The sequence below is a fragment of the Eurytemora carolleeae genome, unplaced genomic scaffold (assembly GCF_000591075.1).
Source record: "Eurytemora carolleeae unplaced genomic scaffold, Eaff_2.0 scaffold851, whole genome shotgun sequence".
Taxonomy (NCBI): domain Eukaryota; kingdom Metazoa; phylum Arthropoda; class Copepoda; order Calanoida; family Temoridae; genus Eurytemora; species Eurytemora carolleeae.
In genome coordinates this window covers 1-72,089 of record NW_019396745.1, presented here as the reverse complement: position 1 = coordinate 72,089, position 72,089 = coordinate 1, and the positions used below count along the sequence as shown (strand labels likewise).

At 31.5% G+C, this 72,089-nt stretch overlaps 1 protein-coding gene across 3 annotated transcripts; it reads left to right on the top strand.

Annotated features, from left to right (window-relative positions):
- Positions 1-22,960: 22,960 nt before the first annotated feature.
- On the top strand, positions 22,961-61,411 carry LOC111708103 (lachesin). Of its 3 annotated transcripts, none has more exons than XM_023481369.1 (18): positions 22,964-23,055; positions 26,350-26,443; positions 27,332-27,417; positions 28,386-28,559; positions 31,859-31,948; positions 32,702-32,824; positions 42,479-42,536; positions 45,710-45,770; positions 47,500-47,650; positions 48,731-48,828; positions 51,008-51,112; positions 52,993-53,062; positions 54,549-54,676; positions 55,676-55,764; positions 59,255-59,318; positions 59,614-59,677; positions 60,391-60,438; positions 61,206-61,411. In XM_023481369.1, the coding sequence occupies exons 3-18, from the start codon at positions 27,333-27,335 to the stop codon at positions 61,340-61,342; spliced, it is 1,545 nt and encodes a 514-aa protein (XP_023337137.1). In that variant the 5' UTR covers positions 22,964-23,055; positions 26,350-26,443; position 27,332; the 3' UTR covers positions 61,343-61,411. The 3 variants fall into 3 exon arrangements, with proteins under 3 accessions (XP_023337136.1, XP_023337137.1, XP_023337135.1); XM_023481367.1 differs by having other exon boundaries at positions 61,200-61,411; XM_023481368.1 differs by lacking the exon at positions 26,350-26,443 and having other exon boundaries at positions 22,961-23,055; positions 61,200-61,411.
- The last annotated feature ends 10,678 nt before the right edge of the window (positions 61,412-72,089 follow it).

The following is a 72,089-nucleotide window of genomic DNA, read 5'->3' as shown; positions in this document are numbered from 1 at the left end:
CTTTTTTTGTGCAACTCTTCTGTATGATGTTCTTTTAATATTTTTGAATTTTTTCTTTTTTTTTGGTACTTCAATGGTTTAAAAAAAATCCGCGAACCTTTTTTTCTGTCAAAATCAAAAGTTCAGAAAAACAAAAATGTGTAAATAAATTGTTTCTATCGAAATCTAAAATTTTAAAAAGATTGAATCACAGAATCTCAGAAAATTTGCAAAATTGTAATTAGAAAATTCGCAATTTTCAGTTCTGGTATAATTTTTACGGAAAAATTGTTTTTCAATGATTCTTAAGGTTTCAACTAAACAGTGTATATTTATTACTTTAGAATATACTTAGAAGTAAGGATCTAGAGAATTTAAATAACTTTTCCTTAAAAATTAGCCCAGAACTGAAAATTGCGGATTTTGCCAATTTTCTGTGATTCTGTGATTCAATTTTAATAAAATTTTAGATTTAGAGAGAAATCATGTGAATGCACATTTTTGCTTTTCTGAACTTTTGATTTCGAGATAAAAAAAAAAATCGCGAATTTTCTTTTGGGCCATTGGAGTACCAAAACAAATTACAAATTTTCAAAAAATATTAAAAAAACACCATACAGGATCTCTTCCTTTAATTTGCATTTACTTTTTTTTTGGTCCCATATTGTAGAACCGTGAATTCATTAAATTCTCTGTTAAAAATAATATATGTAAAGTTTGATGGTTCTGATGAGAATTGGAACCGAATTATTCTATTATTAAAATCCCTTCAGCTGGCAGCAGAGTATCATCAAGTACGTTATTATAAATTGCTCGTGAGGGCACATTTGAAATCTGAATTTATCAAGGAACGTTTACATCTCTTCCCTGATACGTGTTACAACTGCATTGCTTGATTTAAAGATTAACTTTGTTCAATTATAAATGATTTAATTGGACCTAAAACTAATAAGACCCATTAACTCCGAATTATAATCATACTTCAGTCCCAAATAATCTGTTTGTTTAGAATACCAAATAAAACCATGAATTTTGATGTCCATTTTTCAGACTCGGTTGGATCCCACGCTTTTGTGGTTCTCCCTGCACTGTACGTTTTAAAGACAGGCCGGAAACAGTGATTATAATCTTTTTTAGAATTTAAAGTACAGTTAAAAGTTAAATGTCCGTCTAATTTTTGACTGTGATGTAAGTTTGAATCCACCCTACCTAAATCGCATGTATGTTTTACTCCCTCTGCATCAATACAATACAATACAATACAATCAGGGTTTACTCCCCCTACATGAGTCCCATGTATGTTTTACTCCCTCTGCATCAATACAATACAATACAATACAATCAGGGTTTACTCCCCCTACATGAGTCCCATGTATGTTTTACTCCCTCTGTATCAATACCATTTAGAAACCCTACATGGTATTGATACACAGGGAGTAAAACATATCTGAATCCCATGTAAGTTTTATTCTCTCTACATCAATAAAATGTAAAGTTTACTCCCTCTACCTGAATCCCATGTATGTTTTACTCCCTCTGTGTCATTACCATTTGGGATTTACTCTCTTTACCTGAATCCCATGTAAGTTTTACTCCCTCTAAATTAATTCCATGTAAGTTTGAATCTCCTGCCATAATCCCATGTAAGTTTGAATCTCCCTCTACCTAAAATCCATATAAGCTTGAATCTCTCTGTCTCAATCTTGTGCAAGGTTTACTCCCTCTACCTGAATTCCGTGTAAGGTTTACTCCCTCTATGTGAATACTATGTAAGTTTAAATCTTCTAACAGTACCCTATGTTTGAATCTCCCTCTATCTAAATCCCATGTAAACTTGAATCTCTTTTCTCAATACCGTGCAAGGTTTACTCCCTCTACTTGAATCCTATGTAAGGTTTACGTCCTTCGCATGAATACTATGTACGTTTTAATCTCCTACCAGAATCCTATGAATGGTTGAATCTCTTTGCCTCAATCCCCAATGAAGTTTACTCCCTCTACCTGAATCCCATATAAGTTTGAATCTCCTACCAGAATCATAAGTAAGTTTTTCAACCTCTGCCTCAATCCTGTGTAAGGTTTACTCCCTAGTACCACTATCTGAATCCCATGTAAGTTTGAATCCCCCTCTAGCTAAACCCCTTGTAAGTTTTTCTACCTCTGCCTCAATCCTGTGTAAGGTTTACTCCCTAGGCCCTCTACCTAAATCTACATGAATCCCATTTAAGTTTGAATCTCCTACCAGAATCTCAGTTTGAATCCTTCTATCTGAATCATTGTTCCACTTTGCTTGGATTTCTTTTTAAAAATAAAAATTCAAGACACCTATTTTAATAATATTCTTTTGTTTGCTTAAGAAAATGGCTAATCACTCAGTTTACATTGTGTTCGGAACTTTGCAACTTGAGAACATACAGCTGTAACAAAATGAAAATATTTTATCAGTTCAGGTTTGCTATAAGGCCGGTTACTCATAAAGGCATGAGAATTGAACATACAGCATTTTCTAATAATTTATTTTTTAAACTTTTGTAATTTATTGCAGGGAACAAAAATATGCACATTCTGATGCGAAAAACAATTATAGTAAATTGCAAAATGTCAAAGCTAGAAACTAGCCCCTTCATACTTCTAAATGATAATGTAAGAGATAAAGCGTAGGAGTAGAATAAAGAGATAAAGGAGTAGGAGTAGGATAAAGAGATAAAGAAGTAGGAGTAGAATTATGAGATAAAGCGTAGGATCGAGGATAAAGAGATAAAGCGTAGGAGTAGGATAAAGAGATAAAGGAGTAGGAGAAGGATGATGAGATAAGGTGTAGGAGTAGGGTAAAGAATAAAGTGTAGGAATAGGAGAAAGAGCTAAAGTTTAGGAATAGGATTAAGAGATAACGCAAAGGAGTAGGATAATGAGAAAAAGTGTAGGAGTAGGATGAAGAGATAAAGTGTAAAAGTAGGATAAAGAGATAAAGCGTAGGAGTAGGTGAAGTTATAAAGCGTAGTAGTAGGATGTAGAGATAAAGTGTAGGAGTAGGATAAAGAGATAAAGTGTAGGAGTAGGATAATGAGATAAAGCATAGGAGTAGGATTGTGAGATAAAGCGTAGGAGTAGGATAAAGAGATAAAATGTAGGAGTAGGGTGTAGAGATAAAGTGTAGAATTAGGATAAAGAAATAAAGCGTGGGAGTAGGGTGAATTGATAAAGTATAGGAGTAGGGTGAATAGATAAAGTGTAGGAGTAGGGTGAAGAGATACCGTGTAGGAGTAGGGTGAAAAGATACTGTTTAGGAGTAGGGTGAAGTGGTAAAGTGTAGGAGTAGAGTGAAGATATAAACTGTTCGAGTAAGGTGAAGAGATATAGTGTAGAGTAGGGTAAAAACTGTTCGAGTAGGGTGAAGAGATACAGTGTAGAGTAGGGTAAAAACTGTTCGAGTAGGGCGAAGAGATACAGTGTAAAGTAGGGTAAAAACTGTTCGAGTAGGGTGAAGAGATACAGTGTAAAGTAGGGTAAAAACTGTTCGAGTAGGGTGAAGAGATACAGTGTAGAGTAGTGTAAAATCTGTTCGAGTAGGGTGAAGAGATACAGTGTAGAGTAGGGTAAAAACTGTTCGAGTAGGGTGAAGAGATACAGTGTAGAATAGGGTAAAAACTGTTCGAGTAGGGTGAAGAGATGCAGTGTAGAGTAGGGTAAAAACCGTTCGAGTAGGGTGAAGAGATACAGTGTAGAGTAGGGTAAAAACTGTTCGAGTAGGGTGAAGAGATATAGTGTAAAGTAGGGTAAAAACATTTCGAGTAGGGTGAAGAGATACAGTGTAGAGTAAGGTAAAAACTGTTTAAGTAGGGTGAAGAGATAGAGTGTAGAGTAGGGTAAAGATATAACTGTTAGAGTAGGATGAAGAAGAAAGGAGTAGGTTTAAAATGAAGAGAACGGTAGAGGGATGAGGATGGATGTAGGATGGAAGATGTAAGCAGAGGATACGGTTTGAGGTACGGAGGACGGAGTGGGTTTAGTTTGAACACGAACCTCCGCGGACTAAGTGTGTAATTTGTTTTGTAAAGTGTTGGAGGATTGTTTCTTGAGTTTTAATATCTTACAACACTATATTTGGAAAATAGAAATGCAAAATAATTGTTCTCATAGTGCAATTTTTCGCAACCTGAGGTAATTTCTTATTGTGTGTTAGTCTTTTTCTGTCTTTTCAACAAAATTTATTGACGTTTGATTTGAAAGCTTCATCCATAAATACACGTTTAAGGCAATAACTGTAAAAAAATGTATTTTTCTAAAATATTAAAAAAAAAGTTTGTTTTTAAACCCCCCCCCCCCTCTCGTCTCAGAGTTATGCTGGAAGGGGCGGAGGGGGGGGGGGCTATTGTATTGTATGGCGTAAATATTGGATGATAGTATATCTTCCATAGAATTATTTTACAATTCCAAAGGTTTGGTTTGTGTTTTGAACCCCAACCCCCAACCCCTTCCCTATCCATCAACGTTAAACTTTATTAAAGTATTAAGTTAACAACTCTTGGAATATTCTCTCTTTATATATTTAATTGAAAACAATTGAAAATAATCGATCTTTATGGTTCTAAAAAGATTTTGTTGAATAAATTATTGAAAAATTTCAAAATTCCATGAACTAGATTATTTTTTTAAAGTTTAAGATCAATCAAGGCTAAAATTTGAAACTTGAGGCCGCTCCTTTCACCCTACCCCATCCTTCCACCCTACCCCCTTTCGTATCACCCTAACCACTTTCTTTTCACCCTACCCCCCCCTTTTTCCACTCTACCCCATTTCTTTACACCCTACCCCCTTCCTTTCACCCTACCCTCCTTTCTTTTACCGTACCCCCTTCCTTTCACTCTACACTCTTACTTTCACCATACCCCCTTTCCTTTTACCCTATCCCCTTCCTTTTACCCTACCCCTTTTCTTTCACCCAAACACCATTCCATCCACTCTATCTCCTTCCTTTTACCCAAACACCATTCCTTTCACCCAAACACCATTCCATCCACTATATCTCATTCCTTTTACCCAAACACCATTCCTTTCACCCAAACACCATTCCTTTCACTATACCACCTTTCTTTCACCCAAACACCCTTCCTTTCACTCTATCCCTCCCCGTTTTTTAACCTTACCCCCTTCCTTCCATCCTATCCTTTTCCTTTGACCTACCCCTTTTTAACGTGAACTTATTACGCAAAACTTGAATGAAAAGAATACCCTGTATATACATCAGAAAAGGTGATATCCGGAATATAGCGCTAATGGACTTTTTCCTCCCAGCACTAAAATACAGTTATAGAAAGACTTTTCCAACTTGGTTTTGTGTTCTAAAGAATGCTGCATTGGAGTTAGTTGGATTTAGTCTTGAAGTTACGTCTAATATATTCTATTGAAGAATAAAAGACCATTCCTAGTTCAGTTTACCAATATGAATTTAGTATTCAGTAAAGAATAGGCGGGATCGTCTCCAATGCAACCTCAGGTCTATATTTATGAACCAGAGTCATTTACAGCCTTAAACTTAAATCTGAGCCAAAACGAGGAAGATATCCAAATTTTTTTATCAACAAATTGAGGAATGAGCTGACGTGAACCAGGTTGAGTAAAGTTCCTGAAAGAGCTATCATGAACCAGGTTGAGGATAGTTAGTGAGAGAGCTAGTATGAACCAGGTTGAGGATAGTTAGTGAAAGAGCTAGTATGAACCAGGTTGAGGAAAGTTAGGAAGAGAGCTAGCATGAACCAGGTTTAGGATAGTTCCTGAGAGAGCTAACATGAACCAGGTTGAGGATACTTCCTGAAAGAGCTAGCTAGAACCAGGTTGATGATAGTTAGTGAGAGAGCTAGTATGAACCAGGTTGAGGATTGCTAGTGAGCGAGCTTGCATAAACAAGGTTGAGGATAGTTAGTGAAAGAGCTAGCATGAATCAGGTGAGGATAGTTAGTGATAGAGCTAATATAAACCAGGTTGAGGATAGTTAGTGAGAGAGCTAGTATGAACCAGGATGAGGATAGTTATAGAGAGAGCTAGTATGAACCAGGTTGAGGATAGTTAGTGAGAAAGCTATCATGAACCAGGTTGAGGATAGTTAGTGAAAGAGCTAGTATGAACCAGGTTGATGATATTTAGTGAGAGAGCTATCATGAACCAGGTTGAGGATAGTTAGTAAAAGAGCTAGTATGAACCAGGTTGATGATATTTAGTGAGAGAGCTATCATGCACCAGGTTGAGGATAGTTAGTGAAAGAGCTAGCATGAATAAGGTTGAGGATAGTTAGTGATAGAGCTAATATGAACCAGGTTGAGGATAGTTAGTGATAGAGCTAATATGAACCGGGTTGAGGAATGAGGATAGTTAGTGAGAGAGCAATCATGAACCAGGTTGAAGATAGTTAGTGAAAGAGCTAGCATGAATCAGGTTGAGGATAGTTAGTGATAAAGCTAATATGAACCAGGTTGAGGAATGAGGATAGTTAGTAAGAGAGCTAGTATGAACCAGGTTGAGGATGTAAGATAAGGTTCTGACAAGAAGAGGAAGGGATTAAGGAGTGAGGAGGAGTACTAGATGGAAGATAAAGAATAAAATAATAAAGAAGTTGGGAAAGAATGTTTAGAACAAGAGGTTCAAAAACTTTGCTTACAAAATATGTACTGCATTGTTTGTATTTTATAATGAATCTGATTAGTACTAATTTTGTTTATATGCCTTCCAGAAACTGCAGTAAATTTTTATTGATCTAAAGTTTTTGGAAATAAACTTGTTTTCCTCTTCTTGTTTTTTAATGTTATTACCAAGGTTATAATGCCAGTAAAGTTAATTGCAGTTGCGTACTTATAGAAACCAGTTTTCTCTGGGCGGAATTTATAAACAAGAATAGATGCATCAGTGTTCGTTTAGTATCCGAGGAGGTTAAAACATTAAATTTAGATAATTTTGATAATTCACATAATAGTTTATTTCCTATAACCAGAATAGTATATTGATTTTTTATGTGAAAAATGGATCCCATGTCAGGCTTCAACATCCGTCTTGTGTTAACATTACCGCCCAGAGACAGTACACTGCAGTACAAAAGATGCGTACAACTCTGAAATAACTTTCCTTGCATTATGACCTTGATCCTTTTTGATTTCTTGGGAAGGGGGGAAATTAAAACATATTCATGTCAAACAAATATTTTTTACCTTCAACTGTTTAGGTGCATACAATAAAGGAATAGCGGGAACCTCATATACCAAGTTGAACCATTTTTGCAACTTAAACAAGAGAATTGGTTCAACTAATTTAACGTAGTTCAACTTATTCTCGCTATTTATAAATCTGGCCTTTGCTCGAATATCTAAGATTCAAACTATTTATAATTGTATCTCTTTCGATAAAGCACATCGTTAATGTTCATATTTGGTGGAATCTATGTATACACTACGGAACTATCGAAGTTTGAAAAAATATACGTCTGGACTTTCGTAAATATTTGTATGGCCTTCATGGTTTTGTAAAGTAGAATTATACCTTGTTATGAGAATTCATGAGAATTATGAGAGTTATTGGTGATTTTTAATTCTACAAATATAATAATATTTCTTCGATATATTCATTATTTAGTTGTTTCCGTTTATTTAATGGTCGCATAAAATTTTCTTTGATTTCAAATTACAAGTTACTTGTTAAAATTTGGTTGGAAAAGAAAAAAGTATAGAATTGTTTGTTGAACCTTGGAAATATATTGCTTGCCTATTTCTAAACCCCACCTAGAGATTTGTTTTCAAAGGATTTGTAAAGGAAAGGAATCCATCTTGGATTCAGAAAACAATATGTCCGACATCATCTCTCCAGCCTGAGACTAGTGTAGAATGACGAGCCAAGAACTACAAAAGTTTGATTGTACAAAACCACGATACCTTCTATCTTCTAAACCACAGATTACACTGATAGGACAAGTAGAAAACCATGATACCTAATTCTAAACAAGGATACCTTCTATATTCTATCTTCTACCTTAGATTACAATGATAGGACAAGTACAAACCATGATACCTTCTATCTTTTACCTTCTATCATAGATTACAATGATAGGACAAGTACAAACCATGATACCTAATTCTATCTTCTAATTTCTACCAAAGATTACATTGATAGGACATGTAGAAACCATGATACCTTCTACTACAGTGAACACTGACAATAAGACGACATAAATGTTACAATAATATACACTTCAGTTGAGTTTCACAAATGTAAGGAATAAAAGTTTGAAATCTGACATCGACAAATATTTCTATTTTAACAATTCTTGAAATCACTTTTTCTTCCTGTTCAAACCACTGGGGTTTTTACCATGGAAAGACTTTTCACTTTTCACAAATATTGAACAATTTTATTCTTCCGTAGTAATTTACTTGGTTCAAATTGTTTGGTTTTTTTATAGCTATATTTTTCTTAACCCTGACTTCTTTAACTTCAAAATTTAAAAAAACGTGCGTCGAATTGTACAGTGTGTAGAAACTTCAAGTCTAAAGTGGTCTAAAGGAATAGATGTGTTTACACAATACTCAAGGAATTCTGTCTTTTCTTCATTCAGCCTGATTTATATCATCCGTTCCTTCAATATTACGGATTCAATTCAGATCTTAAGATTATTTTCTCTTTCAGAACTTTAGCCTTTAACCCAATCCGGGGCCATTTTTCACTAGAACTACTATTATATAAAAATCTACAGTTGAGTCTATAAATCATTGAAATGTAATTAAATGTTTAAATTTTCCTCAAATCTGATTTTACCTTAAAAAAGGATTCAGATTAGCAGAGTTTTCCATCTTCAAAATTTTGACTTTATTTTTTTTTGAATTAAATCTTTTCATTTCAATTTCATTTATGATTTTCAAAAGACTCTTTTCTTTTAAACCAAGATGGACAGTGTCTTTATATTTTGTATTTTAGGCCCTTTTACAGTTTTTATTTACCAGTTTTAATAAGAAAGGAACTGAACATGAAACTTAAAGTTATCTAATTCATATATCTTTGCAACCAGAAAGCAGAGACCTTCGACATTTAAAACTATAAATTCTTCCATATTTAATACGCGAAGTTAAGAAAAAAACAAAGGATTCCCTATCAGTTTTGACTGAAACAGAAATTAGAAAATTAGACATTGAGGTAACTGAACATTTTCTATCAATTTCAAAAAATTCAGTTTCTAAACATCATCATAATTACTTTTTCTAGTCGCAAGTTAAGTTCTTACAGAAAAGTGTAAGTTTAATGGCAATAAATCAGTGTTTTCCGGCCTCTGCAAAATTTTACCATTTAAGGATTTGAGTCTTTGCCGTAAACTCTGATTTGAATGTCCCGATATCTGTGCAATCAAACGTCGTAGATCTAAGATATTTCAAACTATGAATTCATTAGATCAAATAATCTAAGTTTGAAATATTAAAGGGTTACACCATTAGGATGCAAAAATATAGAGATTTTAAAGTTATAATTTGTGGCAAAAACTCAGTTCTTTTGTTGCTTTTATGTAATTTCTTCCCTCTTCTCTCTAGCATCTAACAATATTATCATATTTTGCGTCTATACTCTATTTATGAATCAAGCATGGTTTTCTTTTTGTAACTTGTATGCCTTGACATCTATATAACCACTCATCTCTATACTTTTCTATTATGTCAAGGATGAAACCAATATCCCTTTTCTTTCCACCATAGCTAGGGAAACTGTTCTAGCCCGTTTATACGTTTTTCAGATCAAATTCTCTACTCTGTACCTTTTATTCTCTATTCTACCCTGCACATTTTATTTAGTTTTCTCAACTCTTTACCTTTTATTCTGTATTCTCTACCCTGTACCTTTTCTTTTGTATTCTCTACCCTGCATTTTATTCAGTATTCTCAACCCTTTACCTTTTATTCTCTATCCTCTACCCTACACCTTTTATTCTCTATTCTCTACACTGTACCTTTTAATCACTATCCTCTACCCTGAACCTTTTTATTCTCTATTCTCTACTCTGCACATTTTCTTCTGTATTCTCTACCCTGCACATTTTATTTAGTATTCTCAACCCTTTACCTTTTATTCTCTATTCTCTACTCTGTACTTTTTCTTCTGTATTCTCTACCCTGCACATTTTATTTAGTATTTTCAACCCTTTACCTTTTATTCTGTATTCTCTACCCTGCACATTTTATTTAGCATACTCAACCCTGTAATTTTCATTCTGTATTCTCTACCCTTTACCTTTTATTCTGTATTCTCTACCCTGCACATTTCATTCAGCATTCTCAGCCCTGTAATTTTTATTCTGTATTCTCTACCCTGTACCTTTTATTTAGTATTCTCTACCCTTTACCTTTTATTCTCTATCCTCTACCCTGTACCTTTTATTTAGTGTTCTCAACCCTGTACCTTTTATTATCTATCCTCTACTCTGTACCTTTTATTCTGTATTCTCTACCCAGTACCTTTTATTCTCTATACTCTACCCTTTACCTTTTATTCTCTATTCTCTGCCCTGTACCTTTTATTCTCTTTTCTCTATCTTTTATCCTATATATTTCTATCCTGTACCTTTTATCCTCTATCCACATGTACCCTGCATTAATTTTCTAACCTTCTATCCTTTATTCTCTAACCTTTCCAATCTTTCCTTCTTTCCTATCTTCTATCCTATTTTCTATTCTCTAACCTTTGCATCTTTTTCTATATCCCTGTATCCTAACCTCTATAATCTGAACTATCTTCAATTCTATCTTCTAGAGAATTTTTATTTAAACGATTCCTCCCATCTGTCCTTTCCCAAAGTAATATACCTACTTTGCTCTGCATCAAAAGAATGGGCACTTCTATATTTTCTAGGAAACTCCCCTTTACATCCCACTCTTTCCCAGTCTCTTAGCGCAAGACTTTTCATTTATATTTTTCGCGTCTTCACAAAAGTCCATTTAATCAAAAAATGTGTTTTGCTTCTTTACTTCGTTTACCTTAATAATATATTTCTGAGAAGAGATTGAACTGCATCTTATTTTTACACCTAGTAACATACCTTCATATGTTTTTATCAACAGACTTAAGTTACCCTTCAAAGCAAACTGATTGATTGATTGATTGATATTCTTCAAAATTTCTCATGCAATCCATTAATCACTGATCTATTATGGATAATTCAGTTTTCTGTCATAACATCCTATTCAACCGTTTAACGTTTTTCTTTTTCTATTCTTTACTTACCAGAGCTGAAATTTTAGAATAATAGATATCAAGATTAATGCTTGATCTCGACTGGTTTTACTAAACCCAAGATTATTTTAAAACGCATTCGATATCCAAGAAAGAAGTTAAAAATTTAACCAATCAGCGTGTGATGTTAAGATGTACTCTTTAACTTTTGAAACACCAGTTTAGATTTCTGGTGTTGATGGTGTCATATCAATTGAATTAAACATCGATTGAACGAACGTAAGTTTTGGATTAATGAAGACTAACGTTCAAAATGACAGAAGTCCTAAAATATGTTTTTTTAATTATTTCATATTAACATGATTAAATTTATATTTGCTTAAATGTTCTAAAAAGCCGGCTTGGGAGCAGATGACTTTAATTCAATCGGATATCAGTCCAATCGATATAGCATTGAATCTGTAATTGTTAACAAACGTAACTTTTATACAGATGAAATATCCCAAAAAAGGTTTATAAGAAGAAAATCAAAAGTGTGTACATTGGATGATCAGATTAGGTGATCGTGATTAAGGTTTGCGACATTGGGTTACAAAGATATAAGAATTCGAAAATCAGAGTTTGTTGAAAAGACTTATTTTATATATATGATATAAATATGATATAAAATGATGTTCCCTATTTTTGTTATTGCAAGTTTATTGTTTATCTTAGTCAACATTTTACGGGAAAGGGAAAACCGGTGAGCCATTTAAAATGTTAAATATGAATAAATATAATCCCATATATATCTTTGCAACATGACGGCAAGGTGTAATCTTTTAACATTTCAACCTTGACTATTTGATCTAGCAGACTTAATAGCTTGAAATACATTATAAGTAACTTTTGAATAGTTGAAAATGTCGTCTTTACAAGTTTATGTTAATTTCTAGTTTTTAAAGGAATCTTCAATTCCAATCAACTAAAGAAAACGAGATCTAAATTCTTGAGGGGCACGAAGCACCATCTATTCAAGGTTCATACTAAAAACACACAACCACACACTTAACACTCACACAAACATCTTTTCTTCCTTTCTCACCTTGCAAAATAAGATGCATAAATTGCATGTTTAGAATAGATTCCTCTTTACTCCTTCTTCCATTCTTCTTTACTCAATCCTCCATTCCTCTTTCCTCGTATTTTCCATTTCATGGTTTCAAAGATTTAGGAATTATAAATTTATAACTTGTAGCAAGAGTTGATCACTTCCTTTAGTGTTTTTAAGCCACATTATGAAAGAATTCTTCTTTAACATTGAATTTAATCATTTTCTTATTAAAGCGCAAAGAAGTGTTTTATCTATAAGAATATTAAATTCCGAAGACAACCCTAACACACTCCTCCCCTTTCACTTTTCCTACTTTAAAAAACAGCCAAAATATTTAGTTTCTTTTCGTTTCAATATTTTTTCAAATTGTATTTTTAGAATTTCCTTTCTTTTCCTCCATAAGCATTGAAAGTTTCCTTTTAGAAGAAAATGGGTAAAAAGTTTGATTCTAATTCAAGTTTATCCAAAACTGATCAAACTCAAAATAACTTCCTTTGCTTCTCTGTGTAATATGAAAACAAAACATATATGCTGATGTTATGCGTCTAGTGATGATAATGATAATTCCAGAAACGTGTTCATATATTTATAAAACCTTCTTTCCGTTGTACTAAAATACATAATTTTAAAGTTTTATTTTATGAATATTGTCACCAAGCTTTCAATACGGTTTTTCAAAACAGATAGAGCTTTGTTTGTTTTGGTTTGTTTAACAACTATTATCATCTTTTCTTAAAAACATTTGTTTTTTTCATCAATTCTCCAACACATTTTCATATTATTGTTAATAGTTTGAAAACAATTGTTCTTCTATCCTTGATTTAACATAATTAGTTTACATTATATCTACTGGTTGGTAGATTTCTAGTTTTCATTATATCTTCTGGTTGGTAGATTTATAGTTTACATCATATCTACTGGTTGATAGATTTATAGTTAACATTATATCTACCCGTTGGTAGATTTCTAGTTTTCATTATATCTACTGGTTGGTAGATTTATAGTTTACATCATTTCTACTGGTTGGTAGATTTCTAGTTTTCATCATATCTATTGGTTGGTAGATTTCTAGTTTTCATCATATCTACTGGTTGGTAGATTTCTAGTTTTCAACATATTTGGTGTTAATTTGGGGTTAAATCCCTTTAAAACATGGAAACCAAAATGGTTGGCAAATAATTGTAAATGTTTGATAAATATTTGTACTGTTTTTGACATCGTACAGTTCGATTTATTTCCATTTTGGAAGTTGTTGCCAAAAACTTATTTTATACCAAATGTTGGGAAAGAACTTTATAAATAAATATTTGTAACAAATTGATTCTTTGTGGAAAATGTTCTAAACTTTATAAACAATGAATTAACACATTCTTACAATAATGTACTGAAAACTTTTTGATCTATTTTGATTTAGTTTTATTGCAAAGAATCCAGAAAATACATTATAAATTTTGATCTAGTATTTAAAGACTTCAGTGAATATTTTAGTTAAGTTAAAATTAAAATGTTTTATACTTTTGTTTATAAGAAAAAATATATTCAATTTTTTAATTTTTTGCTACTCTTTTGTTTAGATACGCCCCAGGTCCCTCCAACTCCCTTTTACCTGTTGTAAAGTGCAGTTGAATAGAAATGTATAAAAAATGTAATAATTAGGTGTAGCATTAATTTAGAAAATGTTAATAGACTGGACTATTATATTTACATTAATCAAATATTTTATACATTGCAGGGGACATTAGTTTCAAAACTAACACTAGGCCCATTTCTAACATTGAGTGTTGGAAATAGGCACAAATTGAAAGACTGGGTTTTTGGGATCCTAGCCAATATACAGATAATAAAAACTATTACCGACATTTTATCAAACATGACGAGGACAATAATTCCCAATTTTTAAACTTTTTTAAATCAAAATTATAATAGGAGTTCTTTTTATATTTAAGCTCTTGACCGTTTTCAAGACAATGTTAGGTTTTCCATTTTCGAACATATCCTAAATTTGAAACCAGGACATGTTCAGAAAACGCGACATGAGCTGAAATCCGGTAATTGTTTCAAACTATGGATATGTTGGAAATGAAATCAAAAATCATCAAAAACTAATTCTCACACCTTATTATTAGTTTAAACTTGACATTTACTGTTCCAATTTATAGTTTTAGCCATTTTTTATAAATATATGATGTAATTTTGTTCTACTCGACTTGGAATTAAAGAATTTTGAAAAAGATAACTTTTCAGATTTGGCCCACTTCTAACACTCAGTGTTAGTTTTAGAACTTATATCCCCTGTATGTACAAATGCTTCCTTTCACCTTAGCTACATTATGAAACATAATTGTTGATACAGCAACCTTATATTCTAAAGTAAGAATATAAAACGTTGGACGAAACTGTATTTTAAATCTGTGCATAAACCTAGTAGTTATGTTTCAGTTTTTAGCCGTAGCCACCCCTTCATTGGTTAAATTTTCTAGTAATCTGTTGTTAGAATGATAAATAATAAAATTATTTAATTGTCCAAAATCGTAATAAAGTAAAATAAAAAAGGGCCAAAGTTTAAGAAGAGGGGCACAAAATACCCTGAATTTTTAACTTAATACAATAGAAAATCCTGAGAATTGTAGAATTCAAACCTCTGAGATTGGATTAAATTTCGAGGATTGGTCGAAAACTGTTTTAGAGGATTTTTCTCTTGAATTGGATTATTTGAAATTGAATTAAATTTTTTTCATATATTTTCTCAGAAAATATATTCTTGCTTAGAAAAACTTTTTTTACTTTGATTCAAATTTATTTAACGAATTTACTTTTCGACTGAGCAAATACCCCTTCCCCCCCTTATACCCTGCTTCTAGATCCTTTACTGGGGCAATACCCCCACCCCTTGTACCCTGCTTCAACATCTTTCACTCTGGGGCACCCGCCCCCCTTATACTCTGCTTCTAGATCCTTCACTCTGGGGGTCCTCCCCCCCTTTTACCCTGCTTCTAGATCCTCCACCCTGGGGCAATACAGAATAATGAAATTAATGGGAACAATCTTTTAAGTTTGTATATTTAAATTAGATAAATTCAAAGAATTATGTATTTTTCCTCGGCGGGTTTTTTTCCATTATTTGTTATTTGAATAAGAAAATAATTGGTCTTATAATGTATATCGATGTTTTTTCTAAAAATCCTTTTTCCGAGGAATAATTTCATGCACATTTCTTTCTTGCTTTAAAGAAAAGATTTACATTCAGATCATGTCAAATCATCTAAAATTGAGTAATTACCAATTTTTCTTGTACAACAAAAGTTTACAATAACAATATAAAAAGTCTTGTTGTTGGATGTAAAAAAAACATAAAGATCAAACCCAAGGTTTTTTTATCTGAATGGGGTACTGAGTAAAAGGAAATGGTTGAAAACTACCATCAATATATACTGTACACAGGATACATTGTCCGTATTGATATCTTGATATCCTGGTATCCTGGTATCCTGGTAGGTAACCTGGCATCCTTGTAGCCTGGTATCCTGGTATTCTGGTATTCTGGTAACCTGCTAGCCTAATATCACGGTATCCTGGTAATCTGGTACCCTGGTATCCTGGTATCCTGGTATCCTGGTATCCTGGTATTATTGTATCCTGTTATCCTGGTATCCTGGTATCCTGGTAACCCGATATCCTGGTATCCTGGTATCCTGGTATCCTTGTATCCTGGTATCCTGGTATCCAGGCATATGGATGTCGAATTGAGACCCATGAACCCATGAATATTTAATGCTGTGTGTGTATACCTTCCATACTATTCCAGCCATGGAGTATTTTCACTATTCTGAATAATTCAAATTATTAGAATAGATTACATTATTCAACACATATTACTCGGATATTATGCCAACAGGAAACTGCTTTTGTTGTTAATATATGTATACTTAATAAATACAGCTGATGCCAAATTTAAGGTTGAAAATATTGCTGTATTCGTAAAATACGTTTTATTGGTGGTTTCACATTTGTTGAACATATTTATCAGACATTACTTTAAGACTTCAATTTAAAACTTGGTTTATCCAAAAATGACTTGTTCTGATTGTAATAAATGCCGTTCTCTTAAAGGTTCATTCCCAAAACTGAATCAGTCCAGGCACAACCAGTCCAATTCAACCAGGACACACATAACCAACCCATAGCTCTAAATGCCACACAGCGACACAAGCGTAGCTTATCAATCTAGCACCACTCAGGCTCTAAATGCTACTTATCCAGGCCTTCTCTAACTCTAAATGCCACACAAGGACACACGCATTGGCTACTTATTAAGCCCTTCTCTAATTCTAAATGCCAAACAAGGACACACGCATTGGCTACTTACTTCTCTAACTCTAAATGCCACACAAGGACACACGCATTGGCTACTTATTAAGCTCTTCTCTAACTCTAAATGCCAAACAAGGACACACGCATTGGCTACTTATTAAGCCCTTCTCTAATTCTAAATGCCAAACAAGGACACACGCATTGACTACTTATTAAGCCCTTCTCTAATTCTAAATGCCAAACAAGGACACACGCATTGGCTACTTATCCAGCTCTTCTCTAACTCTAAATGCCACACAAGGACACAAGCATTGGCTACTTATCCAGCCCTTAATCGATCTTTCCCCTAGAAGAAGGAATGATCTCAATTTGTATGTTTCAACGAAACCAAATTACTCTCAAAGGGCAGTTCTGATTATATCTAATTTGTATTGAAGGTTTATAGGTTACAAGTTAAAGTTAATTATATAGACATAATCACAATTCCTACGTCGCTACGTACCTACATGACATGATTAATGGAATCATGTTGCGTAATACAGCACAGTTGAAAAATGCGCCTTTAAGATGTGCATATTTATAGGATTAGCGAGGAGAGATAACGCAGTTAAGCTATCTCCACACATGTTTATAAGCTGAGTGTTTAAAAGGGTTTAAGCTAACCATGCTACTTATTCATTTGAAACTCAGTTCAACTGAATAATGGATTTTTTACGTAGAAGTATACAAACATAGATAATTAATAATGTAAAATGTACTGCAAGTTTACAGAATATCATGTGACCCGATATTCATTACATGATATGGTTGTAAGTTTAGAATTACCATTGTTCAGTATTCATTCCAACCCTGCACCAAGGTTAACTCAATAAAAAAGGAATTAAAGACAAAGTTTTGAATTTATAGAATAGCTTTGAGGGTACCTTGCACTTTCTTGGTATATACCATGGGAAGGGGGGGGGGGTGCAGCAGGATATTTAAAGGGAGTGACCGGCAATGTATGGTAGTTGAACTGAGATTGCAGTATTATTGAAAAAAAGTTTAGGATTCATTTGAGATCTATCAGATGTTTTTAAGGTGCATATTTGTTCAGCAAGAGCGCTAATTCAATATTTAAAATTCTCATTGATTGCCCATTTTGGAGGGATGATTTTGAGAATCGGTTTTATAAAGATTATTCAAAAACGACGAAGAAAAATGTAACAAAATTTTCACAGTAAACTAATTAGATGTTTAGGAATATAATTCTCAATGGTCGTCATTGAATAATTTAGATAAAACCAATTTTCAATTTATCCAAAATGGAAAATCTATGAGAATTTTAATGACGCTCTTGCTGAATAAATATTCACCGTAAAAACGTCTGATAGGTCTCAAATGAATCCTAAATATTTTCTCAATAATACTGCAATCTCAGTTTAACTACCATACATTGCCGGTCACTCCCTTTAACAGAACTTTAGAATACGTAAAATTGTTAAATGTGCCGGTCACTCCCTTTAACAGAACTTTAGATTACGTAAAATTTATAAATGTGCCGGTCACTCCCTTTAACAGAACTTTAGAATACGTAAAATTGATAAATGTGCCGCTCACTCCCTTTAACAGAACTTTAGAATACGCAAAATTGTTAAATGTGCCGGTCACTCCCTTTAACAGAACTTGAGAATACGTAAAATTGATAAATGTGCCGGTCACTCCCTTTAACAGAACTTTAGAATACGTAAAATTGATAAATGTTTACAGAATTTGTTTAACGTGAATTCAAAATTCAATGCGGTTTCTCTACTGTACTTGAATTCATGGGTAAACTCAACAAATATTATATTTAAAACATCTCTGCTATTGCTAGAAGTTGTATATAGACAGGGTTACCCACAAAAGATAATGCTACAAAGACGACCTAAATCTGTTAAAATATCACAATCCCTAGGATGATTCAAGTTTTTAAACTTAAATATTATCTTTTAATGCCTAACTAAATGGTTTGGCAAAGTAAAAAAAGTTTTCAGTGGCAGGAAATAATGAATTTAAGGAGAAAGCCAGTATACATTCCGTACAGTCGTCTCTGAATTTTCGTCCTTGTACAAAATAAAAATAGACATATTTTCATTCCAAAAAAGTTTTATAATTTTGAATCATAAAACACATAAGAAATCATTTTTGTTCCAATACCGCCCATTTGTTTTTGGAATGGAATTTAACGGAACTGAACGGAATTTAACGGAATTTAACGAAATTGAACGGAAAATTTTAATTTCTTTCAAACGGTCTTTACAAATTCTATTTTTTCCGATTGAAATAAATGACTTGCCTGATTACATACAGCGCTGAGACATTTCATTTCCCCTTCATCTTTTAAACCTTAGATAAATTCTAGGATACCACTTTTAAACCTTAGATATAGAAGCTAGGATACCTCTTTATTTGCTAGACGGTGCCAGGGATATTAAGTTTATTCGCTGAAGTTTAAAGTTTTGCACTCTGTACACATTGGATTAAGTTGTATACCCCCTAAACTAACACTTTCTCTTTGATTAGTATTTTTGAGTTGAATTAAATTCGAATCTGTTTCTTAAATTCGCTGCAAATATACAAATAATAATATTTTGTTTTAAGGATTTAGGGGATTAGGGTACAAATAAAGAAAATCCCTCAAATGAGAGGACAATAGATGAAATTCAAGTGCTTAAAATTAAATTTAAGCTTATGATTATTGTGTTCATAAACCTCTCTCTCAAAAAAATCTCTATCCGTTCTACTTTATCTTGAAGTTGAACTAACCGCACTAAATCTCTCGCGTAGTTGAACTAGTCGTACTCTATACCTCTCTTGTATTTGAACTAACCGCACTAAACCCTTCTCTCTTAGTTGAACTGCCTGTTCTAAATATCTCTCGTAGTTGAACTAGCCTTACTCTAATTCTCTCTTGTAGTTGAACTAGTCATACTAAATCTCTCTTGTAATTAAACTAGCCATACTAAACCTCTTTTTGTAGCTGAACTAGCCATAGTAAACCTCTTTTTGTAGCTGAACTAGCCATAGTAAACATCTTTTTGTAGCTGAACTGACCGTAATTAATTTCCCTGGGCATAAAGAAACTGAGAACTGACACCTTCTGCTCCATCTTTACAACCTGACATTGCAGACCTCAAATATATCAATTTATGAATTCTGCTATAAATTAAACAAGAAATTGTGAAAACGTCAAAGGTTATTTAACATCAGCTAGAAAATTTATTGGGATTGCAAAATAACTGTTTGAGGCAAGTAACCAGTCTTCGCACAAAAAAAAACCTTTAAACTAAAAGATCTCTTCCAAGTTTAGGTCTTATCCTGTCCAGAATGTAATACAATGTGAACCCTTCATGATATGTGTCATTTAAGTCCTTTTAAAAGATTAGTATTTTCCATTTAGATTCTAACTTCAATCTTTTACAATATTATAGAGGAGTAACACAAGCTCATATTCTAGTTAGAACTTTACAATATTATAGAAGAGCAACAAAGGCTCATATTCTAGTTAGAACTTTACAATGTTATAGGAGAGCAACACAAGCTCATATTCTAGTTAGAACTTTACAATATTATAGGAGAGCAACACAGGCTCATATTCTAGTTAGAACTTTACAATCTTATTGAGGAGCATTAGAGGGTCATATTCTAGTTAGAATTTTAAGATATTATAGAATAGCACCACAAGCTCAGATTCTCTTTAGAACTTTACAATATTACAGAGGAGCAACACAAGCTCATATTCTAGTTAGAACTTAAAAATATTACAAAGGAGCAACACAAGCTCATATTCTAGTTAGAACTTTACAATATTAGGAGTAACACAAGCTCATACCCTAGTTAGAACGTTTCAATATTATTGAGAAGCAACATAAGCTCATATTCTAGTTAGAACTTTACAATATTACAGAGGAGCAACACAGGCTCATATTCTAGTTAGAACTTTACAATATTAGGAGTAGCACAAGCTCATATTCTAGTTAGAACGTTTCAATATTATAGAGAAGCAACTTAAGCTCATATTCTAGGTAGAACTTTACAATATTACAGAAGAGCAACACAGGCTCATATTCTAGTTAGAACTTTACAATATTATAGAGGGGCAGCACAAGATTTTATTATTCTAATTAGAACTTTACAATATATAGAATCTTAATTCTAACAAAGTTTTTTTTAAATCAATATTGTAACAACAAGATATTTCTTCTTTATTTTCTTCGCAACAACATTTTTCTTCGTTTTTGATTCTTCACAACAACATTTTTCACATTTATTTTCATCGTAGCAACATTTTAGTTCATTTCTCTTTTTAGTAAGAATATTTTAACTTGTTTTTATTCATCGTAACAGCATTAATTCTCATTTTAATTCATCGTACCAATAGTAGTTCTTATTTTTATTCATCGTAACAGCATTAATTCTCATTTTTATTCATCGTAACAGCATTAATTCTCATTTTTATTCATCGTAACAGCATTAATTCTCAATTTATTCATCGTAACAGCATTAATTCTCAGTTTTATTCATCGTAACAGCATTAACTCTCATTTTTATTCATCGTAACAATAGTAGTTCTCATTTTTATTCATCGTATCAGCATTAATTCTCAGCTTTATTCATCGTAACAATAGTATTTCTAATTTTTATTCATCGTGACAGCATTAATTCTCAGTTTTATTCATCGTAACAGCATCAATTCTCTGTTTTATTCATCGTAACAGCATTAATTTTCAGTTTTATTCATCGTAACAGCATTAATTCTCATTTTTATTTATCGTAACAATAGAAGTTCTCATTTTTATTCATCGTAACAGCATTAATTCTCAGTTTCATTCATCGTAACAGCACTAATTCTCATTTTTATTCATCGTAACAGCATTGATTCTCATTTTTATTCTTCGTAACAATATTAATTCTCAGTTTTATTCATCGTAACAACTATTCTTATAGCTTTTATTTTTCGTGCTAAAATTTATTTCGAGATCACTCTTCTAAACAACACTTCATCTTGTTCATATTTTTCTTAATATTTTTTTTAACACGCCATTACAGCATTTTGCATAAATTTACTCATCAAAACATATTGTAACAACATTTTAAATCGTTTTACACCTTGCACCATCATTTTCCTCCTAACTATAGTTCAATAATATAGCATAATTCACATCTTATTCGTTTCCATGGGACATTTTTTACACCTTCTACTGTTATACATTAAAACCAGAAATCCCTAGAAAAGTTGCAAAATTGCAAAATGTCTAATTTTCTTTGATTTGATCCAATTTAGTGATTGAGAGTTCCTTTTCGAACAAGACATTTCTTTTAAATTCTTAAAATTTTTCCCTCGGGGAATATTTAAGGAAAACTGGTTGCAGACAAAATTTTATCAGAAATTTTCCCCATTTTTATATTTTATATAAACCCTTGAAAACCAGATTTATTTCTAATAAAATATTGTTTAAATGAGTTCAAGTTCTAGATTTTTATATTCTAAAAATAACAACCTCTTACAGTAATAACCAGAAAACTCTGAAATAGGAAAACCACTTTTTACCTTTAAATACTCCAATGAGCACGAGACACAGTATATGTGCAGTGTAAATAGACCCGTTTCACTTAATTAGTGATTTTTTAGGTGTATAAGTATTTCTATAAAGTCGTCTTCCTATTCCAGAGCTTTCTGGTTTTCGCTGACTATTTAACATTATAGTTTTAGATTATTTTTTATCAATATAAAAGCTGTACACTCTAAGTCAAACTTTTTTATCTTACTCTTTAGCTCACTGATTAGCTCACCAGTTAGCTGACTGTTTAGCTGACTGTTTAGCTCACTGTTTAGCTCACTGTTTAGCCCACTGTTTAGCCCACTGTTTAACTCACTGTTTAGCTCACTGTTTAACTCACTGTTTAGCTCACTGTTTTGCTCACTGTTCAGCTCACTGTTCAGCTCACTGTTAAACTCACTGTTTAGCTCACTGTTTAGCTCACTGTTTTGCTGACTGTTTAGCTCACTGTTCAGCTCACTGTTTAGCTCACTGTTCAGCTCACTGTTTAGCTCACTGTCCAACAAATAAGTCAACTTTAATAAAAGCTGAAGAATGTCACAATCGATCATTATTTTTAGCTTCACATGCTCGTAGCAATCCAATAATATCTATTTAACAATGGTTAAGTAAGAAGTTTCATCAATCAATCACTGAACCTTGATACATGATGATTGTCGACTTGATAAATTGATAGAAATAAATGATTAAATGATAATTGAGTTTGATAAAACAGTGGCAGTCCAAATTATAAATTTGAGCATTAATCTCTCTGAAAAGCCGAGTATTTCTTCACAATGTGTTAATTGAATCCAAACTAAAACTCATTAATCCTCAGTTCATTTCAGAATTTATATAAAAAGGAAAGAAATTAAAAAGTTCGTGGATTCTTCATCAAATATCATGGAGTAGGGTATACAGGTAACGATATTGTATTTATAAATATGTCATATATAAATTGTTGATTGCATACATTATATCATAGATATATATACTTAGGATTGAACAATTTTACCCATTTGATATTTGTCTGACTAGAGTGAAATACAAATATTGATGATTATAAATATACAGTTTTCTCCGTATACAATGCATACCGTGTATAATTGAATATTGCAAAAGCAGGGAACAATGTGTAAACACCATAAAAGTTGTTTGGGTTTTTATATACATATATTTGATATAATTATACATATTTGTGGAAAGCTATAAATATTTTGGTAGATTCTTGTGTTAACTGAAAGCAAATAAACATAGAATATATTAGAAATCAGTATATTACTTATTACTTATTACTTTACTATTTTCTAGTAATAATCATAGGATTTTGTTAAAAAATGTTGCGAATTTTTCTGATTTCAATAGATGATTACAATAAAAATGTTATCGAAATTTGCCAAAACCAAAAGTTTTAACTATCGAACGAACATAATTTCACAAACCTTCGATGGGGTCAAATGAGGCGCCACAATATAATCTTGTGGATGGAGATATGTGTCACTAAAGCAATTCATGTGCCACAATATAATCTTGTGGATTGAGATGTGTCACTAAAGCAAATCAGGCGCCACAATATAATCTTGTGGATGGAGATATGTGTCACTAAAGCAAATCAGGCGCCACATTATAATCTTGTGGATGAAGATATGTGTCACTAAAGCAAGTCAGGCGCCACAATATAATCTTGTGGATTGAGATATGTGTCACCAAAGTTTTGCGACATTTGCCGCAATGTTTTCTTCTTTTCAACAATTGAAAATTCAAAAAATAAAAAAAACTGTTTAGTGTTTAAATCCCCTGGTGTTTAAGATTCTTCTCTACACCTTATAAAATATGCATATATTTGCATATACTGTCTTCTTCTATCAATACAATACAAGCTACCCATCAAAATTGTTTTGATAAGACACTTAAAACCACTTTGTTTCAATTTTTCTACTTTTGAAAATTTTAGAAGTTCTTATTTTCATTGCTAGAATCTAGTTTNTTGTATACAGTTCTTAACTAGACAAATTAGATAGTTGTATACAGATTGATCCGAATGTCAACTGTAGTTTATATAACTTTGAAACAAATTATTTCTTATTGAATTTTAAGTTAAAGGAACAATTTTCAAATTGATTTATTTGTTTGTTTCCTCAGATCTTCCACAACCTACATAACAGCAATCATATTTGTACCCAATAGCAATCCATGCACATTGTACGTACAGGGTGTCCGTTTAATTCTGACAATTTTTAAACAGCTATTTCTCTGTCATTTTTTGGAATTTTTACAATCTGTAAAAAGATTTGAGCAACTGTAAATTGAACGTTTTGCAATATGCACTGCAGAAAAAAAACACAAATTTAGTTTCCCCATACGCCGGTATTTTGAAAAAACATTTCACGCGCAGTTTCACCTTTCTTTGGGGTTTAGATAAATCTAACTTTGCAAGAAAATGGCCAAGGTCAAGAGCTACCTCAGAGTTTTAAAAATTTGTCAATACCTCCTTTCGTTGAAGAGTTTTTACTCTTCAGAGCCAACTCGGTCGAAATTCTCTTGAGAGTTTTGTCAATTTTCGCTTGCACTAAAGCTGAATTTTGCATTTAAGACAATGGTGGTCATTTTTAACTCTTGTTACAGAAAAAGAAGTGAATCAAGTTCTAAAACAAAACGTTCATATTTTGATTACTCAAATTTGTTTAAAGATAGGAAAAATTCTAAACAATAACACATTTACAGCAATTTGAAAATTGGCAAGATTAAAAGGACATCCTGTAGTTAGATAAAAGGACACCCTGTATAAAGAGTAAAAGGACACCCTGTATAAAGAGTAAAAGGACACCCTGTATAAAGAGTAAAAGGACACCCTGTATAAAGAGTTACATAAAAATTTAAAAATTTAAAAATTTAAAAATAGAAAAGTTGTAAAATTTATCTGGAAAAGTGTAAAAATTTTAAAATTTTATTCCAAGTCTCTTCTGCATAAACCCAGTCACTTTTATAGAGAAACCAAAATTGAAAATCTTCAATTTTTAAAAAGAAACACTAGGCAATCTTTATGATATCTTCATCAGACAAAGGTTTAATGAGTAATATTGTGAATCTGGCAATCCCATCTTGAAATTTCGTCTGCAGAGATTTTAAGCCTGGTACTTTGGCATACTTAATAACATTTAGAATACTTGATTCATAGATAGTTGTATACAGTTCTTAACTAGACAAATTAGATAGTTGTATACAGTTCTTAACTAGACAAATTAGATAGTTGTATATAGTTCTTAGCTAGACAAATTAGTTTCTCTTCAGAGAAAAATAAACAAAAAAGAAAACATCATTATAAATATCTATTTATGTACCGTGTATCAAAGTAAATCGTTATGTTTTTACAAAAACTAAACCTCCGTTTAATCACATTTTAGTCTTAAAGTAACTGAGTTTTTGTCACAAGCTCAAATTGTCTATAAATTTCTATATCTTGTGATTATGTAAACCTTTGATATTTCAAACTTAGATTATTTGGTCTAACAGAATTCATAGTTTGAAATATCAAAGTTTTACGACATTGGGTCACAAAGATATAGAGATTAGTAAAGTACAGATTGTGACAAAAACTCAGTTCCTTTTAAAACCAAATATGGACCAAAGGTGGGTTCAACCTAATGTCAATTATCTTTGATTTTTCAAACTAAATATTCTGCATTTAGAAAAAATAACCAAAGTTTGAAATATCAAAGGTATAACACCAGGTTGCAAAGATAAAAATATTTGCAAAGGAATTGAGTCTCTGGCACAAACTCTGATTTTTGAATCCCTGTATCATTTGCAACTCAATCTCTGAGATCTTAGATATTTCAGACTATAAATTCTGTTGGATCAAATAACCTAGTTCGAAATATCAAAGATTAGACCATCAGGTTGCAAGGATATAGAGATTACAAAATTTAATTTTGTGGTAAATACTAAATTCCTTTAAGTTTGTGTTACTAACTCATTTCCTTTATTTCATATATAAAATATATTTTTTAAAAGCTCTTAATGGACGCGGAACACCTTGTGCCCCAGTTCCTTTAAATTTTAATCATTTATTTCGGTAAACTTTATTTTAAAAATAAAACGCAAAACAAAAATCATTTGAAAGATAAAAAATACACGCTGTTCCCATCCTTTTCATATTCCTTCTGCATTTATGCTTTCATTGTATGGTTTGTAAGACAAGCATTGTTCTTTTAGGTTCAGGTTATTCCAGGAGAATGGAAAGAAACTAATTTCCTTCATTATAAAAGAAGAAGAAAAACAAAAGCCTTGCTGGAAACTTTAGCTAAAGGTTCACTGAATAAACCTTAACTACACTATAGAGCAAATTTTGCAAAAATACTTCAAGTGTATGAGACACATTTCTAACTTTTAGCACCAGACACTAGTACAACTTTTTGCTTATGTTTTATCTAACCCTCAACGTGACTGTATGCATAATTTCAAGTGACCCTTTATTGATAGAGTTGCATGTCCTATGCACAACGGACCCATAAACGCTTATTTTCATCTTTAGGTTTGCCAACAATATTGACGCACGTATTTTTACTTCAGAAACGAGAAAGAAATCTTCAGAATTAAGCACTTTTCAAGCCCCAAAAAAAAACACTCTATCTTCCATGTTATCAATCAGCGGAAGGGTCACTTAGAATTGCGCCTACATTCCCTTTATAAAAAAGATTTAACAAAATTGATTAGGGAAAAAAATCACTTTAACGATGACCTAAAGGACTCAAATTCTGGAGGGTAATTTCCAAAAAATGAAATTGCAATTACATAAGTCTGATTTCCTCTGGGAGCTTTAAATACTAGATTATCTAATACAAAATACAATGTAAAACTATTCCCTCCAATTCTGTAAATATATTCAAAATCTATATCTATATTAAACCTATATTGTATTCTAGAATGCTAGTAGATTAAACCTATATTGAATCCTAGGATGCTAGTAGATTAAACCTATATTGTATCCTAGGATGCTGGCAGATTAAACCTAAATTGCATCCTAGGATGCTAGTATATTAAACCTATATTGTATCCTAGGTTGCTAGTATATTAAACCTATATTGTATCCTAGGATGCTAGTATATTAAACCTATATTGTATCCTAGGATGATAGTAGATTAAACCTATATTGTATCCTAGGATGCTAGTACATTAAACCTATATTGTATCCTAGGATGCTGGCAGAACTAAACCTGAGAAGAGAAGTTTCAACCAACTTTGTCCAAGTTTTCATAATCTTCATTCTCATATTGCCCTTCAGTAAGTAAACAGTTAAACATTATTATTGAAATTTATTTTATAGGAATGGGAAATCTAATGAATATTTTTTAAAAGGGAGGAGGGGGGAGGGTTCAACAATTTGATCCCTCCCCTCCCAGACATAGTTTAGAATATTGTGATATTTTTTGCCAATTTTCTAACCTTCCAGAAGAAATATTACAAAATATTAGATTATTTTATGAATATAATATCGGACAACTCAGCATCATTTCAATCTGTTGATACAGTTTTCTGATTCTCAAGGTTTCTGATAGTTTTATTTATCTTTAACCTCTGGTGTCTGGTAAATGAGAAAACCAATTTGCTTTGTACGGATTGTCAAATTAGTGTGTTCAGTCAATCCCCTTCCCCCCCTCGCACACCTCCTCCTCGCTCCCTCTCCCCTCCCACCTAATTCTTTTAATCCCCTGGAAGGAGGAAATTACAGTCTTATCTGTTCCAGCAATATAAGTTTTCTTATCTAGTAAACTTAAACAAGCTTTTTAATGCAAAATATTCATCATTTCAATAGTTTTCTCTTTTTTTAGAAAAATTTAAAATCCTAAAAGTACTTTTTTGTGCTGACTTGTAATATTTTAGCATGGTCATATCAATGCAAAAATATTTACTTTTCTAGAGTTATAATAACACAGGCACTTGAAATCTCGCTAAAATTATAAATTTAAATCTAAATCAAGTATGAAATTGTATAAACGTTAATTGTATTGATCACCTATAAACATTTCAAAATAATGAAACCATGAAAGAATGTGCGTAATGACATATTCAATTATTTTTTTTACAAAATGTTTTTGTATCACATTTTACTACAGAATATAGTTGTAAAAGGAAACAAAATTTTGAAATATGTATTTTTTCATCGATTAACACTGTTTACATTGTTCAGAATGGTTTTACAATGATTCCTAAATTTTGATACTCTGATTATAACTTAATGTGTTATCTAGACATGAGTAATAGTAGTGAATATTTGGGCTCTGGAGTTGAGTCTGGTGGAACCAGGAGAAATAAGATAAAGGATCCAGGATCTAGGATACCTCCAACCTTCAAGTCAGGACCTAGGGTTTACAAGGAGGAGCTTGGGACAACAGCTTTACTTCTCTGTAAAGTTAATAATCTTGGTAAAATATCTTCTTCTATATCTCCACTGCGATTTAATGGTCTCACGTTATCAAGCTTAAATTGTTGAGAATTTTGCCAATTACTTCTAAGAAACCAAAGCTAACAATAAGTGCCTTATAGTGCTAAAATGTATATGTAAAGGGCTACAGAAAAGTTAGTTAGAGCGTTAAAATCTAAACTTAGGGCGCTATGAAACTTCAAAGTCAAAAATTGATGAGACTATCTATAAGCAGACTAAATCTATGTTGCCTCCCACACGCCCTTTCTAATCCCTCCCCACCCTGCACCATCCCCACCTACATGCAACCCATGGGTATATACAATAATTCGTCCAGGGTGGCTTAATTTGTTTAGGGAGCCCCCATAGCCCCCCCTGAATACACCTCTGATTCAACCTGCCTAGAAAAAAGAAAAATTATTTTGAGAAAGATCACAGCCAAAACCTCCTCCAACATAATACCAAGAACAACATCATAAATTAAACCTTTTCCATTTCTTTTGATTGTTTGCCAAATCCGTTCATTGTTTATATATTTGCTGGCACCTTTATTAATTTGCTCTTCTGTGTGCACATCTGCATAAATGTTTATTACCATACTGAGATCAGATTAAATGAATATCGAGAAGAAGTTGAACTAGGTAGCGCTAATTCAACTATTGAGAAGAAGTTGATCTAGGTAGCGCTAATTCAACTATAGAGAAGAAGTTGAACTAGATAGCGCTAATTCAACTATAGAGAAGAAGTTGAACTAGGTAGCGCAAATTCAACTATAGAGAAGAAGTTAAACTAGTTAGCGCTAATTCAACTATAGAGAAGAAGTAGAACTAGATAGCGCTAATTCAACTATAGAGAAGAAGTTGAACTAGGTAGCGCAAATTCAACTATAGAGAAGAAGTTGAACTAGATAGCGCTATTTCAACTATAGAGAAAAAGTTGAACTAGGCAGCATTAATTCAACTATAGAGAAGAAGTTGAACTAGTTAGCGCTAATTCAACTATATTTTCTCTCGTTCATCGATTTCCAAAGAGTGTTTTAAACACATATTATTTTGGAATTTCTATCTGCTTTTTAAAGCAGCGAGAGTTAAACAATCACATAAAGTATGACATACGTAGAGAATATCATAAAGTATAACACAACATTAGATTACACTGTGATAAATTAATGACTATTATTATTATCTTCACTGCAAAACGTTTATTTTGAATTTTCCGCAAAATATAAAATTTGACATGTCTCAGTAGATAGATCCAGCATTTGTTTTTCTTCATCGGTACCCTTAAACCCTTTATTTGATTAAAATTATTTTATCAAGATTTTATAAGTGGCAAATTCTGAGAATTCCTTTATATTTTTCTGCAGTATAAATGCGCATATCTCTCTTACAGAGAACCCACGAATGAAAATAATCAAATTATAAGCATGGATATCTTACGCATGCTTGGTCAGACAAAGCATTTAAGGGCACTGTTGTAAATCGGGCATTGCAATCTCTGCATGGAGATTTACTTGAAATTACGCTAACAGTCTCCTTAAACCTGAAATACATGGAATACAGTCTCTTTAAACCTGAAATACATGGAATACAGTTTCTTTCAACCTGAAATACATGGAATACAGTCTCTTTTAACCTGAAATACATGGAATACAGTCTCTTTAAACCTGAAATACATGGAACACAGTCTCTTTAAACCTGAAATACATGGAATACAGTCTCTTTAAACCTGAAATACTAGGAATACAGTCTCTTTAAACCTGAAATACATGGAATACAGTCTCTTTAAACCTGAAATACATGGAATACAGTCTCTTTAAACCTGAAATACATGGAATAATTTGTCTTACTTCTAGAGGGTTAAAGTGTAAATATTATAGCTTTGATCCATTTAATATGCATAACGGTGTAATTTTATATCCATTACTGTAATTATTAATGCATAATACATGCTTTATAGTTAACAAAGTATAAAACATTATAAATGAGCCTTTTTATGATTGAAATTTAGCTTTATCTAGTTTTGAACAAGAATACCCTTGAAAGGAAATGAATATGTAATTTCAAATGATGCTTAATTTACGGTATATTTTTGTCTGACAGAAAATTAATAATGTCTTTATTTTAGCTAAAATTGATTATTTATAATTCTGGTTTTTTATATAAATGACTTGCACGTTTATACAGCAGAAACAATGAAGGATATTTTTTATAGTTTAAAACTTTTTACAGTTTAAAAACGGGTGTTGGGACGTTTCATAGATAGGACAACTTATTGAAACCGATATTGCATATAACTTGTTGATATCTGTTAGTTGAGACACAAAAACTGCAAAACTATATATTTATTTGCACTTTATCAAAAATATACGTATTTCTTATCTTAGTTGAATAATACAGATCGTGGATTTGTATGGGTCTTACGATCTTTGCAGGATAAGACGTTTTTAATCATTTTTCCCTATATACGCTACAGATGACTGTAAAATTAGAAACAATCAATTTAAAATTTAATTCGATATCAGCCTAAACATCCTTACATTTTTCGCGAACATTCCCTTTAATAGTCTCTTTGATACAATTTTCCTTTTTACGACAATTTGTTAACATTGTGTTGTACTGTAAATACTGTTGAACAAATGAAATTTCAAATTCAACTGTAAAAAATGTAAACACATTTTTACATGATAGATTAAAGAAATCTTGAGTTTCTAACCATTTTGACATTTTTCAGTCTGTTGGGTTAGAAATAAATGTTGTAAAAATGGAAATATAAATATTCAAAACTGTTTTCTTTCGCTTTCTTTTAAGAAGAGAATACAGACATTTAAATACAATGTACATACGTTCAATGAATATTTATGTAGATACTATATTAGGCTGGTGTATAAATGTACATAGATAAAATACAGCAATTTGTTTAATATAACCACACATATCTTCAGACTCACATAAACCTGGAATTCTGTAGAAATGGAAAATTTAGTTCTGAAAGTGAAATTAAACTTAAATTAACCTTTAAATATAATGATTAAAATTTAACACGATATTGTGCATTACTATTTTAAAAATATTTTTGAACGTTTTTTAATTAGTTAGGAACTAAGTATCGAAACCAACAATTCCAGGCTTGGTTATCATTGTGTGAGTAGTGTGAGCAACACCACAGTATACAGTACAGTTAAAACCGGTTTGGTCTGGTACATGCACCAACTACTCCATAAATGAACTTTACAAAACCGGTTTTTGTGACAAAAGGTAATCTGTAAGATTGTACTTTCTATTTTTCTTTCTTTTTTAGGAGACTCCATCATTGTGTGGAAACAGCCGGACCGAATAATCAGTGCTGGAATGGGGATGATTAGAAAAGATAAGAGAATGGCTCTAATAGGTTAGTAAAAAATAGAAACCTTAGATTAATTTATAACATCGGATATTTGATAAGCTTTATAGCAAAAGAGAAAGGGTGTCCCACGAAACATGACATTTGATGAATAGTTTAGATGTCTTCTTCTATACTTTGTTAAGTTCTTTGATACCAAAGAGAATAATAAAAACATCACTTGGTAGTAATATTATAGCAAAATATATCTGAGTAAAAAAATGTCACGAAATAAAATGCAAAAAGTCTTTAATATCTCATAAAGTATATGGAAGAACTATTCACCAACTCTCATGTTTCATGAAACACCCTGAACGAATTTGATGATTGTGCGGATTTTGATTATTTTTAATTTTTACATGATTTCGGGGCCAACGCATTTAATATACTGTTGGATAACTTAATTTGTGACGCGCACAGTTAACCAAATATTGATTTGTGACGCGCACAGTTAACCAAATATTGATTTTAAATTGTCGTTTACAGTTTTAGGTCAGCGTTAAGTCTCGTCATTTGTGAGTAACGTCGTTGTTTTTTTTTAACTAACAGCATAAACCGCCTGGTTTTCTCTCTAAAAATTTGTATTATCCTAATGTGGTTCATTCTTAAAACTTATATGCGGGTTAATGATATGTCAGTGTAATACAAATATAAATACAAAGCGAAGAAAACTTTCTGGTTGTTACTCAGATTAAGGTTTAAAGGGTACCATTGTGCATGCTTCAAATTACGATGACGTTCCCTTTAAGTTAACTACTGCAGGTGGAGTGGATGGCATAAACCTTGAGATAAAACATCTGAACAGGGATGATGCTGGCAACTATATTTGTGAAGTAGAAAACTCGGGGGAACCTGTTCTACAAACAAACACTCTTCAAGTTCTAGGTTAGTACATCAACAAAGTTCACAGTACACAGTACACAGTAAACTGTACATAGTAAACAGTATAAAATAAGCAGCAAACAGTACACAAAAAGAAGAAAACACAAAATAAGCAGCAAACAGTACAAAATAAGCAGAAAACAATACAAAAAAAACAGAAAACAGTACGAAATAAGCAGAAAGCAGCACAAAAAAAAACAGAAAACAGTACGAAATAAGCAGAAAGCAGTACAAAATAAGCAGAAAACAGTACAAAATTAGCAGAAAACAGTATGAAATAAGCAGAAAACAGTACAAAATAAGCATAAAACTTTACAAATAAGCAGAAAGCACTACAAAATAAGCAGAAAACAGTACAAAATAAGCAGAAAACAGTACAAAATAAGAAGAAAACAGTACAAAATAAGAAGAAAACAGTACAAAATAAGCAGAAAACTGTACAAAATAAGCAGAAAACATTAAAAGTACATAAAACAGTTTACAAAGAACATAAAACAGGGAATAATTAACTGAAAACATTGCACAGTTAACAGAAAACAGTGAACAAAAGACAGAAAACAGTACACAATAAGCAGAAAACAGTAGATTATAAACAGAACACAGCACAAAATACACAGAAAACATCACATAATAATGAGAACACAGTAGCAAGAAACAGAAAACAGTACACAATGAACATGAAACAGTACACAATTAACAGAAAACAGTACACAATAAACAGAGAATATCAGTATACAGTAAATAGAAAAATATACACAATAAACAGAAAACATTACATAATAAACAGAAAAAAGTACACCATACACAGTAAATCAGGACAAAATGAACAGAAAACACTACACAATAAACAATAAATATGTATGGCACGTTAATTATGTAGAGATGTCTGCAAATTATTCCAAAGATGCGTTTAAACTATGTTGCTCCTCGATATGATTGTGGTTTCCCTTACAATACAACTAGGTGGTTTCCCTTACAATACAAATAGGTGGTTTCCCTTACAATACAACTAGGTGGTTTCCCTTACAATACAACTAGGTCTAACTTGTTTGAGTTATCATCCTATTCTACAATAAATAAAACTGATACGTTCATGATATTTTTTCATATCTAAATAGTTCTTTAGGATCCACTCACCACAACACGCATAGTCAATAAATCTCACATTGGAAAAAAATTTAAGCATATATGATTATTTTATAAATTGATTACAGAACAGAACCTGCAGTACACTTATTGTAAACAAACATTGGCCTCTTTTGTTTGATGAATCAGCTTATTGTTTAAAAATCATTTATGTATCATAGCTTCCGGGCCGCCTCTATTTGGCTTTATAAGTTGCTTTATCTACCAGCATTTTTGTTTTTGTTTCTATAAACACATGAGAACGAACTTTTTAGCAGATTTACCTGTTTAGATTGAAAATTTTCTAAATTTAAAAAAAAAAATTTAATTTGAGTGACATCCTTGAATTCCAATCGGCCAAAAATCTTAACCTTTTCTGCGTTCTAGGGAGTTCCCACAACAAACTTAACCGTCATCATGACGTTTGTTAGATGCAAAGAAATATATAAAGTTGTAATCTCTGTTTGTCTGTTTGTCTGTTCGTTTTTCCGATCATAACTCAGGAACTCCTGGACCGATTTGCCTCAAATTTGTATTGGGTAACATTGGGAATGTTCTTAGCTTGGTTTGAAGATTCTAAGATGAAAATTTAGTTTCCCGGTAAAATCGTTCAATTGCGGGTAAATGGCAGGAGTAACTGGGTTCCCAAGTTAGTATATTTATAAATGTGTATGCAAGACAATGTTGTTAGCATGTTGGATATGAACCCCTGTGTTTCTAGATAAAATATTCATGTAAACCATAAGTTCAGGTTTGTTGTAAACTTGAAGAATATGAGATAGGTTTAGGATATATTTATCTCAGCCTGGGTTTAAACAGACCGTTGTTTCAAGAGATAAGAGAATTTTGATAAATACGAACCCAAACATTTTACGCATGTACGAATGTGTCAGTGTCCTTCATAGAGGAGGGGGGGGGGGGGCGGGAAAATGTTCTTTTAAAGGGACTGTAAAGGAAAAATGAAAGGGGGTATAGGCTGAAAGGCTAATCACTTTAGCTCTCGATCGCGACCCATGAAAGTTATATCTGATGTTCCTATCTCTAGAAATTGATATACAACTTTGTCAAATTTATACAAAAATTAATATATATACAATTTTGTATAAAAGTAGTGGGTTTAGATAGATAAAATTCAGCAAGTATATAAGCAACCAATCTGAAAACGATGATATCCCAGAGAAAGCTAATTGTAACTTACGTTTACTCCAATTCTAATTTTATATTTGTTATTTCTATTTTTAATAGATTTAATTCATAATATTATTTTTAAGTCCGTATTTCTTGACCAGAAATTCCACCAATGGCAGTGCAGTAAAGTGGTCACGTGATACAGGCGGAGACACGTGACCAGTATACTGCTCTGTCATTGGTGATAGTTCTGGTCACGTGATTTAAGTTTAAAATTTTCAAAATTTTACATATATGAATTTTCGTATAATTTTATCACAGATTTATATCAATTTCTCGAGACAGGAACATAAGATAAAACTTACATGGGTCGCGATCGAGAGCTAAAGTGATTAGCTTTCAGCCTATACCCCCTTTCATTTTTCCTTTACAGTCCCTTTAAAGGAATTCATTCTCTTTGCCACAAACTCTGATTTTCTAATCCATATTTTTTTACAGCTCAAACTATGAATTCTGTGATATCAGAAAATCTAAGTTTAAAATGGCAAAGGTTTACACCATCAGGTTGCAAATTTGAAAGTTTCGAACTTGTGAGCCATACTGATAAGAATTGTGACAATTGCTGATCACAATCTTTTTATTGAATAACATTTTACATTTTTTTATTATAAATTTTACTATTCAATTCTAAACTAAAAAATTCTAATATAAAACATATCTAAAAAATTTGTCATTTATTTTTACTTTCACAAAAGAGCAACTCGTCGTCGTTTGGTGAGGTAGGAGTCGGCGATGCTCTCTCCGACGCGACCTAAACAATACGAAAACCAGCTCACAAATGTAACCCTTTACAGACATAATATCCAAATCATGAGAGGAAGATGCGCATAAGAATAAAGTTTTTTAAACGACTCGTGGATTTTTACAACACAGATCAACAAGAAAAACAGATAATTGTTTTAATAAAAAATTAAGATCATGCATTTACTTTAAAAAGTTTGTAAACTCTTGGCTTGAAGGGTAACTTCAAATTTAACGTCAACTATTCCCTTTACTAGAAACTTTTTCCAGGAATTTCAATGCATGCAAGCACTCCAGTCAAACTTAATTCAACCAATCAAATTTAAATGAAAATTAGGAATTTACTGAATGATTTATAATTCTGACCTGAAATAGATGTCCCCAACCCCTCTTCCAACCGATGAGAGGTAAGAGACAAGCTTGACTGATCATTGATTCAAGAACATTCCATAAAAGTGAACAACCATCTGTGGAGGTTTGAAGGCTGCCAAATCTGATATACCAGAAGATAGAAGAGGGATATAGAGGGGGGTTTGATACTTTATCCTAAACCATAACCATTCCATGGTTAAGAACCAGCAAATATGGCTAAATCTTAAATTTCTGCAGATTTAATCCAACAAGAACCTTTCCTGGTGGCAGGGAAACACAGTTTAACATTTTCTTTAGTTTTATACATTTTGGAAATAAGAGTTAGAACCCGAGAAATGGAAACTTTAAACTAAATATTAGATATTTTATTACCGTGACTATAGGAGACATCACGTAGAATAGGAACGTCCTAAGGTATGGTAACGTAACTATATAGAGTCTTAAGTAAACAGGAGGAAGGAATGTCACTTAGAAGGAATGCATGGCGGGGGAGAAGGGGGGGGGACGTAACGTTGGACTTATCTTGCTATGGAAACATGTTTACAGATGGAAAAATTACGTACGTATAAGAACGTTGAAAGGATTGTGAACCTAGAGCGTGGAAAGGAATAGGCGGAGAAGATTGGGAACTTAGAATGTAAAAGATATGGGAGTATTTAATGAGGGAAGGAATGGGAACTTAGTACGTGGAAAGAAATGAGAACTAGAGGAAAAAGGATTGTGAACCTAGAACGTGGAAATGAATGGGAGCCTAGAACGTAGAAAAGAATGGGAACCTAGAACGTAGAAAAGAATTGAAACCTAAAAGGTTAAAAGGAATGGGAATCTAAAACGTGGAAAGGAATGGAAACCTAGAAATCGGAAAGGATTGTGAACCTAGAACGTAGAAAGGAATGGGAACCTAGACCATAGAAAGGAATGGAAACCTAGGACGTGGAAAGGAATGGAAACCTAGAACGCGGAAAGGATTGTGAACCTAGAACGTAAAAAAGAATGGGAACCTAGACCGTAGAAAGGAATGGGCGTGGAAAGAAATGGAAACCTAGAACTTTGAAAGGAATGAGAGCCTAGAACGTGGAAAGGAATGATAACCAAGAACGTGGAAAGGAATGATAGCCTAGAACGTGGAAATGAATGAAAGCCTAGAACGTGGAAAGGAATGAGAACCAAGAACGTGGAAAGAAACGAGAACCAAGAACGTCAAAAGGAATGAGAGCCTAGAACGTGGAAAGGAATGAGAACCTAGAACATGGAAAGGAATGAAGCCTAGAACGTGGAAAGGAATGAGAGCCTAGAACGTGGAAAGGAATGAGAGCCTAGAACGTGGAAAGGAATGAGAACCAAGAACGTGGAAAGGAATGAGAGCCTAGAAATGTGCTTGAAAAAGTATGGAAGGAATGTCACTGAGAATGAAAACATTGATTGATTAAAACGAACTTTGGACTAGAACTGAACTTGGGCTGGAAACTTAAAAATGAAGACCTGGATTGGCCTGGATTGATAACGTGGCTAGAAATGGAGATATCATGAAGATATGGGAACATATTGAGATATGGACATGATAACCTTGAACTGAAACACGGTTTGGGCAGATAACGTGACTAGAAATGGGGATATGATGAAGATATGGGAACATATTGAGATATGGACATGATAACCTTGAACTGAAACAAGGTTTGGGCAGATAACGTGACTAGAAATGGAGATATCATGAAGATATGGGAACGTGTTGAGGTATGGGCAATGTAACCTTGAAGTGGAAATTGGCCTGGATTGATTACGTGGCTAGAAATGGAAATAATCATGAAGATATGGGAACGTGTTGAGTTATAAACATGATAACCTTGAACTGAAACACGGTTTAAACAGATAACGTGACTAGAAATGGAGAAATAATATGGAAAAATGATATGGAGATATCAAAGGAATGTGGAGAGGTAAAGATGTTTTTCATTTCGTTCGTTCATTGATCGTAAACAACCCATTTTGTTCGTTTGCTTAATAGTTCATTCGTTCTCAAAATTACCGTTCATTTTTCCTCTATTTCGTTCATTTCCTCACCGTTCAGTAACTTATGTGCACGTCAGTAAAGATAAGTTTGAAATAAAGAGTCCAGGACAATATTAGCTTAAAAGCCTTCACTGCTTATAAAACTACAATAAACTACAATAAAGAATAACTATATTTTTTTCTTTATTCCCTTGAGTGCCAGGAGGGAGGGGAGGGGGGCATTGACACCTGACCTTAGCTTTTCTTAATGAAATTAGTTTATAACATTATAACAACGCAGACCTTTCGGAAAAGAATATATTAGTGTTTTTGCGCATTTACTTTTTAAGATTTTGACTTTGAAAATCAAAACATAAGAAATTAAGTTTTTACAAGTTAACTTTAAAAGTGATGGTTATCTTGTTTTGTCTTGGTTTGTTGTTGTACAGATTCAAGTTGAAATCTTTTTGTTTTTAAATATCCAGTTACTGAAAACTGAACTGTCCCATCAGGTTTCTAATCTTATCAATAAGGAAGCCAACACAGACAAATGCAAATACAGTTTGGGATTTTTAGCGTAGTCATGATATTAATTTTATTGAGAAGTCTATGCTGTTTTACAGAAAATCAGATTGGATCTAAACTAAGATATTTTTGTTTTCTGCAGAATATTTCGAGGATGGGATCACTCCTAATACCCTTCCCTCAGTTTGAGAAGCTCTAGAGGATAAAATTAGATTGAGATGAAGATATGATTCAAACTTGACCTCTTCATATCCTCAATCTGTTTCAGAGGACAGCCTCAGGCCAATATATAAATATCTTTATATAGATCTTATTTGAAATTTGGTTTGGGGGAGGAGAGGGGGTGGGATGTAGAGATGGACATCGTTTATTTAAACGATGTAAAAAAATATTCTTTTAGAAAAAACAAACGATTTGTAAAAACGATCTTTTATTACTGCACAATCGATTTTTTCGAACAAATTTGTGAAAAAAACATCGTTTATTCTAATGAAAGAACAATTTTATTAAACGATCGGCTTTACTGAACGAAAGATTTACTAAACGAACGATTTTATTAAACAATCAATCAGTGAAACAACAAACAAAATTGATGGAAAATGATAAAAAATTTTGAGAATGAACGAAATAATTTTAGTTTTTGAATGATTGAAAAAAAAACGAACGAAGTGGGTCATGCAAGAACGATGAACGAACGACATGCAAAAAGTTGAACGTGCCCATTTCTAGGTGGGGGCCTGAAATTAAAAACCAGAGTTGTGATTAGGCGTAGTTATTCACTTTGAATTAAGTAAGCTTATAAACTAACTAAACTAACCCTATTCTTTACGGAACATATGACTTAAAATGGCGTGGAATATGTTTTCTTTTTCTAAAGTGGTCAATAATAATTCCCAGTATTTATTGAGCCGAAAGTGAGGGAAATATGAATAATATTCCCAGATTATTCCCTGGAATACAATTCTGTTTTGAAGGATGGAGGATATCTAAGCAATGATATATTTTGGTTGATGATATAGAGAATATATTCCGCAGTATGCAGATATTATTATATATTTGTATATCAAAAGTACATATATTGTGGTTTGATAAATAATCAAGACGTAGAATTCGATTTTTAGTTTTTTTACAAGAGCTTAGTGTCATTATGTAGTTTGTTCTTTTTAACGTTTCAACTTTGTACCCAAGACTTTGAGCTCAAAAATGAGCACTTATTTTAAAAAACAATTTTCAAAAAGCATTGAAACTTTTTTCTTGTTGTTATTTTTGTTAATTCAACTTAAACATTGTAAAACATTAAAACTAAACTGATGCACTCAACTCCAATTCTTAATCAATTTTTTTGATATTTTTCTATATTTTTAGCAAAAGAACTGAGCTCTTGCCACAAACTCAAGTTTTTAATCTCTATATCTTTGCAACTTAATATTAAAACCGTTGATATTTACAGTTTAGACTGAAAAAAGAAAGGTCTACAAAATCGGGTTGCAAAGAAATAGGATTAAAAAATAGGAGTTTGTTGCAAGAATTCTGTTCCTTTGTATCTTTTTTTTTTATCTGTTTTCAAAGAGTTTATTTTCTGTTCTACTACAATTAGTGTGTGCACTTAATTTATTTTTTTAACCTTTAAAATTTTTTGTTGTTTTCTAAACTTTATATCACTTCTTTTCTTTGAACTTTCCACTTCCGCCCTATTACTCATTTCTTAATTTCAAAGTTTCAATTTTTCCATATTTGTTTTCAATTACATATATTCCCAAGCTGATAGTTTAAAATATCAAGATATTATGGATAATATGTTTTTATTTTCTGAATAAACAATATCATCATCTGCATTATATTGAGGGTAATGATGGTATAATGTTTATAATGATTATACATTATAAACCCTTCATAATTTACTTTAAAGGGGATGTGCGTTCAGAGTGTAGACGAAGTTTTCAGTAACACTCCATGTACGGATGTATGATTTACAATGGTACCACGGCAAAGAAATCTACATTTTTATTTCTAAAAATATTTAAAATATATATCTTCTGTGATTCCTGTGAAAAAAATAATGATAACATAATAATAAAGAGGGTGGTGATAGCACTTAATAATATAGTTTCAGAAAAGGATGTCAAATTTATTTAAACACAATAGCCATTGATGATCATACAGCCATGTTATTTTTTCCTTTTACTGTTATCAAAAGCCTTTGCTGATACGAATAGAATAATAGTTGAACAAATTAATGCTAATACATTTTCAAGAAAAAGTGTCTGGGTTCAAAGCAATTCAAGATAAAAAGTCTAAATGTCCCCAAGTTGTAAACTTGTCAACCATCTTGCAAATAAATGATTTATAATATCTTTAAGTAGGACACCATTCTTATACACAATTTTAAATATGTAAATATTCATCTTTAACTTTACATAAAACTGTCTGCAGCAAAAACAAATTATTCATAGAATTTTAAAAAGTCGTTTGAGCAGTGATATGCAATAAAGAATATATTAGGAAGGGTTGGAAAGAGTTAGGAAATATTGAGATTTGGAAGGTTTAAAGGGAATTATTGTTAAAGAGATTTGGATCAGGGTTAGGATGGATAGAATGAAGATTAGAGGGAATGAAGAAAGGTTAGAGGGGATGGGATAATAGTTAGAAGGGATTAGATCATGGTTAGAGGGTATTAGATTATGGTTAATTGGGATTGGATGACAATTAGATTGGTTTGGATGAATGTTTGAGGGAGTTAACCCTATCTCTGCTGGGGTACTTGAAAACCAGGATACGCTGGGGGNAGAGGGGGTTGGATAAGGGGTAGAGGGGGTTGGATAAGGGGTTGGATGAGGTTTAGATGGAGGTTGGATGAAGGTAGAGGGGATCGGATGGAGAGGGATTATTTTTCTGTTGTACATGAGGAAAAGTTCTGAAATAAACCATGATGGTTTCCTCGCTTGAATTCAAAAGATTTCCTAAAGTTTTTAATTTCAAAGACTTTTCCCACTTGATGAAAGAATAAACATAGATAAACATCCAGGACTTTATCTCAGGTCTATTCGACCAAAGAAAGTCAGTTTTTGCCACATACTTAAATTTTTTAACTCCGATATCTGTGTAATATAATGGTGTAAACGTTTGATATTTCAAACTTTGACTATTTGATCTAACATAATTCATAGTTTGAAATATCAAAGGTCTGCGACATACTGCAGTTGCGAAGAATATAGGTGTTCGAAAATCAGAGTTTGTGGCAAAAACGCATTTCCTTTATAGATAGACTAGATTGGAAACCCAGCTTTGCCAGGAAAATAAAACTTTCTCCATAAAATCCTCCCAAGAAACCTAGACCATTTAAAACAAGCCAAGAACATTTTAGTGGTTTACCCGAGTTCGAATGTCCAATTTTGATGCAAATCGGTTCTGAGTTATGACAGGACACAAAAGCGTACAGAGGGGGGGGGGCATCGTCCCCCAGAGAATCTTGGGCAAAGGTTAAAATCAGGTTTAGGCAGAAAATGAGATGTGAATAAAAATGTTTTTACCTTAAAATGAGTTCAAATCTTTTGGCCAAAATATTTTTCTTCTCTTACCTTAAACTTCATCCTGTGTATACTCCTGATAGGACATACAGACAAACAAACATAAAGACACAAAACAGAAATTACAACTTTATATGTATAGATAATAAATAATCATATTAATTAATTCATTTAATTTTAATATTTTCAGTTCCTCCGAAGATTACAACGCAGTCTCGAAGCAACCTGACCGTGAGGAAGGAATCTAGGTATATTAAAATTATCATGAGTTAAGATTTTTTAATTTTCCAATGTTGTGTGGACTTCCATCTTATCTATATATAAATTTGGCTTGTCTGTTTGTTTGTTTGTATCCAATAAACGTCAAAACGGCTGAACCGATCGGGCCCAAATTTTTTGTGGGACATCTAGAGACCCCAGGGAAGGTTTATGAAAAATCAAAATTTCAAATATTAGTCTCCATCAAAATTCGATCGTCATTAAATTTTTAAAAATTTTGAAAATCCGCGAAATTTTTTGTGAAAATCCGCGAATTATTTTTGTTTTGTTTTACGATGTACACAAAGAGAACATGTTTACAATTGATTTAGAAGATGGGCGCGAAGCGCCCTGTAAGGCTAGTATTATATAAAATTGATTGCACTAAAATCTTATCATAATGCATTTAGTGCGCAAGCTAAAATTTTACTATGAGCGTGCATACTAAAATTGTATCATGATGTACTAAGCAATTTATTTATTATGAAATACATAAGTAATAATTATATGCTGATTCTCATCAATAAGAAAATACATAAGAGAATAAATCAAAAAGCGAGCACATGTTATCTTCAAGTGTCACATAAGTGAATGTAAATACAAGTTTGTTTCTATTTAGACCGTATAATTCATTTTTTTTAAACACTGCATATTAAACGTTCTGAAATATTTGTTTGGCTAAATAGTATGTTGACTGTCACGTTAGAATAGATGTTCAGATTAATAATTTGGTTCTTGGTATAGAAATATTGATGGATGGTTTTCCATATATATATATATATATATATATATATATATATATCCTTGAATCTATTAATCTATACCTTCTATACCTTAATTGTGTTATAATACTGAGCATAGTCTGCTCTATATATATATTTGTATGTCAGATAATAATATTATCCAGGGGCTCATTGGAAATATACTTATGAGGTTCAAGGCTTTTTTTCATCCTTGGGACCAGGTTTTTTATTTTACATGAGATTTAGCTACCATAGATTTTTTTTCGATTCCTTGATTTTATTTTTCATTCGATCTCGTCTTAATTTCTGAATGAACAATGACCAGTACGTGATATCGAAAAGAAATTAAATTTCTTATATATGAGTTATGTGATCAATGTTTGATCTCGATTCACAACGCAAATTCTAGTATTCCTGGTTCTCTTCTTAATCCATAGATTCTAGTATTCCTGGTTCTCTTCTTAATCCATTGATTCTAGTGTTCCTGGGTCTCCTCTTAATCCATGGATTCTAGTATTCCTGGTTCTCTTCTTAATCCATGAATTCTAGAATTCTTGGTTCTCTTCTTAATCAATGGATTCTAGTATGCCTGGTTCTCTTCTTAATCCATGGATTTTTGTATTCCTGGTTCTCTTCTTATCCATGGATTCTAGTATTTCTAGTTCTCTTCTTAATCCATGGATTCTAGAATTCTTGGTTCTCTTCTTAATCCATGGATTCTAGTATTCCTGGTTCTCTTCTTAATTCATGGATTCTAGAATTCTTGGTTCTCTTCTTAATCCATGGATTCTAGAATTCTTGGTTCTCTTCTTAATCCATGGATTCTAGGTATTGTTGGTTCTCTTCTTAATTCATGGATTCTAGAATTCTTGGTTCTCTTCTTAATCCATGGTTTCTAGAATTCTTGGTTCTCTTCTTAATCCATAGTTTCTAGAATTCTTGGTTCTCTTCTTAATTCATGGACTATGGTATTATTGGTTCTCTTCTTAATTCATGGATTCTGATATTATTGGTTCTCTTCTTAATCCATGGATTCCAGAATTCTTTGTTCTCTTCTCAATTCATGGATTTTAGTATTGCTGGTTCTCTTCTTAATCCATGGATTCTAGTATTCCTGGTTCTCTTCTTAATCCATGGATTCTAGTATTCCTGGTTCTCTTCTTAATCCATGGGTTCTAGTATTCCGGGTTCTCTTCTTAATCCATGGATTCTAGTATTCCGGGTTCTCTTCTTAATCCATGGATTCTATTAATTCTTTTCTCTTCCTAATCCATGGATTCTAGTATTTTTGGTTCTCTTCTTAATCCATGGATTCTATTAATTCTGTTCTCTTCCTAATCCATGGATTCTAGTATTAGTGGTTCTCTTCTTAATCCATGGATTCTATTAATTCTTTTCTCTTCCTAATCCATGGATTCTATTATTAGTGGTTCCCTTCTTAATCCATGGATTTTATTAATTCTTTTCTCTTCCTAATCCATGGATTCTGGTATTCCTTGTTCTCTACTTAATCAATGGATTTTAGTATTCCTGGTTCTCTTCTTAATCCATGGATTCTAGTATTCCTGGTTCTCTTCTTAATCCATGGATTCTAGTATTCCTGGTTCTCTTCTTAATCCATGGATTCTAGTATTAGTGGTTCTTTCCTCAATCCATCCAATCTAATAATTATCTCTACAATATATGTGCATATGTTTTGGGGTTGTTATAAATGTTATCTAAATTATCACAGTTTTCTTTCAAGTGTACATCTTTCTTATTATTTTTCTTATATATATATATATGTGTGTGCCATGCATCTTGTTTTGTTTTGAACACATCTACAGAGTCATTTGTCATTTCCTTCACTAATGCTTTCTGTTAATAATGTCTATCTTCAAGTTTCATGTTGTCCTGCAATAAAGTTTATCTTCAAGTTTGATGTTGTCCTGTAATGATACTATTTAAGTTTGATGTTGTCCTGCAATAATGTGTATCTTCAAGTTTGATGTTGTCCTGTAATAATAGTAATTAAGTTTGTTGTTGTCCTGTAATAATATTTTTTAAGTTTGTTGTTGCCCTGTAATAATAGTATTTAAGTTTGTTGTTGTCCTGTAATAAAATTGTTTAAGTTTGATGTTGTCCTGTAATAATGTTTATCTTCAAGTTTGATGTTGTCCTATACTAATGTTTATCTTCAAGTTTGATGTTTTCTTATAATAATATTTATTTTAAAGACTGATTTTGTCCTGTAATAAAATTATCTTCAAGTTTGATGTTGTCCTATAATAAAATTATCTTCAAGTTTGATGTTGTCCTGTAATAAAATTATATTCAAGTTTGATGTTGTCCTATAATAAAATTATATTCAAGTTTGATGTTGTCCTGTAATAAAATTATATTCAAGTTTGATGTTGTCCTGTAATAAAATTATATTCAAGTTTGATGTTGTCCTGTAATGCCTCTGGGTTTCCTGAACCTCGAATAACCTGGCAGAGACAGGTCAGTTTTCTCTTTTATAAATCTAAGAATGATATTATTTGAATATATAAAACTACATTGTTTTAAACTACAAATATTTCGGTTTAAATGGAATATGTTATAGTGGTAGAATATAAAAACATACATTATACATCCTATAGCATGAAATATTAACGTATTAAAAACCAAAATGTTTTTTGGTAATATAGCATATACAATATAAAATATACATCTTAACATTTCCTAACCTTAACGACACTATTTTTAAACAAAAATCTTTTGTTACCTTCTTTTCTGTTTCACATTTCATAAACAATTTTTTTTCAAAAAAAGGGGTTTGACCTTTTTAAAATTAAAAATGTCGCATTAAAACCTGTTTTATTTAAGTAATTTTCGGCGATTTTAGCCTTTTCAAGGGTTATTTTGAAAGTAATGTTTTTGTTTTTATTCGAAATTTCATCCAACAAAATTGTGATAAACATGATTTCTTCCACAAATGTTTAAGGATTTAAAATCACAAAGTGCAATTTTAGTTATATGTAACTCTCTATAGAGACATCTAAAATTTCTTTTTTAACATAAAATTGACAAATTTATATTAAAAAATATAAACTCAAACTTTAAAGTATTCATGTTTCATGCCATATATACTGTGCAAAAGTATATAGAACTTCGAGTATAATTACTAGAATTTAATACTGTATTAACATTTACTCATTTTTTATTTTTTGCAAAGTATTTAGACCCAACTGCACTTAAAAGGAAAATCAAGACTCAAAGGAATTGAGTCTTTGTCACAAAATCTGATTTTCTAATACCTATAGCTTTGCAATCCAATTTCGTAGACCTTAGATATTTCAAACTATGAATTCTGTTCAAATAGTTTAAATTTGAAATATAAAGGGTTTTCACCATCAGGTTGCCAAGATATAAGGATTAGAAAATAAAGGTTTGTGGCAAAAACTCAATTCTTTTGTCCTCGAACTTCAGAAATGCTAATCTTATTATTGCTAAATAAAACAAATAAGAAATACTGTTGCTATGTATTTTCTTGTATTGGTAAAAATTCTGTAACGTGTATTTTATTGTAAATTGTAATTTATTGTAAATTGTATTTTATTGTAAATTGTATTTTATTGTAAATTGTATTTTATTGTAAATTATAATCCATTTTCTATATTCGACTTTTTCCAAGTACTATTATTTTATCAGTGAAGACTGTAGGTTAGATAGAACCTAATTATTTTTTGATTAAAAATACTTTCCCCCCGCCAGGGTATTAAATCTTTCCATTATACGATGCAGTGTACAGTGTTCACCAAAAAAATCTTTTAGAATAAAGATCTTGGCTTCTTGAAAGTTGATAAATATAAAATCATAGCCTTCACATTTACAAAGTAACTTATACATATTAATACATTAAAAACATAACACTTTCAATTCTGATGTTGTATACCTTTGACATTTCACTCAATAACTGCTGCTGGATCGAATTTAAAGATTAAGATTTCAGAGGTTTACACCAACAGGGTGCAAAATTAATATAGTTTCTGCTTGCCAAAAAGCTGAATGTCGTGTAAATAAAGATGTACTTGTCTCAGTTATTATGTTTGTAATAGTAAATATTACAAGCAACATTAAAACTTCATAAAATGTTCTTTAACCCGTTTAAACATTAACCACAGTAATGTATTTTCATTTACAATTTACATTGTACAAATCCATTGTTCTTTAAATTATTTTTTTTCAGCATCAGATGCTGCCTAGCGGAGAGAAAATACTCAATAATACCTTCCTCAAGTTTGAACATGTACAACGGTCTGACAGCGGTACATATATATGTACTGCAAATAATGGAGTTGGACCTCCTGTACAAGAAACAATATCTGTAAATGTTATTTGTAAGTATTAATTTTAGCAGGGGGAAGAGGGGAGGTGTTATCTGTCAAGAGACCCCTTCAAAAGTTACAAGCCTTATTCATAACGGTGCCTTTATATGATCTTCATGTGTGAAACATAAAGGAAAGAATCGGAAAACAATCAACGGAAAATAATTTGTTTAAAAAATATTTAACATTTTTAAATTGAAAAAGTATCGAACATATAACTCTTAAAATAATGGTTCACTTTAAAAGGAGTGTTCGCGAAAAATGAAAGGGGGTACAGGCTAAATGCGATAAAAAAACGCTTTTGATCGCTACTAATCTTACTTCTATTTGTCGCGTCTATAAGGAGAAAAATGTTAAAGACGTCTCATACCGGATAACTTAGCGACAATACAAATTGAGAAAATTGCAACATACGACTTAGACCGTACAAAAATCTATTTAATTTCAAACAAATCATTCAGATATTACAACCTATAGTCATGATTATCTTTCGCCACATTAGTAATAGTTTATATTTTATAATATTTTTTAATTATTTTTATTTTATTTTTTTTTGAAAACATTTTTAACGGATTTCGAAAAATGTGAGTGGTGCGCGGCATTCTTTGATAGTTGCGCAAGCGACACGAGACATAATCAAATTCAAAACAAATTAATTAAAAAATATTATAAAATATAAACTATATACAAATGTGGCGAAAGATAATCGATGGCTATAGGTTGTAATATCTGAATGATTTGTTTCAATTCAAATTGATTTTTTACGGTTTAAATAGCATGCACGGTCCCTTTTCCGTGAAAACCTACGGATACCTGAACCACACACATACAAAGTGTAATATATTAGGACTTAGGAGAGGAAAACTGAATATTGTTATTAATGGTAAAGATATTCCGTAATATGTAGAAATAATAATATACAGTCGGGNCAAGTTTATGTAAACAGTTTTTTATCACAAAGGAACTGAGTTTTTGCCACTAAACCTACTTCTCTAATCCCTTTATTTTGCCTCGTGATTGTTCTAAGATTAGGGATCAGAAAAATCTGAGTTTGTGGCAAAGACTGAATTCATTTATAAAGATTAATTTTAGACTCTCCAGAGATAGATGTTGATAAACGTTGGGTTCATGGCGGGGTTGGTTACGAAGCTGTTATATCTTGTTTGGTTTACGGAGATCCAGAACCACAGGTCAGAATACTTATATCTTGTTTGGTTTACGAAAATCCAGAACCACAAGTCAGAATACTTATATCTTGTTTGGTTTACGGAAATCCAGAACCACAGGTCAGAATACTTTTATCTTGTTTGGTTTACGGAAATCCAGAACCACAGGTCAAAATACTTATATCTTGTTTGGTTTACGGAGATACAGAACCACGGGTCAGAATTCTTCAAACCCGTACCTGCACGGAAAATGGTCATCAATAAAGAACCTCCGACCCCCCCCTCCCCCCACCGCCGGCTAACCTCTTAAATGTGTCCCTCTTTCTAGAACCTAGAAAACTATAAAAAACACTTTACAGAAGTTATATAGTTGATTGGTTCGTTTTATGAACTGAATGGAAATTTTGAAGATCTGTTAACAGAGCATTGTTCAAAAATTGTAACAAAAAGTAAGCAATTCATAATGGATTGGTCTTTGAATGCCGTATTTAAAATGACCTGATTACTAACTAATAATTAAATAAGATTACTTATTTTCGATGATAAGAGTCAATTTTTATTTTCTCGACCTGTTCCTAAACAACTACTGTAGACTTTTGTTTAAATTAAATAATTAAAAAAAACCGATTCTGAAAACGTACCCACCCAAATTCATGATTTTTAACGTCGACTTTGCGCTCAAACTCCGTAAATATACGCCGAAGAAATGTATAAATGTTTTATATGTCTCAAACGAATCCTAAAAAACTTGTCCACAATACTACATACTCAGTTCAACCACCATACATTGCCGGTCACTCCCTTTCACCCAAAAGTTGGAAATATCACAGGTTTAAACCATCAGGTTCCAAATATGTAGATATTAGAAAAGTTTAGTTTCACATCCTTTATGAATAACAATCCCTTTCCTCTACTTTAAACCCGTAAAAAACCATGTTTTCTCTGTTGATTTTGGAAACATGTCTCGTATTCTTGTTATTTCTTTCTTGGAAGCCATTGGTTGACAAACAAGTGAAATTCTAGAGTGCAGGTATGAAATAAAAATACTGATTAGGGTTTCCCACGAAAATGCGGTAAAGGGGAAGTACGCTTGATTTTTGGTAAAACATTCACCAAATTACAAATTGTCATGTACTTTGTACGCCAACTGTACTTTGTACGCCAACTGTACTTTGTACGCCAACTGTACTTTGTACGCCAACTGTAATAATCATAAGATTCGGTGATGGTGATGGACCAAACCTCTATAGAGTAAAAAAAGTAGATGTTAGTTCCACATTAACACAAAGTTATTGAAAAACAATATACAAAATTCATTATCTATATAATACAGCTGTTCGATCGCATAAATATATTATTTGTGTGTTAGCTATAGCTGGCCAAACGGCTTAATCGAATGGGCTGACATTTTTTGAGGGAACCCTTGGGTACCTCTGGAATAACAAAAATTCTATATTTTTGTTCAAAAATCTAATTTTTTTAAATAGATTTTTTCTCTCAAAAATCGATTAAAAACATTCGATTATTAAAATTCAAAGGGCAACGCCGGGCTCTTCAGATAGTTTTGTTTAAAAATTTCCATTTTTGCGTTTCTCTGTAAACTTTTAAAGTATTGTTTCGTGTTCTCAGCATGGAACATCTTTAAACCAGTGTTCCATGATTAATATTCTCTGGAACACCTTTAAACCATTGTTCCATAATTAGTATTCTCTGGAACACCTTTAAACCATTATTTCATGTTTCGGGTTCTCTGGAACACCTTTAAACCATTGTTTCATGTTTAGGGTTCTCTGGAACACCTCTATACCATTGTTTCATGTTTAGGGTTCTCTGGAACAAATTTAAACCATTGTTTCATGTTTAGGGTTTTCTAAAAAACATTTCATCCATTTTTCCATCTTTAGGTTTCTTTGACGCAACTTTAAACTATTGTTCTATGTTTAGGTTTCATTTGGAACACATTTAAAACATTGTTCCATGTTTAGGGTTCGCTGGAACACCTTAAAACCATTGTTCCATGTTTAGGGTTCGCTGGAACACCTTAAAACCATTGTTCTATGATTAGATTACTCTAGAACGCAGTAAGACCATAATTTAACATGTAGAAACTCATTTGAACCATTGTGCCATGTTTAAGATTCTCTAAAACACCTTTAAACCATTGTTCCATTGTCAGATTTCCTTCTAACACCTTTATGTTTAGGTTCTCTGGTACAGGAACACTATGCTACTGGACAGGAACGAGAAGAGGTTAATGGAACAGTATGGACAGAGACACCGTCTGGTTATCACAGATATGGGACTAGAGGTAAACAAACAAATTAAACACATTGGACCAATTTAAACAAATTATACAAATTGAACCAAAATTAAACAAATTAAACATATTGGACCAAAATTAAACAAATTAATCACATTGAACCAAAATTAAACAAATTGAACCAAAATTTAACAAATTAAACAAATTGAACCAAAATTAAACAAATTAAACAAATTGAACCAAAATTAAACAAATTAAACACATTGGACCAAAATTAAACAAATTAAACACATTGAACCAAAATTAAAGAAATTGAACCAAAATTAAACAAATTGAACCAACATTAAACAAATTAAACAAATTGAACCAAAATTAAACAAATTAAACAAATTGAACCAAAATTAAACAAATTAAACAAATTGAACCAAAATTGAACAAATTAATCAAATTGAACCAAAATTAAACAAATTAATCAAATTGAACCAAAATTAAACAAATTAAATAAATTGAACCAAAATTAAACAAATTAAACAAATTGAACCAAAATTAAACAAATTAACAAATTGAATCAAAATTAAACAAATTAAACAAATTGGACCAAAATAAAACAAAATAACAAATTGAATCAAAATTAAAAGTAGGTTTACCGTTTTTGGTAACAGCATTTTTTCGTATGGTCATTTCTATTGATGAAATTACAAGCTTCTTTTTTGTAAAAGTTGTGAGTAAATATTTTTGAAACATTAGAAATCCCGGCGAAGTGCAAAAAAAAACACATACAATTACTAAATATACTTCATTTACGTCAATAGTGAAAAACCTGTTTCGTATGGTAAATTCCTCCGCAATTAATAATAATAGAATTCCAAAGTTTCTTTTTTTATATAATTATATGGTCGCGAGCAAATATTTTTGAAAAAAATACCAAATTGATTCTTTCATTATAACTCACCCTAAATATTCTTCTTACGTCAAATTTTAGCGAAAACCTTTTCAATAATTGTGGTAAAAAAATCTTGCATACAAAAAAATGGGAGGGGGGGGGGATATCTAAATTAAATACACAGTACACACCCCTGGACAAGAAAATAACATTCTAGCACGAAACAATTAGCTCTCTATTTCTTAATACATTTTAGCATGCCGTACTTGAGTTGGTAAAGTGTATTCACAAGAACTGTTTTAAAGAATTCAGATTTTACAAAAAAACAATTACAAAGTTTTGCATCTACTAAATATTGGAATTTGAGAGTGAATATGCTTCTACACACATACATTTATCTTCAAACTTATCTCATATAACTTTTAATATGCTGTGATCATAATTTTACAAAGCACACTGTTGTAAAACCTAGAATATTTTGTTCTTTATATAAACTAACGAAAACATTTCTGCACATAAACATCTTATTCGAAATTATGAACAAAACATTCAAGATTTCGAACACACTTTAAAATTTGTGTCATTCTGTTCGTATACACGAACTAAATATTGATTATTTCGAAACGCGCAATTGGGTCAGTTCCATAGCCAAGGCTATAATGCAAGGAAAGTTATTTCAGAGGTGTACGCATCTTTTTTACTACAGGGTACTGTCTCTGGGCAGTAATGTAAACACTAGACTGACATGGGGCATGGGATCCATCTTTCACATATAAAATCAATACGATATTCTGGTCATAAGAAACTATTATGTAAATTATTAAAATTATTATAATTTAATGCTTTTAACCTCCTCGGATACTAAGCGAACACTAATGCATCTATTCTTGTTTACAAAGTCCGCCCAGAGAAAACTGGTTTCAATATGTACTCAGAGTATACGCAACTGCAATTAACTTTCCTTGCATTTCAACCTTGCGTATAAAAAACAAATTGCACAAGATGTTTTAGAATGTTATAGAAGGTAACCTTTGTGAATGTTCAGGATTTTGGAAACTATTCTTGTTCTGCCGAAAATGAACTAGGAAAATCAAGAGGATTTATTCAACTATCAGGTAAAATCAAGAGGATTTATTCAACTGTCAGGTAAAATCAAGAGGATTTATTTAACTGTCATGTAAAATCAAAAGGATTTATTAAACTGTCAGGTAAAATCAAAAGGATTTATTAAACTGTCAGGTAAAATCAAGAGGATTTATTCAACTATCAGGTAAAATCAAGGGGATTTATTAAACTGTCAGGTAAAATCAAGAGGATTTATTCAACTGTCAGGTAAAATCAAGAGGATTTATTAAACTGTCGGGTAAAATCAAAAGGATTTATTAAACTGTCAGGTAAAATCAAAAAGATTTATTAAACTGTCAGGTAAAATCAAGAGGATTTATTTAACTGTCATGTAAAATCAAGAGGATTTATTAAACTGTCAGGTAAAATCAAAAGGATTTATTAAACTGTCAGGTCAAATAAAGAGGATTTATTAAACTGTCAGGTAAAATCAAGGGGATTTATTAAACTGTCAGGTAAAATCAAGAGGATTGATTAAACTGTCAGGTAAAATCAAGAAAGTTTTTATTGCAGTAATTATACTAAACTTATTAAAAGTTTTTTGAAAAGCTCGGATCGAAAATAAACCTTTTCAATTTTTCTACCTTTCGGGATAACTATGAAGCTGTGTAACCAAAGCCTAGAGACAAAGGTTAAGATTGTACTAGCACTCTCAGTTTTGACACTATCACCGTGAAATTTTGTGACTTTAAATGAATAGAAATTTAAAGGATTCAAATTTTTTTTTTTAATGCATAGAGTATGGTACAGGGCGGTAAAAAGTCTGGTTTGTGACTAAAGCTATAGATCTAAAAACTATATGTTTGAAAAGCCCTTGAACAATAGATATAGAAACATGTGTAACACTTTGATTTTTGTTTTAAACAAAATGAAATATTTTTTACATTTTTTTGAACCCTTTTTTGGCATTTTTTTCAACCCTCCCTAGCACCCAAATTATTAAAGTTATCGATCTAATTTATTTTTCAATGAGCATGCCTTGAAAAATGGGGCTATGAACATTCATTTCAACCCCATTCCTGCTCTCACTATAAGGCCTTTTTCTAGGTGGGGGACATGGGACAATCCCCCGGCTACACATATATTCAGACCCCCCAGCCTTTATAGGGTTAAATTTAACCTAATTTAGGAAAAATATGGTTATTTGACTGATTTAAACCTATTAAAGGAGGAAGATATCGTCTGTTTTCAAGCTTTAAAAGTATTTAATTCTAAGTATAACAAATTAAAAAGAGAAAATATTGCAAACTGTCAAGTTCCTTAGCCGATTTCATAGAAAAATCTTAATTGAAAATTCTCAATTTTCAGCAAGAAAAACGAGAATATCTCCATAATTTTGGTCGAACAAAGGTTTTAGAGATGTAATTTAAAACAACCGATCAAAATTGTAATATACTTGAACACCGAGTTTGTTTCTATTCCATGAATTATTTTAGTTTAATTAACAACACACGATGTTAATTCTTGTTCTACTAGGTGAACCCAACATGGCGGTTGTACTGAGCAGTTCCCACGGGATGTTCAGCGACAAGTTTAATCTAACTTGGAGCGTGGAGAGCTTTGCTCCCATTCTAGGAAACAGAATCATGTACAGGAAGTTTATGGTAAGATTTATAGGCAGCCTCTAAGTAACCAGGAAACATGTAAATTGATTGAACTTCGAAATAGTTTGCGGCATTCAACATAAATACCCTAGTATTTAAGAGACAATAATCACAGAATACTACGATTCATGCCATTTCCAAAATATGGTCTGCCATTTTTGTTCTTTCATTATTACCGGAGAAATGAATGATTCGTTGATAAAGAGACATTTTCATCATTTTATTTAATAAATTGAAATTCATACATGATTTAAAATAACTCTGAGATCTTTGAGAGCAAAAACTGGCAGACCACATTTTGGAAATGGCAGCATTAGGGATATTCTGTTATTATTATTTCATAAAAAAATATTGTACTATAGAGGACGTGAGTCAGACTCTAATAAAGCGCATAAATAACTTCCAGTATATATATTTCTTATAACTTATTACTAGAGGGTTCAGAACTAGAGTCAATATCGATATCGCACGTGTAGACTGTAGAGATGATATATCAGTACTATGCCCCGTATCCGTTCTATCTCATTCTGTTGAATCTTGTGGAACTAGTTTAACGCGGCCAGGCATCGTCTTCCACAGTACCAACATCATTAAACAAGGGATCACTGTATAAAAAATATTAATTAATCAATGTTATCTTGGTTCAGATTTATTCTTTATTTTAATTGTCGAGGCGAAAGGCTCTGGTTAGACCCAGACAAAGGCAAATATTAAAGTATAAAATGTGTATTTGAAAAAACTATTTGAGACGGATTTAAAATTAGCGATCAATAAATAAAAACGATCACACAATTTCCCAACCCTTTCTTCATTCTAAGCATTACGTTAATTTAATTAAATATTAACAGTAGAACCTAGCTTAGAAAACCAAAAGTAAGGGATCCAAAACTATGATCTCCAATTAAATGAAATAGAGATCAAGGTTCTAGATTAGCAGCGCTAACAAAAATTTCGGCGTCTGTGGTGATTATGCTATTCTAATTCTGACTTATTGTTTAGTCTAGTGAGGATCCTAACTATGATACCCGGAGTAGATGGCATACAGTCCTACCACATAATGACAATTCTTTCATAGACAATAATTTCAGGTATATATATATATATATACATACACTTCAATACTGTTTGGCATAATTTTTCATCAGGTTTCTCTTTTCTTTATTTATTTATTGACTTTGCCTGATCAAGGATGCATATTTTTCTATATTTTTGTCTATCTCTTTCTAAGTGACTGACATATTTATGCATCAGAGGCAAATTAATACCGATATTTAAAGTATTTATGCATCAGAGGCAAATTAATACCGATATTTAAAGTATTTATGCATCAGAGGCAAATTAATACCGATATTTAAAGTATTGAACACTTATTAAAAAAGAAAAAAATTCAAAAGTTTCTCCATGGATGCCTTGAAAAATGTTTAAATGGTAAAATGGTTCTGCAACAATTAAATCGCAAGGTTTCGTGAAATTTTGTCTACAGTTCCTGTAAAAAGTAGGACAAACTCAAGAAGATAAATAGTCAAATAGACAAATAAACTACAAACCCTATTCTGAGATTAAACAGTTTAGAAAACAAACCATCTGCATTTTGAAAAAAATAAGAAAGAAATCATTTGTTCGTGTCGCCAGAGGTTTTTCATTTTCTGTTAGGCTATTCCAGATTCTCTTGAACTGTCATGGGTTGAGATATGGATGGAGGATTTAGAAAATTTTAAACTTTTCTCAATCTTGAAGGAAATATCAAATGTTAAACTTATGGTTTGAGCCCGGCTAGTTTGGTGTTTGATGGAACAAATTTTGTCTGAGCTTGTGTTAATACCCTTTGTGAGTTGATAGTGTAGTTTGTGTGCTTGTGTATGGGTTCAGTTTTGTTTGTTTGTATCTGTTCAGTTTAATGTGTTTGTAGTTATACAGTTTGTTTTGTTTAAATTAGTACATTTTGGTGTGTTTCTGATAGTGCCGTTTGAGGTGTTTGTTTTAGCATGGCTTAGTGAGTTCATATTGGCACAGTTTGTTGTGATTGTATTAGTATATTTTGGTGTTTTTGTATTGGAACAGTTTGGTGTGTTTGTGATAGTACCGTTTGGTGTGTTTGTATTGGTATGGTTTGGTGTATGTGTTTGGTGTTTTTAGTAAAATTTTTGTGCTTACCTTAGCACAGTCTGGTGTCTTTGTATTAGAACATTTTCAATTGCTAATTTTAGCCCAGTTTGGTGTGTTTTTACTATCTCAGTTTGGTGCGTTTGTACTATCACAGTTTGGTGTGTTTGTACTTTCACAGTTTGGTGTGTTTGTACTATCACAGTTTGGTGTGTTTGTACTATCACAGTTTGGTGTGTTTGTACTATCACAGTTTGGTGTGTTTGTACTACCACAGTTTGGTGTGTTTGTACTATCACAGTTTGGTGTGTTTGTACTATCACAGTTTGGTATGTTTGTACGATCTCAGTTTGGTGTGTTTGTACTATCACAGTTTGGTGTGTTTTTACTATTAAAAGTTTGGTGTGTTTGTACTATCTCAGTTTGGTGTGTATGTCCTATCACAGTTTGGTGTGTTTGTACTATCACAGTTTGGTGTGTTTGTACTATCATAGTTTGGTGTGTTTGTACGATCTCAGTTTGGTGTGTTTTTACTATTACAGTTTGGTGTGTTTGTACTATCTCAGTTTGGTGTGTTTGTACTATCACACTTTGGTGTGTTTTTACTATTACAGTTTGGTGTTTTTGTACCATCTCAGTTTGGTATGTTTGTACTATCACAGTTTTGTGTGTTTTTACTATCACAGTTTGGTGTGTTTGTACTATCTCAGTTTGATGTGTTTGTACTATCACAGTTTGGTATGTTAATACTATCACAGTTTGGTGTGTTTATACTATCACAGTTTGGTATGTTTATACTATCACAGTTTGGTATGTTTGCATGTGTGTGTTTGTTACAACAACTGCTTGACTAAATCTAATAAAATATTAGCGCAGTGCTTAACATCAACTAAGAGGGTTAAATTAAATTCTAGAAAAACTGGGTTAAACAAAAGAATTAATCTATTAGAACAATTCTCTTCCAGTAAACTTAATTAGTGACTGGATCTTTTAGTTCTTTTTCATTCCGGAACTTTTGCTTTTTTTCAACAAAGAAACTTTTTCAACTGGTTTTCTACATAATATTTGTATTGTTGGGGAAATAAATAAAGTTTCCTTTATCGTCCTAACCAGTATACATACAAGCTTATTATATCATTTTTCTTTGATTATTTTTATACAGTTTTGTAATAAACCTTCACTCTGTTGTTGTGGATCTATGATTTCTGATAAATTAAGACAGCCAAGGTTTATCAAATCAGAGGTTTACACTTTCAGGTTGCAGTTTGAAACTTTGATTTCCATGACAAAAAAGTGAGCTTTTGCCACAAACTCAAATTCTCTCATACCTATATATGTTTGCAACCTGATTTTGTTAAGCTTTGATATTTTAATAGGGATATAGGGATTAGACAATTCACATTTCAACTGGGGTGTTATGAATGTTAGGATGTTTACCACCTTCTTGAAAAATAAAATCCAACAAATATTAATCTGATTTATACATCAAATACATAATTAATAGTATTATGTTTTCAAATGTCAAAAATATAACTTTCCCCCTTTCATTCATTTCAAGTTTTTCATTCAAAGACTTTTATGTTTACATTGTGCACAATAGAATAAAAAATATATTAATTGAAAAATGTATTTTATTCAAATATAAAATCTTTTAAATTTGAAAATTAAATTAAACCAGATTTACAAGAACATTGTATTAGTTTAAAATGTTTATAACACAAATTTTAAAGCTTTTGTTTAATTTTAAAAGTTAGGTATATAAACTCTTAACACTTAAAAGCTCTGTTGTTATAAGTTTAACTAATCCTCCATTAAAAGCTCTGTTGTTATAAGTTTAACTAATCCTCCATTAAAAGCTCTGTTGTTATAAGTTTAAGTAATCATCCATTAAAAACTCTGATGTTATAAGTTTAAGTAATCATCCATTAAAAACTCTATTGTTATAAGTTTAAGTAATCCTTCATTAAAAACTCTGCTGTTATAAGTTTAAGTAATCCTCCATTAAAAACTCTGTTGTTATAAGTTTAAGTAATCCTCCATTAAAAACTCTCTTGTTATAAGTTTAAGTAATCCTCCATTAAAAGCTCTGTTGTTATAAGTTTAAGTAATCATCCATTAAAAACTCTGATGTCATAAGTTTAAGTAATCATCCATTAAAAACTCTCTTGTTGTAAGTTTAAGTAATCCTCCATTAAAAACTCTGTTGTTATAAGTTTAAGTAATCATCCATTAAAAACTCTCTTGTTATAAGTTTAAGTAATCCTCTATTAAAAACTCTGTTGTTATAAGTTTAAGTAATCCTCCATTAAAAACTCTATTGTTATATTTAATGTGATGGAACTATATATCGTCTCACACGCTTTGTGTTGTGTTTTTGCTATCGCGTACCAAACTCCCTTTTAAGATCACTGCGAAGATATGAACTAGATACAGGTTACAGAACAATCAAAACTACATTTAATTTTCTTTTTACAGGCACGAGTTCAGTTATCTATACTTTGCGCTGGAACCAAATACAAAATATGAAACCTTAATACAGGTTCGATCAAACCAGTATTTTGTATTTTATTTGTCAAAATAAACTAAAAAGTATTTGTTAAATTAGTCGGATGCTTATTAAATTTAATCTGAAATAAAATCTTTTCTTGATTTTATAAAATTTTTCAGAAACCATTTATTATACTGTAAAAACAATTTTTACTCATAAATTTGAGAAGGAAAGGTTTTTGAAAGATAATTTTTAGAATGCAAAATTGCATTTCATCAGAGAGAGACATTGCATTATGGATATTACCTATGATCCCTGATACAAAATAATATTAAATTATATAAAGGCAAGGAATGAGCACGGTTGGGGGAAATATTCGGAGATGTTTCTTTTTTCCACGAGGGCAGCAGGTAAACAACAATTATAATAATAATAATATTCATAAAGACGACAACATTAGTAAAACAATTTAATTCCGATAAAAACAATAATTAAAACAGCAATAAACAAATCAATATTAACAGCAATAACTGTAACAACAATAAAAACAATGACCAACAAAAATAGAATAATGACAACTGCAATAACAAAAATGCAACAGTAATTACAACAGCAATAAAACAACAGTTAAATCAAAGATAATAACAGGAAAACAAAAAAGATAATAACAAGAAAACAACAAAGATAATAACAAGAAAACAACAAAGATAATAACAAGAAAACAACAAAGATAATAACATGAAAACAACAAAGATAAGTTAATAACGAAAACAAGAAATACAAAGATAAGTTAATAACGAAAACAAGAAATACAAAGATTACGACAACACTAATGAAAACAAGAAAAATAAATCAAAAATGATGTCAACAAATAAGCAATAAACACAAAATAGCCTTGGTTCAGGGTGTTTATTTATCTTAAAAGTAATTGCATTATGGGTTTAAATTACTCTTTTCCATAGCATAAATATTAATTTTCAATTATCTTAAAGCTAATGAAAATTAAATATTTCTTGAAATATGGAGAAAATAAGACGTTAGTTAGCATTTCCTCCTTTATTTCTTCTAATTTCTAATAAAATGATTTTACATTATTAAAAAAGAAAAAAAACTTTGTTTTCAGACGATGTTCCGAAGGAACTTCCTGTGGAGTCCATTGATTTGGGATCAGGTAATAGATTAAAACATTAATTTAGGGTGAAGTGATTGATTTAAAAATCGATTTGTAATCAAGTGATGTTAAAACATTTGGGATCAGGTTATAGATCAAACCATTGATTTGAAATCAGGTTATAGATCAAACCATTGATTTGGGATCAGGTTATAGATCAAACCATTGATTTGGGATTAGGTTTTAGATTAAAACATTGATTTGGGATAAACAAATCTAACGTTTTCGATTCCACTTCTCACGGGGACTATGAATGCAGTTTATATTAATTCTTAAAAACTTCATATCTATATATAAAAGTGGCATATAATATAAATAGAATGGGAAATTTAAAAAATACTTGTCGGTTAACTTAAAAACTATTATTTATCAGTTGTTGTGGAAAATATTTAAAAATTACATGGTAGATTTCTAAATTAATATGAAAACCACGTGTTGTTAAATTAATATGAAAACCACGTGTTGTTAAAACCCAAACTGCTCTTTATTTCAAATATTTTTGAATTTTAAAATCTCTTGAACACATTTACATTTAATACTAGCTGAATATAGGTCAGTTAGCTGGCCCAGTACTATCTTAATCCAAGCACAGAATTCAAATGGCCATTAGGCTTTAGATAAAGAAGAGAAAAAGACAAAATACACAAGATCAGACATTTTCAAGAAATATTCTAAATTCTTGAGAACAATCCATGTCAACAAACTGAATAATAAAATAAGTAACTTTAATTCATAAATTTACACGTTTAATCTTTTTTTAGTTTCAGATAACAACTGGAGTACAATTGGAGAAATGGGACTAAAATCCTCGTCATCATTCATCCAAACCCACTCTCTCATCCAACTCATTAGTTACATCTGTTCATCCCTTCTCATTCTCAGCTCAGTAACAATTCTCATCTAAATATATATTCAAGAAGTTTATAATTGTTAATCGTCAGATTCTTCTGTGTCAATAAAACGTATTCTTTTATTCATGAAATGTAGACCGGAGTATACAGTGGTCTTCAAAAAATACAACGAGGATTTAGAATGATGTAAGATAATGTTCAAAGTTGGTTTGAGGTTTTGATTCCGTTGTATTGTATTCATGAGGCCATTGCACTGTAAAAAAAAGTTTTTGGCATATATAAGTAGTCTGAAATAGTAGCTTCCGAAGTTCCAATTGACCATTAAATTGTCATTTAAAGTTGGTAATAAAACATTAGTTAAGATTTTACCGCTATTATATTAAAAACATTTGTGTTACCTGGGAAAACGGAAATTTTATATAATTATACCTTGACATGTAATTATAAACATAAAATCTCGTGGGGTGATTCTTTTTATCAAACTAATTTGTGTTAGTTTGTACATTTGCCTAAAGAACATCCAGAGATTACACTTTTGTTAAGTTACAGTTGAAAATATTATATATTAAGTATTCCAATTCTAAACTGTACAGTTTTAAATACATGTATACATTCATGGCAAGTTCTACAAGTAAATGCATTATAATAAATCTAATTTGTTAAAAGAAAACCTTGTGTTTATTGTAAATAAATGTCCATTTGAAATTAATAAAATATTTCAATCTTCTTTAGATTTAAATTTGACAATGTACTAGCTATGCGAATGTTTATTTTTCTTTTTAATGAAACTTAACAAAAGTGGTTTTCATCTTTTGACTATAAACAGTGGTAAAAGAATAATACAATCATTTTATTGGACTACTGGTTAATTTTAAAGCTAATTTTGATTAGTTATTAATTTATCCAGTTTTTTAGCGACATTTTAAACGCTTTTTATCTCAGAACAATAAAAACTAAAAGTCAATTTTCATATCACCTCACTTTAAAAATAGCTGTCTGTAACCGATATCTAATCTTTATGTAACTACTATTTTCTTGTCGAACCAAATAATTGTTATAGTTTCTCAAATCTGTTTTTTTTTTAATTATCAGCTCTTGATTCACAATTCTCTATACTTGTACTTGTGAACATAAACAGAAGCAACCAGTTAAAAATAACAATGCTTCTAGTAACAAATGAATTAATAGGTGTTGAATACATTTGAAAGAGCATTTAAACATATGATTGTACAAAACATTTGAATTAACCACGTTTAAGCATATTAACTACTTGATAAATGTAAATAACTGTTAAAATGTCATTATATATGTATGTTGTGATTAAAAGTTTTATATTTTAAATTTATTTAATAAACTCCAAAAAAATGCAGCCTTTTTATAGAAATAAGCATTTTTGGTCATTTGTTTTTAATTAATCTGAATTATGAAAATATAAATGTGAAATCCATTAAAAAGATGGAAAATTATTATTGTAACAGTTAAAATAATGGTTTCATCCATTTCTTATTAAAAGCTCCAAACCATAACTTAGTTGAGAGTTTATGACTTGAGATATTTAGTTGAACTCGGTTTGACTGGTTTAACTGCACTGATTCAAAGCTTAACTTGCTGCATGGAGGGTCACTTTCAATTATTCTTTAAAAGTGAAAGTAGAACCAGCTATACCTATTACTCATTCATAAACTCAAATCTTTTAATTATAAAATACAGAACATCATTTTTTATTCAACCAAAGATCCTGTACTTTTAAAGTTTTACAATATCAATAATATGCATAAAATATTAAGACTGGGCGGATTTGGTGGGATTGCAAGGTATTTGCCCTTGGTAGAAGTTTAAAACAATCAGCACATGTCTTGTTCAGCCTTAAATATGACAACTTTAAAGTTATAGAGTGCTTGTTTCTAGGTTTAGTTTTGGGGAAGTATTTCACGAAATAACAAGAGATAGAAATTGTGCATATTGTAATTTCATTTAAAGTTTTATTAAAATGTATAAGGTAAATCTTATTTTTTATTTCTCTACCTTTTCTATTGGAACTGTCAGCTGAATGAAAAAACTTGTACGTGTTTTCTTAGATTAAAGGATTATAGGATAGTGGGATAAATAAAAATATTATTTGCATTTTCTTTTCATATTCCTTCTGCATTTATGCTTTCATTGTATATTTTGTAAGACAAGCATTGTTCTTCTAGGTTCAGCTTATTCCAGGAGAATGGAAACATGCATCTACATAAATATATAATCTAGGGTTTTAATCTATACTGTTTAAATTTTTACAGCTTCATACTCCTCAATCAAAATATATTGTTTTCTATTTAATTAAAGAAAAAAGGCCAAATTTTAACAGAAACTCAAAATCGCACCCTATGCCTGAGAATAAAATTGCACCCTGAACCTGAGGTCAAAATCGCACCCTAAACCTGAGGACAAAATCGCATCCTAAACCTGAGGACAAAATCACACCCTAAACCTGAGGACAAAATTGCACCCTAAACCTGAGGACAAAATCGCACCCTAAACCTGAGGACAAAATCGCACCTTAAACCTGAGAACAAAATCGCACCCTAAATCTGAGAACAAAATCGCACCCTGACCCTGAGAACAAAATCGCACCCTAAACCTGAGGAAAAAATCGCACCCTTAACCTGAGAACGAAAAACTTGTGGCTGAACTCGAAATCAAGCGAACAGACTTTAAAGATGACGAATATAAAGTATTAAATCAGGTCTTAAATCCCCGAATGAAATATTTTAAATATGAAATAAAATCTACGCCTAATTGATAGCTAACATCAATAAATAGATTTCCAGCAAAGCCTAGGAATCTTCGCATTCTAAAATTTTAACACAAACATTTGGAACAAAATATAATCTTAAAAAAGTTGAACCTTTTTGATAAAGAAAATATATTTGGTAAAAAATGCTAACCAAAATATTTGGTTATATTATGTATTTATATGAACGGCAAGGCCACTATTTCTCTTAGTAATTTAAACCTATTTACAAGCAAATATTTGCTTTTTTTACAAAAGAAAATTCCTATTAAAGACCTGTAAGCGAACTGAGCTCAAGTGACTCTCAATACAAAGAGATGACAATGTCCGATTCACAACGGTACCTTTTGGCTGATAAAGGTTGTCGGACTTATTCACAATAATACACGAAAACGCTTTCAATTGTTGAACACTTTGTCTGTAGTAAATGCCCTACTTTATAAGGGTTTCTCAAACATGTATCTACCCAGGTACAACTCAATTTCTCTTAACTGTCAACTCGTTCGTTCAACTGAGGATTAATTACTCTCTCACCGTAATCATTACGGAGCAAGGTGTGTAATCTATCGTTTTGTAATAAGGACAGAGACAGGGACAGAATGGAATCAGTGTAGGTATAGGTATAGTAGTGACATACGGGATGTGGCAACTGTAAAATCCAGTGTACATAGATCCGGGGTATATATGTAATTGTAAACATCAGACAGTAAATTTTGAACAGCAGCATGAGATATTGCTCTGTGGTGAATTTTACAGCAAATGGTGCCAATGTTGATATGAGAATCCATTCTGTTTGTGAAGAATGGATATCTTTGAGCTGTTAGGAAAATATTCCAACTTTTATCTGCTCCCGTCATTTTACCCAACATCCTCACAGCAAATGAAAGAAAAAATTATTGAAATCTGCTAAACCCAAAGTGTTTTTGCCAAGATCAGCCTCAGTTACCCCTACATAGATCCTGGCAGAACATAATTATGCATCCCCTGATATCAAAGTGCTAAAGAACGTTCAAGCCCCCCTCCCCCCATAATGGCGACACTGAGATATCCTTTTCTCCTTTTACAAGTGGCCTCCTATGTCCCAGCCTCCTTGAAAAGCCCTTAAAGTACCAAAGTTTATAATCTATTTTGATTTGATTTCTAGCCCACACTTACTAACTCTTTAGAATACAGGGGACAGCTGGGGGGCAACTTTTTTCCTTATCAATGCTTAAAAACCTTATGTATTCACCATGTTTTTAGAAATTCTAAATAAAGCTAGTCTAGATTAATTGGCCTTAGAAAATTTATTCTTTTGAAGGAACGGGGTGGGGGGGTGCACTCTGCTTTTTCTCCTGCTACACTAATATCTTGATTTGTCAGCCTTTTAGGAGTAAAATTCAAGTTTTCATAAGAAGAAGTCTCTATAAAAATTAAAATTGATGATGTATGTTCAGGTGTTAGGAGTATCAGAAACGGTATTATCAATCAAATGAAAGATGTAAAACCCTGGAGTTTAGGGTTTCTGAGTTGGACAGTACAATAGCAGAGCTTGTCTGTAAAAATCTGCCTTGGGCATACTTTCCTGCTTCTTTCAACGAACTTCTGTGTTTTTTAAGTACAATCTTATCAAGAAGATTCTCACTGGTTTATATTGTCCTGAGACTGAAACACCTGGCTAAAGAAAAAACGTCTCAGAAACCAAATAATTAATAAATTTTTGATTCGAGTGTTTAGTTACAGCTTTATAATAAAATTAAGGCAGTAAATTAAAGCCTTAATACAGGATGCCGGGGAAAGAATTTTAAAATCAAGGCAACAAATTCTAAAAATATCAAATACTATTTATCAATTTGGTCTGTACTGTGTGGATATCGTTGACGCGATTTGTGACATTTGGAAAACCAAATTAAAACAAAGGATGTTAAAAAGCAGTTATTGTTCTAATGAAAGTTTATTTTTTCATCCACTGATTTGTAGCCAATATCAAATGTAGAGGATAAAGGGGAAATCCACAAAGCTGACACAAGAATAAAGGCAAAAAAAATAGGTTTAAAACGAAAAAAATCACAATTTTGTTGCTTGTTCGTTAGATACGATAATACTTTTCAAATATTTTTGTAAATATTCGTTGATGTATTATTATAACACGTGTTTTAATAAGAAACAAGGGGATTAAAGTTCTTGAGATTTATACTAAAGTAATTAGGAAATAATTTTGCTTTCCACAAATATTTGTTATTATGAACATATTGACCAGTTCATCCATTAGGAATATGCATATCGCAGTAAAAACCAGTAAAAACCAGAGTTAGAAAAATTACACAAAATACAACGAAAACCAGAAAACTATGACGTAGATAGACGACATTTAGACTTAATTTGTAGGTTTAAATAGTTCAATTAACATGAGGCCCAGCAATCACGCATTGTAAACAGAGATTTCATAAGTTACTTATAAAACTACTTGCTTACAACATCTAATACACTTAATTGTTACTTTATTGTCGTCTTCCTATTCCACAGTTTTCTGGTTCTCACTGAATTATTTCAATGAACATTCAGAGATCGGAACTCTTGTATTGTTAATTCCTTCAGAATAAAACTAATATTTTTTTTGGTAATCAAAGTTAATCCTTGCAGAATAAAACTTATCCGTATTTTTATGGTTTAACAGATAAAGTTAATTCCTTAAAGATAACTCTATAGCTAGACATAGATTCAGCCTGCTTATATCAAGTCTCATCAATTTTTAAGACAGGGTCGGCTTTGAAGTGTCACAACGCGTTCGGTTTTAATATTACCGCTCAAACTTACTTTTGCTTTTCTGTAGCCCATTACATGTACATTGTAGCACTATAAGGCTCTTCTTGTTAGCTTTGGTTTTCAAGTAGTAATTGGCAAAATTCTCATTTTTTATTTGCTTGAGAGCTTGCGACCTTTAAATGATATTGAAAAGTTTATGGAAAATTGCAAAAATACAAATATGCTGTTTTTCAAGAATTAAGCTTTTGATTTAAAGTTTCCACACAAGTTTAAGCACAGTAGATTAGCGGCCTTTCTCACAAAGTACTAAATTTAGAATTTTCTCTTTGTACAGAATAAAACAAAAACAAAAAAACATTTTTAAAATTTTACAAAATATAAAAACTTTAAACACAAATTTTATAAAATTTGATCATTCATAAACCTTTCCTGGGGCCACGTGAGGTCCCACACAAAATTTGGACAGATAGACAAGCTGAATTTATACATAGATCTATTTGATTTATAGTTCTGTATATTTTATATCTATATTTTCGACCTCCGTGTTAGTTGAAATACTACATTCAGAACCAGAAAACTGTAGAATAAGAAGGCGAGATTAATGTAATAAATTGTATATAAATTACTACTGGTATATATATTTACATAATTTCCAGGTTATACCATATTATATGATTTTATCAATATACACTATATATATGATATTCAATAATATATTGACACATATCCTGGCAGTAGAAAAAGAAGTCTGATCAAAACTTGACGGAGCTTAATCTGATACAACCTGGTATTTCTTCTCATTCACTTAAACTACATATTCTAGTATCCATACTTATCACGATTAGATATTCTAGTATCCATACTTATCACGATCAGATATTCTAGTATCTAACTTACCACTATATTAGATATTCTAGTATCCATACTTACCTTATTAGATATTCTATTTCTTGTATCCATGCTTATCACGATTAGATATTCTAGTATCTAACTTACCATTATATTAGATATTATAGTATCCATTCTTACCACCATTGGATATTACAGTATCCATACTTACCACTATTGGATATTCTAGCATCCATACTTACCAATATTGTATATTCCAGTATTTATACTTACCACCATAGGATAATCTAGTATCCATACTTCCCAATATTGTATATACCAGTATTCATACTTACCACCATAGGATAATCTAGTATCCCTACTTACCACTATTGGATATTCTAGTATCAATACTTACCACTAATGGATATTCTAGTATCCATACTTACCACTGTTGGATATATTCAATTATGTTTGTACCCCAAACTTACCACTGTTGGATATATTGTATCCTGTTTTTATTCATTCTTACCACTATTGGATATAAGGTATCCTGTTTGTATCTAAACTGACAACTTTTGGATACATTTATAAACTGTTTGTGTAAATATACTGGCGAATATAGGATAAAAGGTATACTGCATGTTTGTACCTCTAAACCGACGTATGTAGATATCCTGGTATCCTCTTTGTATCCATGTCTTAAATATATGATTCCTTAGTAGTGGCATTTTACCTTTAAAATAAATTCTGCGGCTTAGGTTTAGCCATCAAGGGTTAGTCTACAGAAACCGAATTTTAAGACAGGGTATCCGTCATGATATCCTGTATTGGAACCCAGGTTTCGTAAATGAGGTAAAACAATTTTGTAGATATGAACTTTTTTGATCGAATTAATATTTAATATGGTCAGTCCTTTTTTTTTGGTTCTTTAACCCTAAAAAGGCGGGAGGGGGGGGGGGGTCGGGGACGTTTAACGCCACACCCCTCTCTATTTGTCTGTGCCCTAGCACTCTCTTTTTTGACATCATCACCTTGGAGTTTTTTTTACTTTTCAGGAATAGTGATTAAAAGGATTTTTTGGAAAGTTTTTTTTTAATTAACATGGTAGGGTACAGGGTGTTAAAAAGGTTGTTCTTTGTTTAAAATATCTAAAATAGAATGAATTTTTTTGTGACTAAAGCAACAGATCTAAAAGCTACAACTTTATTTTTGGGTTAATTAATTAATATTGTATCTTTACAAATGTTTAGACCCCAAAGATCAAGGAAACTCGAGAGTTTCATTCGACAATACTTTCTTAAATTTTGCTTCTGAGATAAATATGATGTATGCACATGTACTGTTTATACTGTGCATACTAGGTTTATAAATATGTTTCTTAATAAAAACAGATTATCTTAAGCTTTAGTCTTCCCAAAATAAATAAATAAAAAAATACATTATTTTGTTTAGAGCATAATTATATATAATCTTCTCATGTCTAACAAAACTAATACAAACTAAATTATCATCCCAACTTTTGTTAGAAAAATACTGAAAAATACTGTCAAAACTCTAGTTTTTTTTATCCCTATATCTGTGCGACCTGTTGAGGTAGAGCTTTATATCAAGTTCCTTTGTTATTTTCACCTGGATTAGGTTCATTTATATTCCTATTTTTATACATATAGTAGAATTATAGAGATGGTCATCGATTCTGAGAAGAAACAAAAAAATTTTGTGAACGATGGCGTTGTTTAAAAAAAGGGAAGAATGACGAACGACTTGGATCGTTCAAGGAAATGAAAAACTATATTTATTTAAACGACCGACCTAACGATTTAAATAGTTCGAACAAACTTTTGAACGGTCGTTTTTTAATGAATGTACGATTTAATTGAACAAACAATTTTACTGAACGAACGAGTTTACTGAACAAACGATTTTACTGAACGATCGTTCAGTGAGAAAACCAACGAAATAAATCAAAATGAGTAGAGCACGAACGATGAACAAAAAAAAATGAAAAAAGTCGATCCTGCCGATCTCTATCGATCCCATTTTTCTACTTTCCCTCGCTTACTGCGCTCCTTTTCCTTTTTTGTCTTTGTTTTTAATTGTAACCTTCCGTTGTCTGATTGATTCGTAAACAAATTAACCTAGAAAATATTGTCAAATTAGTGACACTATCCCCCCCCCCCCTGCTTACTCAATTTCATCTTTTTTGTCTAAAAGCAAATATTTTGATCAGTTTCGGCAATCAAAAGTTCTAATCTGGTAAACTGTTGCAAGCTTTTAATTGGAAATAGGGAGCAAAGTTTTAGAGGAAAAAGTTTTGGATTTAATTACTTTTAACCTGGGAGTACTCTTACATCTTGTTCTTCTATAATGACATAATCAGGGGCCGGATTTAATCAATATGGAGTAGTAGTTGAACCGTATAAATGTAGTTGAACTACTTCCCCTCAACTTTATCCACCACAACAGATAAATGGTTCAACTAAGTCTACATAGTTTAACTACTCCTTGCAATTCATTAATCTGGGCCTGGTTACATTCTAAAATCTAGATATTTATTTTAAATCTGTTATAGTTTTACATACTGATTTCAAAGATGCAATTACATCTTAAAAAATATTACAATTTTTACATATATTACGACGTTACATGTTTACAGAACAGTTTCGAATAAACAATTTTAAGTAAATTTTGGAAATATGAATGCAGAAAGACGTTGCTAAGTTTTATATTTACGTAAACATATAATGTTATACGGAGTTTCAAACAGATTGTGTTGTGGAGACTTGGAGGAACCTCTCTAGCTCATATCCTGATTTGAACTGCTAGATCTTTCATTCAGGATTGAGGTTGCCTGTTTTGTTCAAGGTCTGGTTTACCAAGCTTGCGTTCTTTGTGTAGCCAGGGAGCCAGTGATCCGGAAATATCTGGGGTTTTTTTTACGTGGATATAGGGTTCTTTGTCTGCCGAAAGGTAAGGCTAAGTATTTTGTTTGAAGGTTAGGCGTGGAGTTTCAGAATTCATATCTTATGAGAACCCACGCTTTAAGTTACGTAACAATATATAAGCAAATTAATCAAATGAGATTTAAAGGCTTTTGATCATAAGAATTTTCTTTTTAAATTAAAAGGAATAACTCAGTAGAATTATTTTAATATTGTATGTAATCTTGAGATGTTACAACATTAATTAACATAAATTGTACTAAGTACATAGTAGATGTAAACTCGGAGATATTTAATATTGTATATAATCTTGAGATGTTNTGTATGTAATCTTGAGATGTTACAACATTATTTAACATAAATTTTACTAAGTACATAGTAAATGTAAACTCGGAAATATTTAATATTGTGTGTAATCTTGAGATGTTACAACATTATTTAACATAAATTGTACTAAGTACATAGTAGATGTAAACTCGGAAATATTTAATATTGTATATAATCTTGTGATGTTACAACATTATTAAACATAAATTGTACTAAGTACATAGTAGATGTAAACTCGGAAATAAATCTGTTATACAAGTTTCGATGAAATTTTAGGGTATTTTATTTATTGCGTGGTATTATCAGATCACACTTTCCGATAAATTAAAGTTGCAACCACCGTAAAAAAATATTACCGTGGTGCAAAAGTACTTGAATTTCGATACTTTGATACTAAGGTAGAAATAATTCCATCCTTTCTCGTTTCTCTTTTAGTGCGCGTGCTTGAAAAATATTGACGATCTTTTGCTTAATGCTGTTCAGTAGCCGGTGAAGGTACAGGTTCCAAAATCTAATATATTTAAATTATATTAAACTGTTTAAGTCTCCCTTTTGACTTTTGAGGGAGTATACAACGATAAGAAATCATTGTTTTAAAAGAGACAAAAGTTTAATTAAAACTGACAAAATACTTAGATTCGAGACAAATTAAAAAAAATATCAATTTAGAATCATTTGGAAATATGCTGTGCTCATATTTTTTATATCTGTAGACGTTTTGCTATGTCTGGAGAGCAGGATAATTTTTATTTTATTACTGTTTTTATTTTTTAACAGTATTGAGAATGGATCATAGAAACAGAAATACTAGCGGAGGAGGATTTTTACTTGAATTAGTTCTGTAACGTTTTTTCTTTTTTTTGATGGTCTCAGGTCCCTGATTTCTCCTTCTGTATTTATAGAAAAAAATAATTAAAACCAGAGTCCATGTAGGTTAACACCAATAGGTTTCCCATAAGGAAATCTATTTTTTACCGTAGTATGTATGCGGGTTAATTCCTCTCCGAGATCAGCCTTATCAGGAGCAGGTTACTCGTCCGGCCTGGTTACTTACATTCGATGTATTTCATCTTATAAGGATTCTCAGAATAATTTTAGTTATCTAAATATAAATTTGGCTTGTCTGTTTGTTTGTTTGTATCCAATAAACGTCAAAACGGCTGAACCGATCGAGCCCAA

Bases quoted from the DNA above. Each gene is read 5' to 3' on its own strand.
- LOC111708103 (XM_023481368.1), top strand. From the start codon at position 27,333: ATGCTGGCAGAACTAAACCTGAGAAGAGAAGTTTCAACCAACTTTGTC. The intron at 42,537-45,709 runs GTATATTAAAAT...ATTATATTCAAG, and splicing joins ACCGTGAGGAAGGAATCTAG to TTTGATGTTGTCCTGTAATG. The intron at 53,063-54,548 runs GTAAAATCAAGA...TTGTTCTACTAG, and splicing joins AGGATTTATTCAACTATCAG to GTGAACCCAACATGGCGGTT.